General features: G+C 36.4%; 7 protein-coding genes and 1 long non-coding RNA gene across 11 annotated transcripts in view; 5 read left to right on the forward strand and 3 right to left on the reverse strand.

Annotated features, from left to right (window-relative positions):
- Positions 1-4,131: 4,131 nt before the first annotated feature.
- Positions 4,132-5,446, forward strand: LOC113702304 (uncharacterized). The gene is made up of 2 exons (XM_027223437.2): positions 4,132-4,766; positions 4,966-5,446. The coding sequence occupies exons 1-2, from the start codon at positions 4,450-4,452 to the stop codon at positions 5,333-5,335; spliced, it is 687 nt and encodes a 228-aa protein (XP_027079238.1). The 5' UTR covers positions 4,132-4,449; the 3' UTR covers positions 5,336-5,446.
- A 3,423-nt stretch (positions 5,447-8,869) lies between these two features.
- Positions 8,870-10,043, forward strand: LOC140011210 (uncharacterized). The gene is made up of 2 exons (XR_011818508.1): positions 8,870-9,226; positions 9,546-10,043. It is a non-coding gene; the product is annotated as an uncharacterized lncRNA (long non-coding RNA).
- Positions 10,044-16,546: 6,503 nt separating this feature from the next.
- On the forward strand, positions 16,547-20,903 carry LOC113702066 (probable polyamine oxidase 4). The gene is made up of 10 exons (XM_027223027.2): positions 16,547-17,068; positions 17,442-17,557; positions 17,652-17,740; positions 18,098-18,211; positions 18,310-18,397; positions 18,482-18,567; positions 18,653-18,755; positions 19,031-19,128; positions 19,643-20,072; positions 20,418-20,903. The coding sequence occupies exons 1-10, from the start codon at positions 17,014-17,016 to the stop codon at positions 20,730-20,732; spliced, it is 1,494 nt and encodes a 497-aa protein (XP_027078828.1). The 5' UTR covers positions 16,547-17,013; the 3' UTR covers positions 20,733-20,903.
- A 1,205-nt stretch (positions 20,904-22,108) lies between these two features.
- LOC113700343 (ras-related protein RHN1) lies at positions 22,109-25,898 on the forward strand. The gene is made up of 7 exons (XM_027220768.2): positions 22,109-22,400; positions 22,485-22,562; positions 22,648-22,815; positions 23,609-23,657; positions 23,875-23,948; positions 25,205-25,298; positions 25,464-25,898. The coding sequence occupies exons 1-7, from the start codon at positions 22,362-22,364 to the stop codon at positions 25,562-25,564; spliced, it is 603 nt and encodes a 200-aa protein (XP_027076569.1). The 5' UTR covers positions 22,109-22,361; the 3' UTR covers positions 25,565-25,898.
- Positions 25,899-37,377: 11,479 nt separating this feature from the next.
- Positions 37,378-39,567, reverse strand: LOC113701658 (trans-cinnamate:CoA ligase, peroxisomal-like). The gene is made up of 2 exons (XM_027222413.2): positions 39,285-39,567; positions 37,378-39,157 (listed from the first exon to the last, which is right to left on the reverse strand). The coding sequence occupies exons 1-2, from the start codon at positions 39,480-39,482 to the stop codon at positions 37,583-37,585; spliced, it is 1,773 nt and encodes a 590-aa protein (XP_027078214.1). The 5' UTR covers positions 39,483-39,567; the 3' UTR covers positions 37,378-37,582.
- Positions 39,568-49,669: 10,102 nt separating this feature from the next.
- On the reverse strand, positions 49,670-51,718 carry LOC113701651 (glutathione S-transferase F12). The gene is made up of 3 exons (XM_027222402.2): positions 51,487-51,718; positions 51,056-51,104; positions 49,670-50,243 (listed from the first exon to the last, which is right to left on the reverse strand). Exons 1-3 carry the CDS (start codon positions 51,631-51,633, stop codon positions 49,798-49,800), a joined length of 642 nt encoding a protein of 213 aa, XP_027078203.1. The 5' UTR covers positions 51,634-51,718; the 3' UTR covers positions 49,670-49,797.
- Positions 51,719-53,451: 1,733 nt separating this feature from the next.
- LOC113701813 (phytoene synthase 2, chloroplastic-like) lies at positions 53,452-58,907 on the reverse strand. 3 transcript variants are annotated; one of them, XM_027222633.2, is made up of 7 exons: positions 58,609-58,907; positions 57,423-58,169; positions 57,290-57,340; positions 56,035-56,207; positions 55,113-55,348; positions 54,368-54,560; positions 53,452-53,845 (listed from the first exon to the last, which is right to left on the reverse strand). In XM_027222633.2, exons 2-7 carry the CDS (start codon positions 57,904-57,906, stop codon positions 53,663-53,665), a joined length of 1,320 nt encoding a protein of 439 aa, XP_027078434.1. In that variant the 5' UTR covers positions 57,907-58,169; positions 58,609-58,907; the 3' UTR covers positions 53,452-53,662. The 3 variants fall into 3 exon arrangements, with proteins under 3 accessions (XP_027078434.1, XP_071915547.1, XP_027078435.1); XM_072059446.1 differs by lacking the exon at positions 58,609-58,907 and adding an exon at positions 58,289-58,484; XM_027222634.2 differs by lacking the exon at positions 58,609-58,907 and adding an exon at positions 58,285-58,484.
- A 6,846-nt stretch (positions 58,908-65,753) lies between these two features.
- LOC113702054 (protein SET DOMAIN GROUP 40) overlaps positions 65,754-69,688 on the forward strand; it is a 4,070-nt gene continuing 135 nt past the window's right edge. Inside the window, exons 1-6 of one of the 2 annotated variants that reach the window (XM_027223004.2) lie at positions 65,754-65,976; positions 66,071-66,221; positions 66,539-66,670; positions 66,815-66,931; positions 67,180-67,434; positions 68,421-69,240. In XM_027223004.2, coding sequence (XP_027078805.1) covers positions 65,807-65,976; positions 66,071-66,221; positions 66,539-66,670; positions 66,815-66,931; positions 67,180-67,434; positions 68,421-69,017 — 1,422 coding nt within the window. In that variant the 5' untranslated portion in view covers positions 65,754-65,806 and the 3' untranslated portion in view covers positions 69,018-69,240. Of the gene's footprint in view, positions 65,977-66,070; positions 66,222-66,538; positions 66,671-66,814; positions 66,956-67,179; positions 67,435-68,420 lie in introns of both variants that reach the window. The other variant, XM_027223003.2, reaches the window with a different exon arrangement.

Below are 69,688 nucleotides of genomic sequence, written 5' to 3' on the forward strand. Positions count from 1 at the left end.
AGGAAGGGAGGAAAAGAAAAAGAAAGAGAGACCCCTAAAACGTAGCGGCTTACGTGGATGGATAAGTATGGAGCAGAATGTGGAGGAAAAGAAAGAGGGTTGTTGAAACTTGAAATTGAGTGGTGCGTGGCCGACTGGCTGCTTGGCTGGTAGCCGGAACTGCTGATAATTGATGATTTTTCACAACTCGCAACTCCATTCATATTCATTATCATCATCAAGATAGATAGTAATGCTGTCCAAGTCTCTGTCGTACGGTTCTGCATTTTCTTTGTCATTATGGGGGATTGGGAAAAACAGTTGAATTAGCTGAAGAATTAGTCTAACCCAATTTATTAGGTGACATTTCTCTCTGAAACCCAAAAAAAAGTTGTTTGAAAAAACCCATGGAGATTTGTTTATCTATTACTACTACTACGTTTTATATTAAAAAAGAAAAAACTTTTGAGTCCGTAATTAGGATTTTTCAGATAGCACTCAATGGATACTCATTAACGTATCTAAATTATACTAAACTTAAATAAATATACACAATCCTGCATTTAGGGCATGTTTGATAAAACTGAAATTTGAAATATGAATCAATTAACTTATTGATTAATTAAGTACTAATTTTGATACATTTGAGTGCACATCACATTAGTTGATAAGTGAATAGCTTATCACTTATCTTTTAGACCAAATTTTGTCTAATGAATTCAAGGCCACTTATTTAATTCAGATATTCTATTTTGACCGTATTAAAATCCGAACCCATTAAATTTAAGTGCTTAGTTGAATTAACAAACAGGGTGCTAAACACTTTCTTGAATTAACTGTAGTAAAAATATATATATATATGATGTCGTCCCTCATTCCTAATGAGTGTTTAATGAGCACCTATTAATCTAACCTTAATAATTAGTATTACTGTAAGCAATTAAATGCTCCATTTGGCCCTACCAGCCCTCAAATTTGTTGTTAAACCAGACAGCCATCGTTTATCCGAATAATTCCATGCAAAAGTTTGATGCAGTAGTGGCGGGCATTCGTTTACTATTACGACTGCAATTAAAGAACTACTACAAGATTGAAGCGATGGGTGCTTGGCATTAAATTTTCTGCATCTGAAAATGGTTGCCAGTCCTTTATGTTCACGGTCAAAAGGTGCCGATAAAAGAATACAGAATAAGTTTTAGTTCCCTTAATCCTATCCACAATTGAAACTTGATTGGCTTTGGAATATTAAATGGCAAAGTTGAACGAAATATTAGCCTCACGTAATTGTCTCAAGTCATACTATTCCAGAATATGATATGTTATTGGTGTCCAAGAACGACATTATGTATTCATATAACTCTTAACAAAAAAAATAGCATCTAATTATCTCTTGGATCAAAATAAAATAGATCAGTTATAAAATTGTCACTATTGAAAGATTAAGATTGACAGATTATTATTATTATTATCCATCCTTTAGGCCAAATTTATGAAAAAAAAAAAAAGAAAAAAAAATGGCTCGATGGATCTGATAGGTGCTTTTGCCTTTGGAAGTACAACCCGGTTCTTTTTGAGAAAACGTCCATTTCTTTTCAGACGCCTTAAGAGCAGTGTTTTGAAAACCGGACCGGACCGGCCGGTTCGACCGGTTGAACCGCGAACCGGCCATGGCTCCGGTCCGGTTCAATGCCAGGTTTGACTTTGTCAAGAAACCGGTCAAAAACCGGTCGGACCGCGAAACCGCTGAACCGGATTTGAACCGGTTATTTCCGGTTTTTGAGTTTTTTTTTTTTTTTTTTTTTTGCAAAATGTAGTTATCAAGATTCGAACTCAAGACCTTTGTAATAGAAGACCAATGTAGTAACCGTTGCACTATCACATCTTATTAGTTTTTTTTGATAACTTATTTATATAAAACAAACACTCATATTTCTTTTGTTCCATTTTTTTTACAAAATATCATCATTTCATGACTCTTTCTTTTTAATCTTCAACACACACACACACACACACTCTCTCTCTCTCTATCATCTTTTCTTTTGCCACTCATTTTTTAATCAAATCTCTTTATTTTTAATTTATTGATATTTTCTTCCATATTTTAATTTTGTTTTTATCCATTAAATTTAAAAAATTTAAAAAAGAATTATTTTTCTTTAACCCAATTTATTTAATACCACAACCACTCACTTTTATCTCATTTTTTGTTTCTTATCAAATTTGCATTTCTATTTTCAATTCTCTTGATTTTCTTCGAACTCCAAACTTCCTTTTTTAAATTGTAAATATAAATTCCAAAATGTAAATTAAATTTTAAGTTCACAATGTCTAAATTCTCATAGACGTGAATTTTGTATAATTTCAAATATTGTGATATTTTTGGATTATATTTAAGATTTTTTTGGTAGATATAATTGAAATTGAGATGAAATTTATTTGTTTTAACTTATAATTTAAAAAATTTATTTTTAAAAATTTAAGTTATTCAAAAATAGTAAACTTTTCATCATATAAAGTATTAAATTATCCATTACATATCTTATTTTGTGCACATATATATTTATATAAATTATTTTTAAAAAAATTCATTGAACCGAGGTTGAACCGTTTCGATCGGTTGAACCTCGACCCTTTCACTTCACCGGTTCGATTAACGGTCCGATTTTTAAAACATTGCTTAAGAGACGGAAAGAGAGGAAATTGGAAGCTCAGCCATGCAATAAAGCTGATTGAAAAGTGGGGTGGGTAAATGATAACTGGAAATTTGAGGGAATTAATTGAATGAAAATCTGTGAGCGCCCCATGAATGCCGATTTCTGATTGAGAGGCGAGTGGTGAGCCTTATCCACATCACAATCGCCTCGTAAACCAAACAGCACCACGCGCTCGTCAAAGAGGTGCACAAAGTCCGTTTCACCCCTATTGAATCGAATACAAGCTTACAAGATTATTAGTTATGACTTAAACCCACAATTGTAGAATGAATAAAAAAAGAATATTACATCTCATTAATAGTATATATATAATTTGCTCAAATAGTGGAAATCACAGTCAACATGTAATGTAGTGTAAGGAATATTAAATTTTTAAAAATAAACTAAAGATTGAACATCAAGTCAATGTATATAATATATATATAAAAGCCCACATACGTGCTATTATTTCATGTCAATATTCATTATGAACGCATTAATACTCCTTGACAGTTTACTAAATTTTCACAAAGAAATTTTTAACATTTCATTTGAGAGGGTAGAAAAAGATGGGGAAAAGGTTGAAATAGAAAAATTAATGTGTCTCTAGTTTGAAAGTTTAGTGGAGGAAATAAAAGAAGAAGATCATGATCTAATTTAGGTTGATTGTGTGCTTCATTTTAGCTAGGTTTATTTTCAGCTAAAAGAATTGTAATGCAATTGAAAACAAATATCGAGAAACATCATCTAAAAATTTAAATATTTTTCCACACTGAGAATTCAGCCTCCAAATACTAAAAAGAAAAATTATAATACTAAGTAACGGAACATCATCATTCTTTTTTTTTTTGTCTCTCTCTGCTTACTCGTTTATTTTTTTTTATCTTTTTCTTTTTGAGCATACTTGTAAGTTCCCAAACTAGTCTTGGAAATCTTATATAAAAGTCGTTTTTCTATTAAATAAACAAAAATCTCAATGCTTAAAAACTTTGGTTGATTCAAATTACCTTTTTAGAAGTTTTTTTTTTAAAAAACACGTAACACCTTTTTTGACATAATATGTATATAAAATAACAACATGGTTAGATATAAAAAATAATTAAAAATATATTTGAAGAATATTCTAAACTCTTTTTTTTTCCCTTAAAAAATGGCCCATCGATCCAAACTTTGGTGTGCATAAATTGCAAGATGAGATGCATGTTTCAAATAGAAAATAAATTATGAAAGCAAAAGGATAAAAAGGAATATAACATGAAAAGGATAAAGTCGACCATGCACCAAGGAAGCCAGCGACGCGGTTGAGCACATCCACAGCACAGATGAGTTGCGTGGGGACAAGAGGTGAGTGGGTAAGGAGGGCAGGGGACAAAGGAAGGAAACAGGATAACTCCGAATCTTATATATCTTCCCAGTTTCAGATATGGATAGAATTGGAATAAGGAGTTGAGTGACTAACATTAATTAGTAGTGCTGGCTCTTATCTTTTTCTCCTTAACTTCTCCCCCACCCCAAGCTTCCGTATCTTCACTCCTTCCGGACAACTTTCCAAGATTTCGAGGTATTTTAAGGTGACCCAATTCACAGGAAGATGTAACAACAAAAACCAGCAACTCATATTACACCAGACCAGATATTTCATTTTCCACCCCAGCCCTTAGAACCAATATTTCTTTGCTTGCTTGCTTGCCTTTGGAGTATATAGCAGCTCTCATCGATCGATCTCCTAGTACAATAGAGAACTGCATGGTACTAGATTTTGTTGAAGGTTTGAGTGATGATCAGCATGAAAATAATGGATTCTTTTGTTTTGAACCAACAAAGCAACCATGGGATCATGGATGAGGAGAAAAAGGGTCTTGACCATGACGGTGCTGTTTCATCTTCCTCAGAAGTTTCGAGTGCTGTGTCTTCTGAAGACTCAGATTTGTTTGAAGACTCATATTTGTTTGAAGAAGTCAATTCTTCTGCCTCTTCTAGTACTCCTACTTCACCTACCTCAGCCTCAGCAAGTTCATCATCCGATCAGCTTACATCTGAAGACTCTGGACCTTTGCAAGACATGTCCTCTCTCCTTCAAGAGCTTCCGTTCAAGTAAGCACAAAATTCCTTCTGTCAAAACAGAAAACGTAAACCAGGTTGATAACTTGATTTATCAGGCATGAGTTTTGATTATCTTGTAAAGCGGCCAAAAACAAAGAATATTTGCATCAGATTCACTTTTCTTGCAAGCTACAAATACTTGCAACTGCAATGTTAATTTGTAATTAATTGTTTCTGTTTTGGTTTGTAGGAGAGGATTATCAAAACATTATAACGGGAAATCACAGTCATTTACATCTTTGGCAAATGTGAGAAGTTTGGAAGATCTTGCCAAACCTGAGAACCCTTATAATAAGAAGCTGAAATCATGCAAAAGCTATGGAGTGTTTGAGAGTCATCATGGATCACCAGGCCATCCTATTGCTAGGAGCAATCATCATAGTGGTACTTCTTCATCAAGGCTAATGTCAAAGAAGGCATCAAGAGGCTCCTGTTCGTCACTTTGTCTAAAGAGAAATTCTAGCTTTATAGGAAATAGACCCCCTCTCCCACCTCCCCACAGATCTACCAGTACTAGTAGCTTTACCTCTCAAACGCCCTTGTTTGCTTTAGGCGTCTGAACACTTTTGAAGCATTTAATTTTCCAGCAGTCTCTGTGCTGCATGATGATCATGTTTTCATTTGTCCTCCCATCTTCTTACAGAAAATAGTAGTCTAGTGTTACCGAACAATTATGTGTGGCATCTATTTTGTGTTCTTTTTTTTTTTTTGGTGCCATATACCTGGAATCTGGATGCCATGAATGATAACGGTTCATATATTGTGTTTGTATGAATATGAATGTCTAATGTAGCATCAGAAATTTGCAGAGAACTGATATGCTTTTTGGGCTGCTGATCAGGGCTACCGCCGATAAGGGATATCCATAAGCACTCAAATATGTAAGTTAAAAGTTAATAGGAAGGGATGATCTTTAAGTATGTATGTTGATTACGATAGTAGAACTGTCAATCACAATTCAATTACGTTAATCCCGTTCAAATTCAACTAATTATGTTAATTCGTCAATCACAATTTAATTATGTTAATCCGTTCAAATTTAATTAATTATGTTAATTCATCTAAACTCGTTCATTAATTTTGAAAGGTAATAGCAAGGGATGATCTTAAGTATGTTTATCACGTGATAGTAGAGGTATCAATTACAAGTCAATTTTTTTTTTATAATAAAACATATTTCATTAAAGGATTACTGGAAATTGTCCAGCACAATTGAGATACATTGCTGCCCTAAAGGCAGATAATCCAGCACAATTGAGATACATTGCTGCCCTAAAGGCAGATAAACATGCACTAAAATTATAGATCTGCAATTTAACAAATACATAAGATTTGAGAAATTAAGGACAGATTTAAAAAGTATCATAAATTTGAAAAATATTTCATTATAGAAAAAGTCGCTACAGCTCTCTTTGTGCATGCTGTAATCGTCAGATATGCTAATCAACAGTTGTAAAGTCCAATAAAGATGGTGAGATCTGTCGAGATTGATCCAAATCTAAAATATTCCCTCAGATCTGCTATCCAACTAGTTCAAGCTCAAAACTGAAAGTGAGATCTGATGAGAAGATTGAAGAAATTGTAGATCTAACATATAGATCTAAAAAACTCCAAGATCTGAAAAAGTAAATAACAAAACTAAATAAAACTCTCACTAAGATAGTTTAGGAGAGACTAAAACTCTTAATAGGACACCCTAGGAGAGAAGAAAACTCTCACTAGGATAACTTAAGAGAGACTTTATTGAATGGAAGAAAGAGCAAAGGACAAAGGAATAGGAAAGGAGACCTTGGCTTAAGGCCAAGATCTCCCTCCTATGGAGGAAGAAGGGTAGAGGAGGAAACCTAGAGAGAAGAGTTGATTTTTGTAATTACAAGTCAATTATATCAATCATTTACACTCATTCAATTATGTTAATCTGTTCAGACTTGTTCATTAATTTGAATGAGTATTTATATTCATTTAAAAATAATTATATATTTAATCTCAATTATTAGTGGATGTTAAGTAAATAAATTTGAATTTCTTATTGATTCAATAACAATTAAATTCCATTATTTCTATTAAATAACATGAGAAATTAAAAAAATTAGAATTTTAAATGACTAATAAATGAATAATTAAATATATCTATACCTATTTATTAGATTGGTCTAAATAAGTACTTATTTATGTCCACTGGATATTGATTTAATTATATTCATTACTCATTTATGATCCGTTCAAACCTTCGAGTCACTCATTTTGATCACTTGATAGAATGATGTATCACGTAAGGTTTAGAAATTAGAATACGTATAGAATTGTTAAATACTTATAGGCTATAGCTAGGGAAAAGAGCTTATCTAAACCTAAATTATTCACTAAATCTCACTTTGCGAGAATAGATAGCTGGCAATAGGGGTTTTCTGACCTGAAATATTTATTACTCATGAAATCCCAAGTTTACCCCATCTATCTTGTGCTTGTAGGTTTAATTTAAAGTTTTTGACAACAATATACAAGAAAAAAAATGATCATGAAAGGCTATTTTTCTCCTCTCTGTGTCCCCTCGTACAAGTCCCATTAACATTTTCGGCTTGCTACTTACTGAAGTAAAACTATGATGATGCAAATTCACCGTTCAGCTCCTAATTCAAACTTGGGCACACATTTTTTGACCTTTCTCAGAGGAAAAAGTACATAGATCAATTTGGAAATAACTTCAAAAAAGATGGACTCACGCTTTTGAAGAAGGGATAATTGTAGAAACTTTCTTGAGGTTCTAACAATTGCATTCACTTCCCTCGAGGCTTGCAAAATTACATAACCTTTCCTGGAAAATATATCTTGATAACAATTGGTAATTTAAGAACAAAATATTTAATGAATATTCTATCTTGCATCTATCTTATTTCTAAACTAAATTAAATGACAATAGAAGTTAACTATCACCACTATCGGCTAGCTTTATTGTATTTCATTAGAGGAAAATACGAAACATGTTTTGAAGGTATCAAATGTTTGGACAAATTTTTTTTTGTTTTGCTTTAGTTAAATAATTTGTGAAGAGACTCATTTTAACAAAAGCTTCCCTATTGGCAGGTTGGCTCTTTGTAGAATTGAGCAAGAAATCTATTAAGAGGAACTCGAAATATAATATAATTAGCTAAGATGCGATTAGAACTTTTGAATGAAGAGGTATTAGCACAAAAGGATTTTCTTTATTATATTTAAATTCATTTTTTACTCGTGGTTTGTAAATTTTGTAGAGTTTATTATAGTCGTTTTGTAACACTAAGGTAGGCAAGCGTAAATTTTTGAACTTTAGGGGAAGCAGCTGCAATTGTCAAAGAATTTCAAGAGAAGTTTTCTAAAATGATCCTATGGAAAATGAACAATTTATTTTATGCATCGATATAAGGAAAAGGTAAGACTGGAAGAAAAGACTTGGATCCCACGTTGTTCGTTGTTCTTGCCTGTACAGCATCCGAAAATAACATGCGTGTCAGGTCAGATTTGCTTTATCATTCATGGCATTGCCATCTATGCTTTCAGACTCGGATGGGGCATCAACTCGATCGAGTTCAAGTGTCAAATGTCAATGAGTTTGTTTGGACAAAGGAAATTTGGAAAAAAAAAATTTGGCCTCACAAATCCCAATCACCTTTTTATCTTCCCAACCACCTTTTTATCTCACATACATCACATCACAAAAGTGCTACAGTAAATATCTCAAATAAATCATCCAAATAAACTCTTATCCAAACAAACTCAGTGAATTCTGCTGGATTTCGATTAGAGATCGAATCGGATGACGTTATAAATATATCATATATATATATATATATATATATATATGTATATAGCATTCGAAAATAACATGCGATGTCAGGTCAGATTTGCTTTGCCATTACTGTCTATGTCTTCACACTCGAACCGGACATCGATTCAATCAAGTTTAGAGGTCAGGTGTCAATAAATTCGACTGAGTTCAATTAGAGGTCGAACCGAATAACGTCATAAATACGTCATATATATATATTCTTGCAAATTGAATTTACAAAATATAACCAAGAATTTAGTGATCTAAATCCCTATCCGATTCACCAAATTCAGCCAAATTCACAAAATTTACAAAATAAAAATCTCATACATATTCAATCTTTGACAAATATCAAAAGTACCAATTTTTTTCTAAAAAATAAAAAAAAAGTTTCCCATACAGTTCTTTTCCTACAATCTGTTCTCTTTTACCAATACTTCGCGAATTTCCAACTTTTAAAGTTGTCCCCAAAACCAAAACAACAAAAAAATTGCATCCCCTTGAGGAGGAAAAAGCACACAGCGCACATTAGTACGCGTTATCCTTGTATCATAGCTGGTTCCACATCTGATCTGGCCCAATGATTTGGACTTTTAGTTTTGAACGAAAATGAACTTGGCATGACTGCAACTGGGTCCTAATCACGGTTGGTTCTATAAAGTTCTTTTTACTTATGTTTTCCTCTGTTGATGGTTTGGTATTTAGCCGGATTCACCTCAGTATTATAATTCTTCAGGGCTTATAAAAAGTTGGCCATCTTATGTCTCAAAAACTCCAAAACCAGTATTCCGCACCATATTCTTTATTATTTGGGTCAAGAATTGCGAAAACTTCACCAAAATTTTCCTCAAAAAAAAAATTCCATCAAAGTATATACTATTTCCCATGATTAGTAATTTAGTATTACTAATTCCCACATACAATACACACTTCGGGCTCAAACCACAGGATATGATATATTACAGAAAAGGCGAAAAATTACCGAGCGATGGTGGTGAAGGAGCTACGGTAAAAGAAAGTGGAGGCTTGAAGTTGGAGTCCGAAAATTACACCAGAGAAGCAGAGGCATCAGAGATGGTGAAGTCCGGTGGAGGTGCACAAGCTTGTTGGTAGCAGCGGTGGTGGACTATTGGAGGAGCTACGGTTACGCAAAGAGGGAGATATTGTTTGGTTGGTTTTTGCTATTTTCCAGATTTGTTGCTTGTTTACTCGGTCAAATGGAAGACTAAAGAGTCAAGACTTGAAGTTCTAAACAAAAAAGGCCAAAAAAAAAGGGAAGAGAAAAACCGGGTTTAATACAATTATACCGGTTCATCGATCATAGTCGACTGTTGATCGGGTTTTATCGATTTTATTACTCTCGAGTTTTTAACCTAATTCAGACCGACTGGTCCGATCCGAGTCTGAAAACACTAATTGCCATATTGCCTCTTGTACATAATTTGAGGCGTATCGAAACAGAATGGAAAATTCATGGTATGAAGAAAGTGAATTGAATGTGATGAGCAACAATGAGCCAATTATAATTTCAAAAAAAAAAAAAAAAGCTAGACAAATGCACTCAAAAAAGTACATGTTCATACATTTGTTTTTTCTGAAATGGACTAAAATATTAATAATCAAAAAATTAATTGGGACGCACCCAATTATCTTTATGCTTACATGAATAGGAGATATCGGACATTGAAAAGAAAATAAAGCATTTTTTTTTAGTAGATGATATTATGACTATAAAAAAAATTCGAGCACTCTATCCTTCTTTTATTTAAAAAAGAGGAAGAATGAATTGTTTTTAGACTTTTCTTAAAGTGTGAATATCATCTTCCTTTTAATCCCTTTCTTCCAAAATTGAGAGGTCTGTTTGGATTTAGGTGTTTTTTCAAATACAATACTATAATAGTATATTTAAAAAGCGCTCCAAAAAGGCACTTAAATACATTTATTAAAAACATAAAGATAATAATAATGATAATAAGAAATACTACCACTATCTTTTTTTTTCACCACCACCCTTTCCACTGTCACCACCCTCTCCCCTCTTCCATGGAGCCATTGCCTCTCTTTCCTCCCTTCCCCTTCCCTTCCTTCCTCCTGCTCTCCCTTTCCTTCCCTTACAAATTGAGCCCGCGACTAGATGAAGGGAAAGGGAGGGGTGGGGGCTTTTCAGGGGAAGGGGAGAAGAAAGGAGGGGGAAGAGGATGATGGCGGAGAAGAAAGGAAGGGAAGGGAGAAGAAGAGAGGAGGGGGAGGAAAACAAAGGAGAACGAGGGGAGAGTTGGTGGTGGTCATTGATGGTATTGAAAAATTAATAAAATTTTTAAAAAATACAGCAATAAAATATTAAATTTTAAAAGTATCCTAAAATATATCTACAGTGAAAAAGTTTTTGAATATAATGTTACAATATAAATTTTTAAAAACATCCTAAAAAAATGCTTAATTCATACGAACCTTACAACTTCCTATTAGACATCTTTGCAAGGTTGAAGGAAGGTTGACATCTAAGGCCAGGTGTTGTACATTGGGCCCTAACTTTAATAGAGGAGGGCTGTCCCCAAAACATCTTTGGTCTGGAACTGGAATGCGTTGTGCCTAATGGGCCGGAGGTCAGGAAAACAGTTTTGTCTCTTCAAATTCATTCTTGTAACTTGTTTCTTTTCTTTTTCTTTTTCTTTTTGAGGGTTTGTAACTTGTTTCTTCAAATTTTTCTCTGTTGATGTCCCCCTATTACTTCCAAAAGCTAAAGAAAAAATGTGTTGCTACATGCTTTGACTTTTAGGCTGCATCAAATTGGCCACTTCTTTGTTCCTTCCTCCGCCTCCCTCCTTTCTCTTTTCTTTTAGAGACATGATTGAACATATCTTTGAACCTTGAATAAAGAAACAAATTAGCCGTACATAAAGAAGACAATCACAAATTGTTGAGTACCACATTAACAATAAATACCGGAAAACACAGGTAGGCCATGATCACTCAATGGACCACTCCACATAGTAACGCTGTGTTAGGTATACAATTAATTGCACAAGTGGGATCTGGTCAATGGCCAATAACTTCCATGATTCAGCAAGTTCGTATTGTGATTTATAACCTTGTGTTTTTCTCGAAAGAAAAGTGCCGTGGGATAGTGGAATCTCGATGATTTTATTCACAGATTTTTTTTTTAATGTTTTTCATAAATATATTTTTTAATAATTTTTTATTTCATATACATTAAACTGCTGCAGTATATTTTTCTATAAAAACTCGTTTTAAAATAGCAATTCAAACGCATAATTCTACAGCCCTTCTTATCCAGTTTGGTGGTCAGCAATCAAATTTTGTATCTTTCTTGGTACACCCCAATTTTAAAAGGCCTTTTCTTTTGTTTATGATGGGTAGCTGTCCTGCTTTCATGGCAATTATCGTTCTACATTTTCAACTGCGAATCTTTGAACCTAATTATTGTACATTGTCAGTGAGGGGTGTATCGGCGGTGTGTCATGCTCTAATCCAATCCATCTGTTGCCCCCATACAATTATATGAACGACCTTCGCAAAAATAGTAGTGATAAATAATAAAATCTGGTAGTAATTTGATTTGATCAAAATGTTTCATTATTCGGACGATTTCATTATTCATTATATATCTTGTATACCTTATTATTTTTGTCTCCAAATTTAGTAGGTAACACAAACTTTTAACATGGAATTAGCTAGCGAGTGCTGAGTAAGTTTATTTAGATTTTTGAATGTGCGATAAATAACTTTGGTGGACTGGATTAGTAAAGCCGCATTAGTCGAGTCGAGTCGAGTTGCTTCGTATTTTCCAAAAATTAATGCTCCTCCTTTCGTGATTTTGAATGTAGCACTTTAATCTAAGATTATTTGACAACAATTTGTTTCATGAACTGAATTTTTTCCAGGTCCATTTGAATTTGGACAAAAAACGCTTTGCAAACTATTTCTTGTCTCTTCACAGCTTTAAAGGAACCTTTTTGTTTTTGTTTTTTACAAGCGAAAAGGAATCTTGCTTGAAAAAACAAATCAATATCATCACCGCCAGCTAGTTTTTTTTTTTTTTTTTTCGACACTGTGGGTATCCGGAACCACCCGACTAATCCCACAGCACCCAAAACTTACCGGTTAAGATTGAACCTTGCCCTCACGGGGGTGATCCAGTACTAGTTGTGGTCCTGAGTTCGAATCTTATCCTGGATTTGAACCTTCGTGACTCGCTCGAGGTCGCTGCGTGGGGCCGTGGCACACTCCTTCAATTTGGTGTGCCGGCTCGGATCTTAAGGGTTCGAGTCGGGACATGTTCCGGATTATTTAAAAAAAAAAAAAAAGATTGAACCTCGGTCTATTAGGCAGGAGTTTAACTTCCTAACCATTAGGTCCACAACTTGTGCTTTCTACATTTACCCTTATTTTCACCTCCAACAAATTGGGTTTTTTTTTTTTTACTTTTTTTGGTAAGTAACAAACTTTGAATCCAAAATCTCTTATTTATTATCCTTTTTAATTTATCACTTGACCCAACTCTTCCCCCCTTAACAAACGGAGTTAAATGATGGTGAACGTGTTTTTTTTTCAAATAAGAGTAACTTCTCTTCTTGACAATAAATGTGTAAGGTAGAGATGATAACCATGATTTACTTTTGAAGTGCAAAAAAATTGACAGTTCATAGAGCAAAAATCCCATCCATGTCAAAAGCTCAGGGATTCATGTGGTGATAAAAGAAAGAAATAAGTGAAATTGAATTGTATTATTATTATTATTATTATTATTTTCCGTTTACACGCTTATAAATTTTAAATACAGTAAAATCAGAAAAAGGAAGCAACCTATGAATAATGGAATAATTTAATTTAGAGATATGGGTTTGTTTGGATAGGAAAATTTTTTAAATAATATTTTGCATGTATCAGATATTTATTTTTCAACCAATTATTTTTATATTTTTAATTACTTTTTTATTTTATATACCTCACGTCACAAAAGTGTTACGATTGTTTTACGTCATTTATCAACGTAAAATCCGTAAGCCCCCACTAGCGTTGTATCTGTAAGGCGTAGATAGCTGCATTTCCGTTGGCATTATCGGCTCATGGCGCGATGTTTCGTATTGGAAAAGGTTTGCCTATGAAACTTCCTCGTAAGCCAGCGAGCTCAGCGACACCCATCAAGTAAAATCCGTCACGTCAAAATCTGAAGATTAACCCTATTATGGTACGCGCATACCATATTTATGTGAACTATCAAAAAACTAACAATTAAACAAGCAGGACGAGTGGAAATTATGACAAAATCAGTAGGTGATGATACGTAATTACTCAAATACAGCGCCATCCCTACGCATCCCCCCCCCCCCCCCCCCCCCCTCAAAAAAAAGAAAAGAAAAGGGAGGTAAGGAATGTTGTCATACATTTATGGGTATTACTAAAAATGACAAAAGGTGTTGATAGTACTCAAAATCATCACTAGTTTCTCCTAATAATAGGGTTGAGTCTGGATACAACAATTCATTTTACTAAACTTATATCACTTGTACAATTCATGAAAAGTATAAAAATGTTAAGAGTAAATTTTATATACACTATTGCGGTTGGATATACGATACATATATAAAATTTGATTTTTAAATTTAAATTCGAATTATATGTTATGCATCTGATGGTGAAGGTGTATACACTGTCAATGTGTAGAAGATTAATTCAAATGTTAATAATACTCAAACATGATTAGCTTCTTCAGATGTCATAATTGCATATAACCATTGCGACAACCTATCGAACTAAGCGGCTAATTTCTTTGTTTATTGCTGAAAAAAAAATTCGCATAAATGTTGACATGACAGTGGTACAAAGCTATGCTTGCTAAACCCAGTAGGCAAGGAAAATTTTTTTATTTTTAAATGAGTAAGCCCGGAAGCCAAGCAGCCAAACCTTTCTAAGGGCAGCTAGGCCTCAAACGTACAATCAGCTGGCTTCCAATACCAAATGGTCAAAGTTAGAAATTTTTGTACTTAATCCAATAGAAAGAGAATAGGCAACTTCACCGTGTAAAACGATGCCTTTAATAGCAAGGGCAAGTGTTACAGATTTCTGTAAGGACTTTTTTTTTTTTTTTTTTTTTTTTTCTGACGGAGTGGGTATCCGGGTCAATCCTTACGGGGCCCCGACTAATCCCACTCCGGCCCGGAGAGGAGGCCCCACTCCACTCGAGCACGGTGACAAGGGGGCTCGAACCCTGGTTGCCCAGGAAGGTCTGCCATACCCTAAAGAGGGGGAGCAGACCATTCGAGCTGACCCTTGGGGGGCTCTGTAAGGACTGGCTCATGCTATTTTGGACATTCCATGTTCTTTTTTTTTCGGCAGAAAAAAATTTAGGTAGATGCAAGATCAGTCCCTATAGATCGCTTATAGAGATTTTATAGATCAATCATCAATACAATATTTACATTGGCAACAAGATTTGAATATACGATTTTTTATTTTAAAAAAAATGATCGATTCTTATTAATTGAGTCAATTTGTATTAGCAACATTCTCAGTTTATATTCTTGTTTCATAAACACGAAAACAAATTGTACTGGCAAAAAAAAAAGACAAAAAGAGAAAAGAGAAAGAGTAGCAACGAAAACCAAGGAACCAAAAAAAAAGGCAAAAAATGAAGAAGCGTCCAAGATATAGGTTCTTATCTTTAAGGATACATCCAGAAAGTGTTTTAGACTTATATTTTTCCCTTTTGCAATTGAATTTTTGACAATAAATTATTCCAGCTTCTTTATTAGAAGAATAAAATAAGCAAGCAATAAGATACACTAGTACAACCTTTCATTCGAAGAATCAACTCTTGTTGGCAAGAATCACACTAGTACAACACTAATTCGTTAGGGGACCGACGGTTTCTTTTTTAGAAAGGTTTGCAGTGGCTGACGGGCCCAACATTTAAAAAAAAAATAAATTTGCTTTGCCTGCTGATAGGCATAGTTCTGTACGTTCCCTTGTCAAATCAACATTCTTGAGAATATTTTTTTTTGCAATAATTAAAGAAATTAGCCTAACTAAGCATATATTACTTGTATAGTTTGAGCTGGACTAATTTGACGTACAAGATTTACAAGTTAATTAAAATATGATCTATTTAATGAGCGCCTAGTAAGCACTTGTAAAAATAGATTTTAGGTGTTGATATTATACAAAATAAAGTTAAATAAAAAATTATATAAATGCAAGATAAAATAATAATTATTGGTGTGTGCTTCCAAATGATGATTTGAATGTCATTTAGTTTTTTTTTTTTTGGAGAGAATGTCATTTAGGATTACTAATGGGTGCCCAAACAATTTCATCAAAGTATGACTAATTTGATAATTTGACACACTGCATAGCATGATTTTTAAAAAAAAAATTTTCTAGCATAATTAGAGAAATGAGACCTCATCTTATCTAATTAAACTTATATTACTGGTATAATTTGAGTTCGACTAATTTGGTATACAAGTTTTTATTGGCGATTTACCTTTTTCTTTATTCATTGGCAACTTCTACACTAATTATATTTCTACTTTTATTTTTATTCTAACCTATCTGTGTAAAGAAGGGGCTAATTAGGTCAAAAGAATTAGAGAGAGTGATTAATTGATAGTTGATAAAATTCGAACCTTTCAACTTGTGAAAACCAACAGGTCGTTGGATTCTCGTCGGATTTGTTAATGTGATACACGAGTTTTGCGGGTGATTCGTGGACGGAACGAAAAGCTAGTGAAATTACGAGCATACCAAAGAAAGACGTTAAAATCTCAAGAATACCCCTAGAAAATATCGCAAAGCCACACGTTAAAAAAAAAAAGTGCAAATTGCATATCCCAGCTACGTTACGGCTCGCATATCCTCATAACTTCCGCCAGCTGATCATGCTCCTGTTCACTTTTCATCTTCTATAAATAACCCCACGCAGGAGTACCCTCCGCGTTCGCCTAACTGCATCCGGGGAGAAACAGCCTGAGACATTTATAGAGAGAGAGAAGACTAGAGAGGGATAGATATACGGAAATCATTTTAGAGAGAGAAAAGGGGCAGGGGAAATCGATCTATGCAACCGAAGCAAAACGCATCGGTCGGATCATTGATAGAATTGGACCGTTTTTCCGGCGATTATGAGCTGGTTTGATAAGCTACGGTGTTCATCTAGTCTTAGCCGGTTTATCGCCGGCCTTATGCTCTTTCTTTTATATCATTCATTCCAATTAATTTCGAATTTCTTGCTTCCTATACACCCGTAAACTTTTAGTTTTAAGATTATCTTTTAGATCAGAGAAATTTGTTTTCTGTTGAAATTTGGTTGGTGGCGTTCTCGTGAATTTAGCTCAAGTTCATTCGACCGACAAAAAAACAAGAGTTATTGAACTATTTGCCGACTTGTTTCCGTCGTTCACTTGGAATCTCATGGAAGCTACAGATGATGATGATTCTTCTTCTTTCCCCGGCTATTTGCTGGACGGTTCGTATCTTGGAATTTCATTAATCCAAGTCCTTTTTTTTGTTGAATTCTATTTCTAATTTAATTGTGTTTTTATTTGAATGTGAATGTGTGTAATGAGATTCTTGTGAATGATTTCGAGTTTTTTGGTTGATTGTATCTTTGATTAATGCTTGCTTCTGTCTGTTGATGCCATGGATTAAGCTGAGAATTATTGAAGACTTTCTTATTTATTTTAATTTCTTTTTGGCATGGGTTTTTCTTCCCTTGCTTCCAAGTTGTTTGCTTGCAATAAGACGCTCTTAAAATTTTATATTTAGTTTTCATTTAGCTTTTTATGGTGCTTAAAATTCACGTAGCCACACTTTCTGATTTTTTGTTATGCAATTAGCAGGTGCTTTTTCCCCCCGAATTGACAGGCGACAAAGTTCACTCCCTTCTGTGATTGTAATTGGTGGGGGTATTTCTGGGATCGCTGCTGCTCGTATCCTACAGAATGCATCTTTTAAGGTATTTTCTGGTTGATAAGGTATTGTGTTTCCATGTCAGGTGATGCAATTTTCATGTTTGCTTTTCTCTTGTTAAACTTTCTATAATCGTGCAGGTGCTGTTGTTGGAGTCACGCGATAGAATTGGTGGGCGCATACTCACTGACTACTCATTTGGTTGCCCAATTGATATGGGAGCATCGTGGTGAGCTTATTTTCCAATCTTCTTTTGCAGTGTCTGTTTCAGTGACTCTTTGAACTCTTTGTTTCAAAATAGGTGTTAAATGGCTCGAGTTGACTGTGATTAAAATATTTCTTGGTAATCCTTTCTCTCCCTCTCTCCGCATCTGTGTGTGTGAGAGAGAGAGAGTGTGTGTGTGTATTTGCCTCTGTCTCTCATTGTCTCTGCGTTTTTGGGTGCAGGAAAATGGAAAAATAATACTTTTCTAAGACATATGGCTTTTGCATGGAATGTTTTAGTCAGTTGCTGTTTTGTTTTGATACAAAAACCTGAAAATACCATAAGTGGATACTTTACTAACTTTGTTATCTAGTGTTCCAGGCTTCATGGTGTTTGCAATGAGAATCCTTTGGCTCCTCTAATTCGCCGTCTAGGGCTTACTCTTTATCGTACCAGCGGTGACAACTCAGTGCTGTATGATCATGATTTGGAAAGGTAAAATTTTGAGTGCTATACCTTTCTATGTTAAACAGGCTGAACTCTGCTAAGTTAAGTCATTAATCAACTCAAGCTGGCCATCTTGTTCCTTTCAGTTATGCACTATTTGACATCAAAGGCCATCAAGTTCCTCAACAGACTGTTATAGAAGTTGGAGAAGTATTTAAGAAAATCCTCAAGGAGGTATGCTCTTTATTTCTGCAGTGTTTCTCCGTAAGCATTTTATTGGGCCATTCGATGGGTACTGATGCATTTAATTTTTCCCAGACGGATAAAGTGAGGAATGAACACACTGATGACATGTCTGTTTCGCAAGCCATATCAATTGTGCTGGATAGGCATCCTGAACTGAGGTACAAAAATATGTGGTCCTCTTTCTGTTTCTGGATTCTCAATTCTGAACTGTATTATGTATAAATTTGCTTCATCTATGTCTAGACAAGAAGGGCTTGCCCACGAAGTGTTGCAATGGTACATATGTAGAATGGAGGCGTGGTTTGCTGCAGATGCGGATATGATATCTCTGAGAAGCTGGGATGAGGCAAGTTCATGTCTCTCATTGCTTATGCTATTTAACTTTATTTGGTTATGCTAATGGAAATGCAATTGTTGCTATCCCCTTCATCTCCCTACCGTGTCCTGAGTTTATGGCTCAAAACCTAAAATATGCTAATACAGGAACCAATAGCCAAGTTAGTTTGCTAGAACTATCTTCAGTAGATCATACTTGTTTTTATATAGTAATGTTACTGTAAAGATTTTTGAGGTTTTTGTCACCCATTAGTATTTACATGGTTCATGGCATCCAATGTGTAGGAGCAAGTTCTTTCTGGTGGTCATGGTCTTATGGTGCAAGGTTACTATCCACTAGTAAAAGCTATGGCAAAGGACATTGATATACGCTTAAATCACAGGTATGCTGGCAGTTTTCTGTTGCAAAAGAATTCATTGCCCTCTGGACTGTTTTATTGGTACTAAAAATGTTCCATTATGTATCTTCTTTTGTTAAGCTAGTCATGCTGTTGAATGTAATTTCAATGTCATTAAACATGTTTTTGACTTTCTGTTGTTGACTTATTTATCCTAGCTGTTAACAACGCAATTGTTTTGGGGGGGGGGACTACATAAACGAACAACTGAAGCTTGTGATAATTGTAGTAGTACTCTTTTAACAGTATTTTGCGCGGCATCCACGTTTTATGTGATGTTCCTTTTCTTTTTCATTACATCAAGATTGAATTGCTTACCTTATTAATCTGTTCTGAGACATGATCTCAGTTATTAGCTATTCAGTGCCGGAACCTTTGGAACTTTTTAGCAAAACCTTCTCTTTAAATTATTTACGGTTCTAATAGTTTCTAGCTACTAGAAAATTGCTTTCCTGTAATTCTTTGGAATTTGATTCATTTTTTCTGTTGCAACTATTAGAGTTAAAAGGATTGCCAATGGATATAACAAGGTGATGGTTACAATTGAAGATGGCAGCAATTTTGTTGCTGATGCTGTAATAGTAACAGTCCCTATTGGGGTTCTGAAGGCCAACTTAATTGCTTTTGAACCCAAGTTGCCCGAATGGAAACTTGCTGCAATATCAGATCTTGGTGTAGGGAATGAAAATAAGATTGCACTACTGTTTGACAAAGTGTTCTGGCCAAATGTGGAGCTACTAGGGATTGCTGCACCTACTTCCTATGCATGTGGCTACTTTTTGAATCTCCATAAAGCAACAGGCAATCCCGTCCTTGTTTACATGGCAGCTGGAAGGTTTGCTTTTGACCTTGAGAAGCTTTCAGATGAGGCTGCTGCTGATTTTGTAATGTTGCAGCTGAAGAGAATGTTTCCTGATGCAACAAAGCCGGTAAGTATTAATTTAGCATATGATTGTTAGCCTTCATTGTGTTTGACATGTTTACCTTTAACTAACTGCTGATGAAGATATTAGTTTTCATCAAAATAAGGTGTGGAAAAGAACATCACTTATTTTGCAAGCAATTTATGCTGTTGAAGTATTTAGACAGTCGCATTTAGTTTTCACTTAGTTATGGATATGTTGTTGCTGGCATATTAATTGGGAAATAGTGTAGCATGTTCTGATTCTTGGGTCTCTAGATGGTATATCATGCCCATCTTTTTTCCCTTGGATGCATCCAAGAAATCTTAATCCTTGAATTACTAAGAATGTCCGTTGTCCCTTGTCCTACAGGTCAAGTATCTAGTGTCACGCTGGGGATCTGATCCAGACTCTCTCGGATGCTACTCTTATGATTTGGTTGGAAACCCAGAGGACATATATGACAAGCTCCGAGCACCAGTGGGCAATATTTACTTCGGAGGTGAGGCTGTTAGCGTGGATCATCAGGGATCTGTTCATGGTGCCTACTCAGCCGGAGTCATGGCTGCAGAAAATTGTCGCAAACATCTTATGGAGCGACTTGGAAGCGGGGACAAGATTCAGCTCGTCTCTTGCAGGGAGGAAATTCTTGAAGCAACTGTTCCTCTCCAGATATCAAGAATGTGAATCTTCATGGTAGTAGATTTCACTTAAATCTATTTAGGATGCAAGTAACTGCATCCAACTGTATTGTTCCAATCCAATGAAAACGACGTTGTTTACTTTTCGGGATATCTTTTCAATATCAACTAATATTCTTCCGGGTGCAATCTGATGCCTGAAAGATCTTGAGCTGAATTCATTATTGGTTATTCTAATTTATGCATGAATGAATTTTCGACCAGTTGTTCCGATGACCTGAACTCTGTTTATGTAGTAGACAAGATTCTTTTGACTGATTCTATATGGATTACTAGTAAAAACCTATCGTCTTTCCATCTGGGTCTACAGCATCATTCCCTCTCTTCAATTTTTCTTTTTAATGGCGCGATTACCAAACATATTTCTATTTATTTATAGTTGTTTAAACGTAATGGTATGAGTTGTTTAAAAGTTCACATCAGTAAACGTAACAGTGTGAGTTGTTTAAAAGTTTGACATTAGTATCTAAAAAATAGGGTCAATTACATCTACTCCCTTGAAGTTATCCAAACTATAAATTAAGCTCTCAGATTTAGGCAAACTACAGAAAGGGGATTTGGGGCAGGAAAGGTTGATGGTCAAGATTTGGTCAAAAAAATATAAGATTCTGATTTTATTTTATACATTATTTTTCACATCACGTGCGAAACTCACAAAATTTTATTATATAATTACATGTTGTGCAAAATGAATTATATCATGTGCAAACTAAGTTACATCTTATGTAAAATATATAAAATCGATTCGATCGGTTTCTCCGTTGACTGTCCCGTTCCAAATCCACCTCAATCTCCTGACTTCATAAAAAATACACCCTTGCAATTAGGCATGGGACGATAACTTCCCAACTTCAATAATATCAGGAACAATTTTAAATCTCAAACCCTAAACTACCCCTAAAATCCTAACTCTTTTTTTTCCCTCGCCCGATAAACATAACAGTGGACAAGCCTCATCTATCAATATTATATACCGTCTTTACAGACTACAGTGGACACTTTTTTTGCTAGATTTGCCATTAGTTTGGTCTGGATGACATAAGTGCAAGGGAGGAAAATATAATTTGACCAAACTATAAGGCCTATCTCTTAGTTAAGCTAAATCCGAGGGGAGGTAAATGCAATTAATCCCAAAAGATAAGGGGTAAATAACTAAATATTCCTCATTTTAAACTTCCAACAAAAAATTTGCATCCGTGACCAAAAATTCACAGTGTTTTTGAAATAGAATTTTGCGATACAAAATTATTTCTTAAAAAAAAAAAACCCATGGCACAACTACTTTTTTTTTTACTTTTTTTTTTTTTGCCCTTTTCTGCTGCCATTTTGCCTTCAATAGTCATGGTCGGTGGGGAAGAACACAAATCAAAATTGTTCGGTCTAACTAATGTCCCCACAACTCTCACTCAACTCATTAGCCCTCTCACCCGAGCAGCTTTTCGATTAAAAAGTCATAGATTATTTAAGCCCAAAAAGATTCGAAACTCTACCCTCCCTCTTTTCTGTTCTTATCGTCGTCTTCCTTCAAGCTTCACAAGCTTGCCTAATCAAAATTCCATTTCTACGAGACCTTTTAGCTTACCGCGCCACCTCCAAAACGTCCATCTTCTCCGCCATGGCAACCACCGCTCACAATAATCTCAATGCCAAACTCGTAAGCCTAATACCCAAATATTCCATTTCCATAGTTTATAACCGATTTCTTTCTTCTCACTATTTGTTTGAAAATTTTTGGCAGGTTTTGTTAGGGGATATGGGAGCTGGTAAATCGAGCCTAGTCTTACGCTTTGTAAAGGGCCAATTCCTCGAATTTCAAGTAAGTGGTAGTCGTATTTTATACTTTCTTAACCTAATTAAGCCAGATGATGGAGGATTAGATGATTGGAGAATTAATTATATAGGAATCGACGATCGGAGCGGCGTTTTTCTCGCAAACGGTGTCGGTGAACAATTCGACGGTGAAGTTCGAGATCTGGGACACTGCTGGCCAAGAGCGCTACCACAGCTTGGCCCCCATGTACTACAGGGGCGCTGCTGCTGCTATTATTGTCTATGACATTACTAACACGGTACTGTATACCTTTTATTTTTTTCTTTCCGGTGCGTGCGTGATTAGCCATGCATGCATTTAGGCTGTATACAAAGATAGTAATTCTGTATTTGGTTCTTGAATCTCGAGCATTTGATTTAATTGAGGCTGTATTTGGTTTTCTATCATAACTGGAATCGGAATTTGAGTTGTATGATGTTGTAATGAAACCATGTTTTTATAAGATTCCATGTACGTTTCCGTTGGAATGTTGGTATTTTATCGGACTTTTATGACAAGAAACTTGGTATAAATGCTTAATATACGATTAAATTGAGGCTGTGTTTGGTTCTCTATTAGAAATGAAATCGTATAATATTCATGCAAGCTACATTTTCATGGGATAATTTGCCAGTTTCAATTCTGATGAAAAATCAAACACAGCTTCAGCGATAAAGGAGCTTCAAGAATTGAGCTCACTTGAAGCAGCTCACTGAGGAGATGCTAATTTTGAACTCACAATACTGGCTGTAGTTGATAATCTCCTTTATTTTTTAAGTTGAGCATCCTGAACTTGTTTGAATTTTGTGCATAGAGATCGTCGCGAGCATTGTAGACATTTTGCCAGCAAGCTGTTTAGTGTACTCCTTTTTGGTTGTGAAAGCACTAATTCATCTTTGATAGCTATTGTCATATGAGTTTAGAGTTGCAATCAAATGAATTATGATTACCGGCTTTTCCTGGTGGGTTTTTTTAGGTGAATGTATGTGACTACCACATGGTTTGACTGTGGTTACCTTTATGTGACTTTTTTGGAGCTCTTGGCTTGACAGGATTCATTTGCACGGGCTAAGAAGTGGGTGCAAGAACTTCAGAAGCAAGGTGCCCAACATTAACCCTCTTTACTCCTTAACTAGAACATTTAAGAAAAGAACAGATATATGCTTTGATTACAGGAGAGGTCGATAAAAAGAAGATGAATTTAATCAGTCAAGTTATTTTCATCCAACGGAATAATATCTTCCTTGTATAAGGATAGGCCTTTGAAAGTTCTAGTTTGCAGTGACTTGATCATCTTGATTTTGTTGTTGTTTTGCAGGTAATCCGAACCTCGTTATGGCGCTTGCCGGAAATAAAGCTGATATGGAAGATAAGAGGAATGTGACTGCAGAAGTAAGTACAATCTTGTCTTGCCAAAAAATAAGAAGTACTATCTTTTCATAGATTGTGGTTGGTCGTGCCTTCTTTACTGATTTCTTTTCTGTGACTATTTTTTCAAGTTAATATCTAGTTGGTCACTACATTCATGCATCCACTATCATAGTTCCGCTATTTTCTTAATGATATTTACTTCGCACTGCAAGCATAGAGTAGACAAAATAGTGATATTTCGTCCTACATGTTGCTCATGATCCTTCAGAAATAGAGAACCTATCATCTGTGAATTTACAAATTGAAGTGTGGAAGATAACACAATCAAACAACATTGAACGATTTTGGAGGGGAAATATGAAGCTGATTCTTTAACTGAATGCTATGGACCAGGAAGTTACCCACATTATTAGATACACTGCCCATGACATATCCATTAAAATCTTAGGGAAAAAGAACCACGTCATCACTGTGCTATGGACCAGGAAATTACCCACATTATTAGATACATTGCCAATGACATATCCATTAACATCTTCGGGAAAAAGAACCACGTCATTGCTATGTTAGATAGATGAGAAGAAGTTTGTTGGGTTGTTAATTGGATGCATGTTTAGGCTTTTGATCTCCTTGTTCAAAAGAAGAGGATGGGAGTCGATACAATCCTATAAATACATCAGGAACCCTTTTTGATTTGCTCCCCCAATCTACAATTGGTGAAGTGCAAAATCTGTAGTGAAGACGAGGACTGTAAGGTCACCATGGAGACATAATGCTGAGAAACATTAGTTGTACCTTTTTTTTTCTTTTATAGGATTCATATACTTCTCTGAATGATTCAAGCATATCTGGTCTTTGCTTAGTTATCTTTGTCCACGTTTTATGTGGACCGTTACTGCTTGCAACCTTGAACTTGTTGGAGGCTGTGACAGCATCACATGTGGCAGTTTGAAACAATTATATCATTTTACATAAATGTACAAGATCCGTATATGCGATCTTCTCTATGTTGATTGGTTATTAAATTTAGGTTTTGGATGCATCCTTTTTTTTAGGCTTGACCTATTGCTTTTAGTCCTTTCTGGGGCTGGATTGAGATATACTCTCATCCCATTCACATTTTATCTAGGTGAATGTCCTTTGTTTCACTATATGTCTGATTAATTCCAATATCCAATAATAATCTATATTGTTATAATGTCTGGTTCTCTTCTGGCTTTTAAGTCTATTTTTTTTAATGTAGTATGTTTACCTCTCCCTTGCGGATCATTTTACAGGAAGCACGCGTATATGCAGAGGAAAATGGTCTTTTTTTCATGGAAACCTCTGCTAAAACTGCTATCAATGTTAATGATATTTTCTACGAGATAGGTTTGTTCCTTCGTTCTTTTTTTTTTTTAATTGTCTAATTTGTTTCTTTCTCTGGAGTTGGATTTAGTTTTCTATTGGCATTCTTGATTTTTCTTTACTTGTTTTAATTATGAGGAAATTATAAGGCAACTTACATTTAAGTGGATTTGTTGTTGGTCTGTGCAGCAAGGAGGTTACCAAGAGCTCAACCTGCTCAAACCCCTGCAGGGATGGTTCTTGTTGACAGACAAGGAGAAGGGTCCCGAGCTGCAACATGCTGTGCTTAAGAGTGTTGTGATATGTTCCTTTGACCTCAGATGTATTTGTTTCTTAACCTTGTTTATGTATATTTGTAAGGAAGTTATATGATACCATTACCTTATCCTTCATGTAACACAATTGAGTGCATTCCTCATTCCAATTGAGGGGGAGTAGTTTCTGTGGAGCATGTAAAAGATATCATTGATTTAGAGCAAAAATTCGAAGGCCTTTCTAAAGGAAGCATTGTGATTGAGTAGAAAGTTCCCCTGGATCAATCTTTTTGATTTTCGGTTTTTGTTGGATGATTAACTTTGTCACCCTTTATCTGTTGAAGTAATATTCCAGCCTGCAGTTTTAACATTTTCTTTTACGTGGATCACTCTTGTTGAAATTTGCGAGAAATCAACTAGATTGGGACAAATAAATATGCTATGGCGTTCTTGTACTTTCTTTAATTTGTTCGAGTTTGCATCTGTATCTGATTATTTGTGGCTGCTTGAGGGCCGTATTCTCCATGGTTTGGTAATCACGCCTCTTCATTCATTATAGCTTATCGAACCTCAGATGTATATTACTCATGGGGTGTAACTTAACGGGTGGGGTGCTGCACTGATTACTGGCAAGAAAATCATGAAGGGGCACCTTTGTCCTAAAATCAGTACTGCTGCTGCTGCCTGAAATTATTTCACTGCATGATTGCTGTAGTGATAGATTTCATTTTTACTGGATTTACCAGTTTGTAGCAGGAATTCTGATTTTTCAATCTCCGGTAGAAAATTTCGAGAACTATTGGAGGTTATGTGATCAAAAGGATCAAGGACATGGGTGAATATTTTGTCTAACTTGTAAATGAGTAACCTGTGCCGGTGCCACTCTGCAAAAGCATCTATTTTGGATCCAAGTTTCTCCTGGCTCCAATTTTATTGGAGGTCCTTGAAGAGACCGGATTTGAATTTCCCTTCTATTTTTTTTTTGGGTCTACAACAGCAACTATTTGACCTAGAGAGGCACAAAGCAATAAGCTTCTTTTGTAATGCACTAGGCAGCGGGATTTAAATCCCCAACCTAATGCACGAGAGAGTTTTAAAGGAGCCCTCCTAGGCATTGGACCAAGATCGAATGATTGTAATTTGATTTCGTACATGATGGTTTCTTTTGCTAGATGGGCGAACGCACCCGTCACTCCGTTTTAGGTCCATACAACAAATATCCAGCCTCTGAACCAAACAGTAACATAATGGGACTTTGGGGGGGCCTCTTGAGCTTTGTACCACCAATTTCTAGCCAGAAATCTTTGCAGTATGTTTGCCCACTCAAGGCCCTCGTACGGTACTAAAAGTCGTGTTGCACATCATTCTCCACACACTCTGATTGAACTGTATTCGGCAATTGCAGGATAAATATCTTTTGTTAGTTCTTGTTGACATCCAGCATGCCGCCTGTTTGTTTCAGATATCATCGTCGGGCCCCTGAGCTTTATTCTCGATAACAGTTGGGAGGCACAGATTTTTGAAGGTTGCCCACTAAGCGAAAGTTTACATATGTAAAGCAAGATCCACATCCCTTCCTTTTTTTTTTCTTTTTTTTTAAGGCAAAAATTTTTACCACAAAAACTCAATTTGTTAACTTTAAAGATGTGATTTATGGACTGCTACAAGGTTTTGATTCGATCAGTCGCTTTTGCAGATTGCAACACTGGTGCCTCTCTTTCGACAGTAGATAGCACTAATTTAATTGAATGGTGAATGGTGAATGGTGCTACCTGCAAATATTTCTGAGATCAACAATTTTTTGATCTTCTATCAACCAAGTTAATAATTTAACTACTACTTCTAAGTTCTAACAACCCATCTAGGCCTGATCTTCCATATCAACAAGGTCGTCCTGATGACTCGAGAATTGCTTACCCGTCCATCTAGCCCACTGCAACCCTCAATTATTTGGACTGTAGCTAACAAATCCTTGCTTGATTGTCGATTGATGGCAACCAACTCTTTGTCCCCTCCAAAAAAAAAAGGGACAAAATTGGTGTTATGGTACAGAAACCAGAGAAGCCAGGGCTTTGCAGGAATCAGAAGGGAACAAGCTCAAACTAAGAAATCAATTATCAATGAATCAATAAAAGTGAACGAATTGAACTCCAACTTTCATTAATTGGATCTGGAAACAAATTACAAGAACAGAAATAATGGATTTAGCTAAGAAGGGGAAAGATTGAAGGAAAGTTTGAGAGGGAAAAATGAGGATTGATCCTCAAGTTAATTCAGACGAATCTGAGAGAATAATTCCTAAAAGCTACCAGAATAGAGCAGACAAGCCTGCTTTTATTGTTAACAGACCCTAACAGAATACTAGCTAGACTAATAAGAGTAAGACACGTGTCCAAAGCATCTGCTAGTTGCCGCGCGTTTTGAATTTCTGTTGGAGTAGTTGAATCCCAGGAAAGGCGTGATTCTCTGATCACGCCTTTGATGACCTTCAGGCCCAGTGATCACGTCTTCCTCTGCTGACCTTCACGCCTCCATTGCTTCTGCTACCTAGTTCCTGCTTCTGTGTCCTTGGATAAACCCCCATTTCATTACAATACCTCCCCCCCATAAAAAACCTTGTCCTCAAGGTTGAAACTGAGGAAACTTCTCCCTGATCAACAAAGCATCTTCCTAAGTAGCATCTGTAGGTTCAGTTCCCCACCATTGTATTAGCCACTGGGAGACAGCAGCATTTCCTCTTTTGATCATTCTTCTTCCCAGCAACATTACTGGTTCGACCCTGAGTAATCCCTTTTCATCAGTATCTGGGAGCTGCAAGATAGGTGTGGCTTTGTTCCCCAGCTTCTTCTTCAACAGGGAAACATGGAACACAGGATGGATCCTAGATGCAGTAGGCAATTTAAGCCTGTAAGCCACCTTACCAATCTTGCCTTCTATGAGGTAGGGACCAAAGTACTTAGCAGACAGCTTGGTATTGCTTCTCACCACCACTGATGATTGTCTATAAGGTTGTAGCCTCAAATAGACCCAATCACCTATTTGGAACTCTCTCTCACTCCTGTGTTCATCAGCATACTTTTTCATCCTCTCCTGAGCAGCCTTCAGATTTTTCTGTAGCAGATCATCCATTTGTTTCCTGTCCCTTAAGTAATCCCCCACTGTTGCCACCTTAGCTTGCTCATAGGGGCCAAGAGCTAACTGAGGGGGTTTAGATCCATACAAGGCTTCAAAAGGGGTCATCTGGATAGTAGTGTGGTGAGTAGTGTTATACCACCATTCTGCCAATGACAGCCACGTGCTCCATCTCTTGGGTTCCAAGTGAGACATACACCTGAGATACATTTCCAACACTTGGTTGACCCTCTCTGTTTGGCCATCGGTTTGAGGATGGTAGGCTATGCTCATATCCAGCCTTACCCCCTGTAGTGTGAATAATTCAGTCCAGAACTGACTGATGAAGATTTTGTCCCTGTCTGAGACTATGCTCTGGGGCAAGCCATGCAACTTACTGATATGATCTAGGAAGAGCCTAGCTACCTTAGGGGCATCAAAAGGGTGAGTTAGGTTCAGGAAATGTGCATACTTAGTAAACCTGTCCACCACAACCATGATGGTATCTTTCCCTTCTGATTTGGGTAACCCCTCAATGAAATCCATGGTGATGTGACTCCAGGAGTGTTGTGGGATAGGAAGAGGTTGGAGAAGGCCTGGATAGGCCACGCGTTCATCTTTGCACCTCCTGCAAGTATCACATTGCAGTATTGTTGTTTGGATTTCTTTGAACATACCTGGCCAGTAAAACAGCTGCTTAGCCCTCATCCAACTGGCCTGTATGCCTGAATGTCCTCCTAGCTGAGAGTCATGAAGGGTAGAGATGAGTTTCTTCCTTATGTCTCCCCCCTGACCTACTACAATTCTCCCCTTATACCTCAGAATTCCACTTTGATAGTTGTAATCTGAGCTCAGTCCTGGACAGGTGAGAAGACCCCTGATGATATCCTGTGCCCAGTCATCTCCCATATAGCTTCCTACTACCTTCTTCATCCATTCTGGAGTGACTGTGGAGGTCACAGCACATTCAGCTTCATCCCTTCCTCTCCTGGAAAGTGCATCTGCTACTACATTCTCCTTCCCCTTTTTGTAGCAGATCTCATAGCTTAACCCCATCAGTTTAGTCAGCCACTTTTGTTGGAGAGGGATTGTGATCCTCTGTTCCAGCAGGTATTTCAAGCTTTGATGGTCAGTGTTGATGATGAAATGATGTCCTTCTAAGTAGTGTCTCCACTTAGTGACTGCTGTGACCAAGGCAAGCAACTCCTTTTCATAAATTGATAATCCCAAGTTCTTCTGTCCCAAGCTCTGACTGAGGTAAGCTATGGGTCTCCTGTTCTGCATCAAAACTGCCCCTATTCCTCCATAACAAGCATCTGTTTCGACCACAAAAGGTTGGGAGAAGTCTGGGAGGGCTAGCACAGGGGTGTTGCACATAGCTAATTTCAGCTTCTGAAAAGCATCCTCAGCTTCCTCCCCCCAGTTAAAGCCATCCTTCTTGAGGAGAGTAGTTAAGGGCTTTGCAATAGCTCCATACCCTTTGACAAATTTCCTGTAGTATCCTGTCAGTCCAAGAAATCCCTTCAGCTGTTTGGTGTTCACTGGTTTTTGCCACTGCATCATGCTGTCAATCTTCTGGGGGTCAGCCCTTACTCCTTCTGCTGAAATGATGTGGCCTAAGTACTCCACCTGTTGTTGAGCAAAAGAGCACTTACTCTCTTTTGCATAGAGCTGGTGTTGTCTCAGAATCTCCAGGACTTCAGTGACATGCTGCTCATGCTCCTTCAGAGTAGGACTGTAAATCAGAATATTATCAAAAAATATTAAAACATACTTCCTGAGTTGCTTCTGGAAAACCTGGTTCATCAAACCTTGAAAGGTTGCAGGGGCATTGGTCAGCCCAAATGGCATGACCTTGAATTCGTATAGCCCCTGGTGTGTCCTGAAAGCTGTCTTGTGTATGTCTTCCTCTCTTACCCTTATCTGGAAGTATCCAGCTCTGAGATCAATTTTGGTGAAGTATTTGGATCCATGTAGTTCATCCAATAACTCATCAATAAGGGGCATAGGGAACTTGTTCTTGACTGTTAGATCATTGAGCTGCCTATAATCCACACAAAACCTCCATGAGCCATCCTTCTTCTTGACCAGAAGTACAGGAGAAGCAAAGGGGCTGCTGCTCAGCTGAATGATCCCAGTTTGGAGCATTTCCTGCACTAGTTTCTCAATCTCAGTTTTTTGGATGTAGGGGCACCTGTAGGGCCTTATTTGGAATGGTTTTGCCCCTTCCTTAAGAGTGATATGATGATCCTGACTCCTCTCAGGAGTTAATCCCTGTGGTTCTTGGAATACATCCCTAAATTCCTGCAACAGCTTCTCCACTTCTGGTGGGATTGGCTCCTGGACTGGTTTCTCATCCACCACTGTACTTACCTGTGCCAAGATTCCATGTGACTGCTTCCTAGTCCACTTGTACAGCCTACTTCCTCTTATCAGTTTTAACTGTACTGTACTGTCCTCCCCTTTCAGCTCTATCTGTTGCCTTTCCTTCCTGAACTTCATACTCAAACTTCTGAAATCAAATTCCATGGGGTTGTACCTTGCCAACCAGTCAACTCCTAGGATCATGTCACACCCCCCTAACCTTAGTGTGTTGAACTGATGTTGGAACTCATACCCCTGCATTTTCCATGTTACTGGCTTTGTAATGTTTCTAGACTGTAGTTTTTCTCCATTCGCCACCCTTACTGAAAGAGTTCCCCATCCTGTTCCCAACTTCAAGTTTTTGGCCATCTGTTCATCAATAAAACAGTGTGTACTGCCACTGTCTACCAATGCAACAATGGTTTTTCCCTTAATTATCCCTTTGATCCTGATGGTCCTATGTTCACTCCCCCCTGCCAAGGCATGGATGGACACTTCCATGTGTTCGTTTTCTAATTCCCCTCTAATGCAATCACAGAACACATCAGATTCGTCCTGTTTTTCCCCCTCTATTTCAGTGGTCCCCCTCTCCTCTTCTTCCATTACCAACAAGTTTAAATGAGACTGCCTACACACATGTCCTATGGTATAAGGTTCAGCACATTTGAAGCATAGCCCCTTCTCCCTCCTAAGGTTGAGTTCTGCTGGGGTGAGTCTTTTGAACTGGTTCTGAGGATTGGTATAGTTGTTGTGTATTTTAGGAAATGATTTGTCAGGAGCTTTAGGATAGTTGGGAGGTTTGTCTGGAGGTTTTGTATAGTTTGTGGGTTTGAGTAAAGGCTTCTGGTAGTTGGGGCTGTAAGAGGTGGTCTTATGGATTTTTTGTAAGGCTCTCAGGTTCCTTTCCTGCAGTTTGGCAGCCTCTATGGCATCTGCTAGTGACTTAGGTTTGGCCATTTTTACCATAGTTACTATCTCTTCTTTCAATCCACTAAGGAAACAGGTTTTATAATAGCAATCTTGTAAATGGGGAAGAGAAGGCATTACCAAGGCTTTGAGCATTTCAAATTGCTCCAGGTAGTCAGCTATTGATCCTGTTTGCATCAGTTTATTGAATTCCTCTATAGCTTCCTCAGGAGAGCCATCACCAAATCTTTCGCATAGTGCATTGCAGAACTCCTCCCATGGAACAGCATCTCTGCCACCAAACACTCCATGGAACCATATATCTGCTTTATCTCTGAGGTAGAGCTCTGCAACCTCAGATTTCATCTCCTCATCCACTCCATTGATCTTAAAGTATTTGTTGGCCTTCCTAATCCACTCCCTTGGGTTCTCCCTATTGAATGCTGGCAGATCTACCTTAGGTAACCTGGAGAGTATTCGGTTCTCTCTGATTTCAGATCTATCCTGGACCCCTTTCTGCCCCTCTCTCCTTCTGCTACCTTCCTGGTGTCCTGGTTCTGGCACTGAGCTGCCGCCTGCCAGATCCTTCTCTTTGTCATTTAGTTTTGCTAATACTTGCGCCATCATGTTCATCATGCCTTCATACTTCTGATCCAAACTTTTGAGAGCCTTCTCAGTGCCCTCCTGCCTGTGCTCCATAATCCTTACAGCCTGTTCTATTCCATCACTCCTGTTAGCAAAAGTTCTTACTACACTTCCCAATTCTATCACTTCCTTCCTCAACTCATCCTGATTTTTAGCCATTTCCCAATGGCTCGTAGCTAGCTCTGATACCACTGTTATGGTACAGAAACCAGAAAAGCCAGGGCTTTGCAGGAATCAGAAGGGAACAAGCTCAAACTAAGAAATCAATTATCAATGAATCAATAAAAGTGAACGAATTGAACTCCAACTTTCATTAATTGGATCTGGAAACAAATTACAAGAACAGAAATAATGGATTTAGCTAAGAAGGGGAAAGATTGAAGGAAAGTTTGAGAGGGAAAAATGAGGATTGATCCTCAAGTTAATTCAGACGAATCTGAGAGAATAATTCCTAAAAGCTACCAGAATAGAGCAGACAAGCCTGCTTTTATTGTTAACAGACCCTAACAGAATACTAGCTAGACTAATAAGAGTAAGACACGTGTCCAAAGCATCTGCTAGTTGCCGCGCGTTTTGAATTTCTGTTTGATGACCTTCAGGCCCAGTGATCACGTCTTCCTCTGCTGACCTTCACGCCTCCATTGCTTCTGCTACCTAGTTCCTGCTTCTGTGTCCTTGGATAAACCCCCATTTCATTACAATTGGCTAAAGATTCTTATTGGACGGATTGATGGGGTTTTTTTTTTTTCTTTTTTTGAAGAAAAACATATATATGACAAAGAAGATTTTATTTATCACTGACTTTGCTGGAAATCGTCCACGACTCGTTCTGTGGTGGTTATGCTCGTATTTGATGTGTATTTGTGACTCAATTGCATTGTGGTAACAGACAAAATTGGGGTGGTTTAAGTTGCAAAAAGGAAACCGGCTCTGAGGTGTAATGTCCAGGGGCTCGATTGGTGGGGATAGACAAACTGTCAGTCAGCTTACCCCTGCCCTGAAGACACATATGATATTTATGGGGTACATTGTCACTTTCCATCATCAACATCAATTAATATTTGTGCCATTCATTTTAGTCAGCTTCAACAAAAAATTCCCATATTTGTTTTTAGATTTTCCGCAATCAAATTGATTACATGTATAACTAGCTAGTTTTAGCTAATTAGATACGAGCATTTGTCACCATGGGAAAGGTGGAAAGCAATCCAAGTACAAGAGACGAACACAGTTGGATTTAAATGATTTGAAGCGTGGTAGATCCGTAGGTCGCACAAATAATCAAAATAAATATTTTCGCATGCAAAAAAGTAAGAAGTTGCTAAAAATTCCATAAACCTGTTTTTGATCTTATTTCTCATAACCTCTTAATGGTGTATTTGTTTGTAGAACACAATAATCATTTCCTTGCAATCAAATTTGTTTTTCCTATTTACTTGCTGCCCAATTTCTCGCTTAGATCCTTGAGCAGTCAAGAGATTTCATTCGTCTAATTCCATCTCAGAGCAAAACAATATTGCTGCCCCTTCTTCACCTTCAGTATCCACAGCTTTGCACTCTAGAAGAAGCTCATCATGATTTCTATTATTCTTTTGATGGGATATGGCATGGCATCCACGATTGGATTTTGATCCAGCGCAGGAGCAAGCAGAAGGATATGGCAAACTCCACATATCATTTAGTCCACACCAAATTTACTTGATTCCAAGTGATCACATTCTCTAGTCTATCTAACCATGTAATAATGCATGATTTCATTTGGCTCAGCATATGGAGCAAGTAAAAGGACATGGAGAAGTAACAAACTGTTTTTGTTGTTTATTGAGGCTATATAGGACTAAATCATTAGTAAAATCCAAAATGGACCCTGCAGTGGGAGTGATGACTGATGATGAATGGTCGAACTAACGCCATCTATCAATCTCGTGTCCTTGTCTGACCTCTCAAACCGCGGTATAGACTCGGGACCATCCTCCTCTCCGATATGCTCATGTTCATGTTGTACGCTCTAATTAGCGTCCGGCTTTGCAAATGTCGCTTTTGTAAAACTACGTACTATTAAGTAGATCAGAGATCTCTGTGGCGCATGAGCTAGCCACTTGTACCAGACGTTTGTAATCTTGCTTCTTATTAATATTAGGGATAATTTCACAAACCTCCCTTGAAATTTTTTTACAGCTTCACCAATCTGATTTTCTTAAAATTTCAAAAATTACACATATCTCTCTTGAGTTTACCATTTTGGTAACCGAAACTATTCAATGGTCAAAATTTTGAATGAATAATTTAAAATGCCCTCATAAAATTGTGGAGTTCATTTTACCTTCTTATGAAATTCTTATAAAAAAAATATGAAACATGCACAAAATCTCAAACCCACATTTAATCCTCATCTTTACTATTTTAAACCTTTTATATTTTGACATCTCAAAATAGTACCATTATTACCACAACCACTACTATCATCATTCCCTAAATTGTAAAACCTCAATTGAGGAAGGTTTCTGAAATGATCCCTTAATATTATATAGTTTATTATATTTCAAAAAAAAAGAGAGCCAATTTACATATATCACATAAAAAAAAAGAGCCAATTTACAGATCTACATTAAAATTTTTAAAAAATTATCCCAAATAATCAACTATCCAAACACACTACAGTTCCAATCTTTTGTTACAAATTTTTTTGGAAAAATGTTATTTACACTCCATTTTTTATTATTTACGCTTCTACTATTTATTTTGTCACATAGTCTAAGAATGAAAATTATATTATTAAAATAATAATGAAAGTGTGATTAATAAAAAGGGAGTGTAAATAACATTTCCCTTTTTCTGATTCTATCTTAATTGACGTATAGTGATGTAATTTGTAAAACAATAATGTCAACCCAAAAGGGCCAAAACCTTGACCTGTACAAATTGAAGAATGCGAAGGCAATTTTGGTTAGACAAAATTTTAGGTAGACTTGATCTACTAGCTCTATCCCACATCGGGTAGTTATACTGGGTTCCGTGGGGGGTCGTCACTTCTTAGTAGCAGTGGGCCTACTGGTTTGCCCTTGTGGGGTTGCCATCCCACATCAGTTCTTGGGGGGGTTTGGGGTTGGGTTTATAAGTCCTTGGGAGGACCTCAAAAGTTGCCGGCTTTTGAGGTTTCTTTTGGGATTAGATTTATATATCTAACTTTCGTAAAAAAAAAAAAAAGATCTACTAGCTCTATCAGTAGATTGAGTGGTTCAAAATTTTTCACACCATTTCGCCCGATCAAACATTAAATGCACAAAAAAATGTGGCAAGATTTGATTCACTACGTCTAGTAAATCAGGTCTATCCGAGTTTTTGCCTTCCCTCCACAGATTGCCAAGAGAATTGGTTGACTTATGATATTGGTTCATATAATAGTAGAATATTGTAGTAAGTTCACACCCGTGTATGATACACGTTGAAAATGTGATGGACGTTTACCATCCTTGATCAATTCAACGGAAACTACATGGGACAGTGCTCTAGCTGGGAAGCTTCCAGCGCATGACGCAATATGATGATGGAGCTGGAATGATGCATTTGCTTCAGTGTTATCCAAAAAAAGGCCTCAACACTTCCAAATTTCTTGTTTTTGCTAAAATGTTTGACTAATGAACTTTGACAAAGAATATCTTAAACGGTGCATTTCTCTCAATCTCATTGAATAGATAAAAAGCACCTTAACAATTATTGGGCGTAATTGCTTGAGACAATTTATGGCAAACTTTTGTAGGAAAAGTAGAAATCTACTACTATAAGTTTCATGTTGTATTTTATTTTCAATTTTGGGGGGGGGGGGGGGGGGGGGGGTGTCCAGAACTGCTTGATCGATACAAAGCTAGCTTCACAAGGTAAATCTTGTAGTGCATTTTTTTACAAAGTCAAGAGGACAACTTCCAAAGTTTTGCCATACCAATGCATGGGCAGTATGGAGAAACAGTCACTTAATTCATAAGCATCAACTGGTCAGCCTGAGACAAGTCATGAATAATCTTCCGATTACCCAGAGACATGGAAACCAACAGCCTTTGGGCACTTCATGGTTTGGTAGGATGGTAGGTCAAGAGTTTAAATCTTACCTTTCATCAATCGTCACAATATGTGTTTTTTTCAAAAAATTCATATGAGTGCGTAGTGCCTCCGTCTGATTTAGTCTGATGGTGGTTCAGTGATGGCTCTTTTTTTTTTCGTTAAATTTTTATTATGGTTAGGGTTTAAATTTGTGGAAAAATGTAATGTGAGGATAATCTAATTTTTTCTGAGAAAACTCTAGTTCATGTTCTTAATTTGCCCCTAAAATTATTGGCACGTGAGTATCCCGTGCACTTGTCAATTGGAAAATTGGCTAGAGATGAGATGTAGGACCGAAATAATAAGCTTCATACATATGAGGGAGCATTTTGCTCCATTTTGAATGTGAAAAATGGGAAAATATTTAGGAAATCTGAGAGATCATTTTGGTCATTTTCCCATGTAGATATAACTAAAATGAGATGCTATTATGACGTCCTTGAATTATGAAACTTTTTACCCAAGAAGGGACAAAAAAAAAAACATCTTTTAAACATATTAGTTAACCAATAGACTCAAAAAAAAAAAACATATTAGTTAACCAACTTTGGAGTTCTCTCATCATATTTGTTAACCAGCTATTAAGGTCTTGTTTGGACAGCAATTTTCCAAAGAAAAATTACTACGTTTTCCGTGAACACATCTTCCAATCATCTTTTTATCACTCTTGTATTTTGTAAAAATTATGCTTTGTAGCGTTAACAAATTAATATACTGCACCAGCAGAAAAAACAATATCTAACGTTCCTTATTACAAAAACATAGTCCAAAATTGGAGCTTGTTGACTGTGCCATTAAATTAAACAGCTGTGACTAAATTCCATAGTACTGCAACTTATTGCTCGTTTAGTATTTTGTACAAGCTGGACAAGTACAACTTGTCTAGTATACTATGATATACGACCCACAATTTTTTTTTTTTTTAAATTTTCAAAGACGAGATATTGCTAAAACCTGCTGTTGCTGAGGTTCATCATCGTATCCTCCACGAACCCAATTGACTTGTTCAGATTTCTGACTTGATGGGTTGTCATTGTCCGAGACAACGAAAGTCATGGCCATAGCCCTCAATTGGAATTTTTGAATTTTGCCCGTGGCAGTCTTGGGCAAGTCTTCCATGAATTGCACCTTCTTAGGCACCATGAAAGCCGGGAGATTCTTCCTGCAATGTGCAATGATATCTGCCTCGTTTATTTCTTCATGATCTCCAGTCAAGTTCTTTTTCAAGGTCACAAAGGCACAAGGGCTCTCTCCCCATTTTGGATGAGGCATGGCCACCACAGAAGCCTCGACCACACAAGGATGTTTGTACAGTACGCTCTCCAATTCTACGCTGCTAATATTCTCCCCACCGGATATGATCACATCTTTGGACCTGTCCTTGATTTCCAAGTACCCATCAGGATGGATTACCCCTACATCCCCCGTTACAAACCAACCCTTATGAAACGCTTTGGCGGTGGCGGCTTCATCCTTGAGGTATCCCTTCATGATACTGCTCCCCCGCAGCACGATTTCTCCCATGGTTTTCCCATCACGGGGGACACTTTGCATAGTAGCCAAATCCTTGACGCCCACATCCGCCAGTGTAAGTACGCTTACACCCTGGCGTGCTTTAAGCTTGGCTTGCTCGTTCATCGATAACCTGTTCCACTTGGCCTGCCACTCACACACGAGTGCTGGACCGGTGGCTTCGGTTAGGCCATATGCGTGTGTGACATGGAAGCCAAGCCCTTCAATTTTCTCGAGTAGGGCCGCAGGTGGTGGGGCTCCACCGGTCAGTATCTCAACCCGGGTGGCGAATTTTCGGCGTTCATGTGGCTTGGCTTCAAGAAGGATGTTAAAGACTATAGGTGCGCAGCACATATGCGTCACCTTGTGCAGTGCAATATTTGAGTACATTTCTTGGGCTGTGGTGTTTCGAATGCACACATTTGTCCCGCCTCGGGCCGCGGTGCCCCACGTAAAAGTCCAACCGTTGCAATGAAACATGGGGAGCGACCATAAGTATACAGGTGCACTGCCCATTTCCCAGCCTAAAATCAGGCTAAGGGTGCTCAAATAAGCACCCCTATGACTGTAGACAACACCTTTAGGTGCTGAGGTGGTGCCTGATGTATAGTTCAGCGCAATTGGATCCCATTCATCTTGGATTTCTTCTGGGACGTACCCTGGATTTCCTTGGTAAATCAATTGCTCGTACTCAAGCTCACCAAGACGCACACCTGTGGGGGAGTCAAGATCATCAATGACAATAACTAGTGGCATTGACATGTCTTTTGAATCAGACTTGCCAAATTCTGCCACTAGTAGCCGGAGGGCCTCGCTTGCCAGCGGCACGTATTGATAGTCAACAAAGAAAACCTTAGCTTCAGAATGCTTGAGAATTGTTGCAACGGTGTTAGCATCAAGTCTTGTGTTGATAGTGTTCAGCACAGCCCCGGCCATAGGCACCGCGAAATGCATTTCATATGTTGCTGGAACATTTGGTGCCAAAACTGATACCTGCAAGGAGACGGACGATACGTTAGTACTCCAGAAAGGCCGAGCCATGAAAAACAACAATAATAATTAATAAAAAAACGATGTGAACGTAAGATCATTAATGTTAAGCGATGAAGAAAATACTCACAACATTGTTTTTGACAATGTTAAGAGATTTGAGGGAGGAAGCGAGGCGGCGACACCGGTCATAGGTTTGATGCCACGTGAAACGAACTTGACCATATATAATGGAAGTACGATTGGCATAAGCCATAGCAGCCCTCTTAAGGAATGTAAGAGGAGTAAGGGCTGAGTAATTTGCTTGGCATTTTGGCAATCTGTCCATGTTGTCGGATTCTTGATTCTGTATAACAACACCTTTTTGCTAGTGAATGAAGGAAGTTGGGGTGGCGAGAGAGGGAGGGAAGGGGGAGGGGTGCAATGTTGAGTGTAAAAGACGGGGAACTTGGGGGGGAATTTATATAGGGAGAGATGAAGAGAAATTGCAGCTCAAGTGCAGGGGGCAAGACACACAGGGAAGTTGCATTGAATTAGCATTATGGTTTGAATAACTACTTTTGACTGGACTAGAAAATATGTATGACTGAGAGAACAGTATTCACATTATCATAATTATTATTAGTGTTGGGCCACTTTTGCTCATAGCTTAGAAATCCTTCTTAGCAAGTCACTTGTCTTGATTCTTTATTGCAATGGTGGTATTAAATGTAGCAATTTATCTGCAACTACATCTTTATGGAAAATACTTGAATTGCTAAAGCCAAAGGGTGGGTTGTTATAACTTAGAAACGTACATATCTGCCATTTGCCCCTTGATTAAGTACAGGAACAGATTTATGTACAGTGGGCCCTTTTGGCAAATTCTAAAACAAAAGCAAAGTGGTTAGAGCCCTGCAGGTCTGAAACCAGGCACTCGAACCTACCAACCGTTAATCAATATTGTACTCTATTTGAGGAGGGTCAAAAAAAAAAAAAATTGTAGTTTCAACAGTAAAGGACGGTATGAGAGGGTGAGTTTTATTTAATTATTCCAGCAAATTCTTGCTTTCACAAGTAAGTAATAACAAAAGATTAGCAATAAAATTTTTCGTTGTCTTTCTTCCGAAGGGGATCGAGGGATGACAGGGAAGAGCTGAAAAATGTGATGGGTCCTCCCAATTGAGGACGGGGGAAGTAGTTTCACTCCAATTGCAGAGCAGACTTGATATGGCGTCAATCTTGGCTTTTTTTTTTTTTTTTTTTTTTTCCCTTTTTCTTGTTCAATGGGAGACTCTAAAACTTACAAGGGATGTTGGCCTTTTATTTAAGAAATTTTTTTAACCCCTCCAAAAAAAAAAAGGAAAACTATTATTACAATTATTAAGCTAATTCAAGTAATTAAACTATTATTTTTATTAAGCTAATTCAAGTAAGCTCTTACAATTATTCCTTCAAGTCGAAGAGGTTTTGGATTTTAATCTCCTGTCCCCTCCTCGTCTTTTAAATTCCAGAACTTCCTAGCTAGAACCAAATTTTTTTTTAAAAAAAAAAAAAAGATTGTAAGCTCTTACAACTGTTCCTTCGAATTTTATTTTCTGTGGACCAAATTGGAGAAATTTGTGAATGACTCTTCAAGTTTAATTAATTATTGTGGGGTTACGTCGTTGTTGTTCTAAACACATCCTTTGTCTAAGTCTGCAAACTGTAGATGGTGCACGTTGGAGTATACCCTCTAAATTCAAGTCATTAGGTCGAATTCCAAGCTTTTGCCGGCTTGACCTATCTCAACATTGCTATACGTTACCATTCATGTGCTGTTGAACTATTACACGGTGAACGAGGACAGAATGGATGCAATGCTTCCCACGCAAAATTTTCTTTTAGATACACACTTAGTCAAAGATTCAATGGTTGTTGTCCATGAAACTTTGTTGTTCTAATAATAGTTAAGATTGTAATCTTAGAAATCAAGACTGCAAAGGATTTGAATTCAAATCTCACGTAGGTTGATGTTCCAAAATCAAACTTCAAGTAAGCTTCATTCTCCCACTATTTCTGGACTAATTTGTACTTTTGTTGTATTAGTGAGTTGTTATTCCCAGAATTTAGGAGTTAATTAATCTGTTGATTGCTTAAGTTATTTCCAACAATACAATCTATATAGAAACTGAGGGACGGGACGCAATACAAAAGCAGTAAGTGCTCTTCTACTAATTCCTTTAGCAGATAGAGCCAATAAAATTTCCGGCTTAATTTGGAGACCCCAAGAAATGAAATCAAATAAGCTTACGAAAGTGTGGCTAGGCTACTATTGGAATGGGGGCTGCTGGATGCAGCCACTCACCCCATCTGTCATCATTAGTAAGTTTGGCAATTAAAGATCAAAAATTCAAGAGCATAACTTCCCTGATTTGAATGATATGCTTTGACATAAGAATCGTAGGAAAGTACACACGATATATATGCTTTGATTTAAGAGTCATATTATTGTACATGCACGAGCGAGTAGGAAAATTTTTGTATCCTTTGCCAAAATAATAGTAAGACCAAACTATTTTAGAACAACTATTGAATTTGCGTCGTCCCTAAATGTCAAAGGACTGAAAGACAAAAGTGAAACACATGTATATTTCTTAGTTGACTAATGATTCGCATTCAAACAATTGTCAATGAGATTTGAGAATGGGGTCTAAAAAAAAAAAAAAAAAAAAAAGAGTATAAAGAATGGGGTCTAAAATCTAGCAAGTACTATATGATTTTGCCAAAAAAGATCTTCAACCACAAACCAATGAGCAGAGAGTTTCCGATTATATTGTACTATTGATCAATCAAGAATGAATGGGCATCCACATATTTGCTCGACACCTGAAAATGGAGCAACATTCAAAGCAAGCAGCAGCATGATGAAGTGCCTTCGATCACTCTGATGCAATTGCCCATTTGCCACACAAATTGGAGTCATACATGGAAAGCAAATTTTAGTGTCGTGAGATTCTTCGAAGCAATTTGTCTGTAACTAAAAGGAAACTAGCATTCCCTTCCTTTCTTCCCCAGAATTTCCTATATATATATTCTAAAGGTAGAAGGAATGATTTCAATTCAAGAAATATCTGTTTCATTTCATCAAAGTCAAATGGGAAAAATGCCCTGAGAAATTACACGAGAAATTAAGTAGGAAGGCACAAAACAGAAGGAAGGCAATGAGAAAGGGGTTGACATATTATATTAACAGTAGGTGATCGATCCTGAAAGCACAAGGAAGCAACCATCAAGACTCCACGTTTGTACACTCAGAAATTGAAGGATGGTTTCTCGGAATGGTTTGTCCATTACTATAATGCATGACCCCATGCAACTGAAAAGTTATTATTGCTTGTTATTTTACGAAACTAATTGATTTTTTTCAAAAATAATTGAAAAGTTATTATTTCTTGTTATTTTTGGGGGCAAACCATAGCTTGTTAGGTTTATGGATAAGATACTTGTCACACATGAGTTTGAGAGAGGAAGAAAGAATACATTGATGTATAGATACAGGTCCAACATCTACTGGTTCAAGATTTTGGAGCCCCAGCTACACGCAGGCCTCTTTGGTGGAATAAATTGTAAGGGTCTTCCGTCCCAGAAATGTTTTAACTACTTACACGTCCAAAATGTTATAGAAATGAACTATTGCATATTGAAAAGGCTTAAGGAATTTTGAATAATCTGACTATGCGGAAAATTCCTTCACTAAGAAAATATAATATTATTTCGTTCATTAAATCTACACTAATGGCAGAAAGTATATCAAATAAACATGACACAGATACATAAACATCATCTCTCAACTTTGAACTTCAAAATTTTCAAGATGCTCAAGTATTTGAAACACTACTAGCTAGTTGCATGGCATGAGCAAGAAAACAGATTCTTGCCGAAATCTTGCTACGTACCTTGATGATTTGAGATTCTTTGACACGAAGAATTCAAACTAGCTAATATGGACAAGAGACAGACCTAAAATCTCCTGTATTACTCCCCAAACCCACATACGTTAAAATTTTAGGCACTCTAAAATTGCTCCATCTTTGACCGTCTAGGCTTGCCAAAATTTAGTCACATTGGGCAAAAGCAACTCCAACGGTGGAAATTTTAGTGTAGTAATCCGTCTGCTGTTCGAATGGAATAGTATTCCAAGATTACTTGGTACTCTTCGCTACGATTTACCTGAAGCAATTGAACTTTCGCAATGAATGTTTAGAACGTACGATAGACTTGCCAGTTGTAATGGTTAGGCAGGACCTTCAAGTCAGTTGAAGCCATAGAAATGAAGAAGTATCCGGGTTGGATTGTTATCAATTTTGATGCAGAAAAAGGGAGAAAAGGAAGAACTTTCAAGAAAATAAAAAACACGTACGAGAAAAAAAGAGAGGGAGGATCTTGCCTCGAAGTTAGTTAATTATCCTTTTCAGTAAATCATTCCTAAGTCTGACTACCCTTCTCCAAATTATACATCCTTAACTGGTCACATATCATAGCAATTGTCAAATAAATTATTGTCATATTTCATACCACAAAGGCTTTCATTTGCTATAAATTAACTTTTTGATTTTGACACGCTTTTCTAAAATCATTAAAAAAAAAAATCAGTTCCGGATGGAATCATAGAAAATTCAATTCATCTCAGCACACCAGGAGGAAGAACAATGACTCACTATATTGCATAGAGAATACATGCAGAAATTTCCAAGTCTTTATCAATCATCCAACTCCATAAATGAAAGTAGTGCTACGTCTACAATGGCGTGTATCTTCCAACAATATGAAAATTTATTCAACAGGTCTACCAAAGGGCCCTTGTCGATTGAAACACTTGAATTCTTGCGACTGAATTTCTACAAAATTTCTGCAAGGGTGCAATTGGTACTGCGTCATTGGTCCACGAAGTGATCAGAAAATTATTTGTGAAATTTTCGATCCTCTCACGATTCCTTGGATATAAAGAAAATAGAAGTCTTTAGATTGCTATTTTTTGGAGTTTTCTTAAAAAATATACTGTAGCAATTTGATGTATGTGAAGTAAAAAGGTGATTGAAAAATTTATTCACAAAAAATGTAAAAAAAATTTTTGGGGAGAAAAATGGCAGTCTCATGAACTAGAGATATTCCAAGCATGATTCTCAGATCCAACTTTTTCCTTATCTGATGAAATTTTCTTCGTAATTTCTCATAGTCATGCTTGTTAGTCCAATTGAGGTAGAAAACTATCTCATGCGTTGACTGGAATTAATATTGTACAAAATGATAGCTAGACAGCAAAAGAAGGACGGTGCTTCAAACTTCAAGCCTTAATTTCCAAAATACAACTCAAAGCTTTCTTCGGAAATTCCAACTTTGGCAGGCATATGTAAAAGCTGTCAACTGCAACGAAATTACTAAGATTCTTTTCTTTCTGTTTGCCTATATATATATATATAATAAGAGAAAGAAAGTCACAAATTAAAAGTGAATATTAGAACGTGCATGGCAAGTGCGAAGTAAAGACATACCAAAAAAAAAAAAAAAGGAAAATCACAAATGGAACATTGCTAAGAAAAAGAGCATGAAAGCAGCTACACATATAATTAAGTGCGTCGTAGGGCCATATTGTCTTCTGTAATGGATGGATCGTCCACACCAATAAAGTCACACACATGCGGCCTCAGGTGCTAAACTTTTACCATATAAACAAGAATATATATATAGAGGAAAAGGTATGAATTATTTAATCTAAAACCTAAGTGAATTCCGAATCGAACCTTCCAAGCAAATAGCCAAGCAGCCATTCCAGTCGATTAGAAGACTCTTTGCTGTTTCACTGACCCGACAAGAGAACCCTATTAATGCTTTTTTTTTTATTCGTTGTTCTTTTATTCCACTTTTTGGCAATACTAATTCTAACTTCTCCGAAACCCTATTAATAGTGGAAGAGAATCCAACTATTGGCTCTTGCAGCGAGAGAACCTCATCCCCAAACTAGCTAGATAATTACATTCACTAAATTTTAGTCTTGACTAAATAAATTGCAGCTCAGAAGTTTCCCTCCAACTTCATCTCATCTAGATTCTAGACTAGATAGTTGCGCAATATTGTCACGGACACTTCATATTCTAAACTAGCATATATACATACATATATATATATAAAGAGACTTCCTCGTTTTTTTTTTGTACTTATATGGTCACATTTATTTACATACATATGCATGTAGTCCATTCTGTATGTATCTATATATACATATATACAAGCTTAATGCACGATATCTTATTCAAGTAATCCTAACAAGAAAATAGATGCATGCAATGTTGCGGCCGCGGCGTTAATATGTGCACGAATACATTTCATTTCATCCAGGAATGGGATCTTTGAGTTGATTTAATTGCTCTTCTCCCTATATATATAATCAATTACTATATGTATACTTTTCTTGCACAAATTGGAAGACATGATGATGTATATCTAACGAGGTTGAAGACTATATTTACAACAAACATTTAAAATGTTGTCCTTGCTTATTCTTTTTTTTTTTTTATGTATATATATCAGGTATAATTTTCTACCTTGCAACTTAGGTGTCTCGATAATGTCGGGTCGCATTTTTCTTTTCAATTCTCTTTTTTTGGTTAACCAAGCGGATTTCTGAAACCCAACATTCAATTCCTTTCTTCTTTCTTCTTCCATTTTCTTTTGGACCATGATTTGCCATGGACTTTTCTCATGAAAACTGATAAAAATAAGCCCTATATTGCATCATCATTGTGCATCACCACATGCATGTTGAATTTCTTTGCTTGCTTGTCTTGACTGATCTTATCTTGGCTTCTGCATGCATTTCCAGTTCTTAATTTGCTTACATTCCACAACGGATGGCAAAATTAGGCCAGAATTCGTTAGTTTCGTATCCAATTGTCTAATTATCAAGAAAATACATAAATAAGGAAAGGAATTTAGAAAATTCTCCTTGACATCTATGCATACATCTACTTTCTTAATTCTTATTGTAGTTACTGTTACCCACGTGAAGAAAAACGAGACCGTCTCAATACATTTTGTTGTCAAATCAGCACTAAATTAAAGAAGCCATGTAACGAACTATATACTATTAGTTTCTTAATTCTTTTGCTGTTTATAAATTGGATTCTGAAACTACCTGAAACTATATGTTTTTGCAATTTTTTTTTTTTTTTTGCCAAATTCTGGGTATTAGAAAAAAAAAATAATTCTTTTATCTTTCTTCAATAATTTTGGCTGGTCTCATTGGAATATTCGATGGCACCAGACATAGAAAATTTGCCCGATAAGATTCTATTGGAAGAAACCCTTCAAGAAACAGAGAAAGCGACAATAATGGTGGATAACGTGGGATCATCTGCAAAGGGCAACCACAAAAAAGGCATACAATTATTTGAATTCCTGACTGAAGACTTTTGACAGATGTCCGGACTCCGGAGCAAAGGCAATCAAAAGCTAAAAATTGTGGATCAAACTACGAACACTTTTGACAGCGTTACTTGGACTCTTAAGGCGTGAAACTTGCAAAGCTATTCCGAAACTTCTGGTGGTTAAAATAGGATATCTTAGATTACAAGAGTTGTAAAAGTATATATATATATACATTTAGCCCATCGACTTTATTTTAATATGGGAAAAAAATTGGTCAGGAATGGTGAAAAATGTTTTACGGCCAAGAATCAACTTAGCCACCATAACTGCACGTATGATCAGTCCAGCAAACTGACACTACCAACCAACTCTTTGTTGCTTAATTTCGCTTTCAAGAAATTCACCACTAGATTGTGATTTGTTAATAGTGACAAATTGATCCTATATGGTGAAATTTTATGATAAATCATAATATCAAAGCATGCACTTTTTTTTTTAAACTACCACGTTACTGCAATTTAAAAATTTAGTGCACGCGAAAGAATTACCACCTAACATTGGATTTTAAACAAATCTAGGCTGTATGTACTGCTTTTTACTGTGGATTTACTCTTCCTCATATTGTAAAGACGGATGATATTCAAAACTTCGTCATCAGGAATGTTGCCCACATGATTTCTATATCTCAGAAAAAAGATGATGTGAATGCATTGCATTGTCTCCCTTTTTGGGGTCAAGAAATGTGAGGAGCACGAGATCGCTCGATTTCAGACCTATTATCCCTTCCTTTCTTTTTTTTTGGTAAACTAAAGTGCATCAAAACTACGAGTAGAGGATTATTTGCGTGGATAGGAATATTTTGCCAAAAAAATTATTCGCTTGTATTATAAATACATTTTTCAATATACCTTTTTACGTTCTTAACTCCCTTTTTATCTCGCAAATAAAGTGTTACAATAATTACTTCAAAAAGTGTTATAATAGTTATTTCAAATAATTTCCGGTGCAAACACACGAACTAGTGTTTACAAAATGTGGGATGCCATTTCCACACCGGTCTTCCTCCAAAATGGTACATGAGGAGACTTATTTCCTAGCTACTTCATTTTGGAACCTCACAATTGAATATTGAAGGACTGCTGACCCAAATCAGACCATTGGTTAGCAGCCTTTACATCTTTGTTTTCTGCTCACAATATGTGAACGTGACGTGACATGTACTCCACGTAGTACAATTTATACAGTAAAATATTTGTTTGCTCGTCTACAACTACAACCTTTTAGAATTTTGGTTGGATGTCTACCTTTCTGAATTTTGAGTATGAAACCTTGGAAAAATGCTATCTTGTATCGGATATAAAAAAGGCTCGCTTCCATTTATTAGTTATTCCTCGCATAGGCATAGCCATCTTGTGCATTCTTTCTCGATTTTTGTTTACTATTTAAATTTATTGGGAGAGTATACTGGTGCCATTAGGCCTTTATGATATTTGTGTCAAAGCCCATTGAACGTATGGGATGGAGAATGGGCTTGCATCAACTTGTTTGTACTCATATTATTAATATTGTCTTTCATGTACTATGCTCTTCCTGCAGCATTGATTGTCAAAGCCCATTACAATTCATGGACTCAAGAACGGGCTTCAATCAATCGTAGAACAACGTACGCCCGCTCCCAAGACTTTATTTATAGAATTTCACTATAGTTCCTTTTCGGGTAGGATCTAAGAATTGGAAAGGGACAAATTTTTTTTTTGTTGTTCCTCGTGCACTCTATATTTTCCAACAACGGATTAAATTTTTTCTTTGATTTAATGAAATGAAACTTAACCGAACATATAAGCATGGCTTACTCCATGTTTGACGGACCCAAGGAACAAAATATTTACTCCATATAAAAGGATTGAAAAAGAAACTAGGAGAGGTAAAATTAGTACTAAAATATTACGTAGTATAGTACTAGGAGAGGTAAATCGCGCTTCGCGCGGTGGAATATAAAATGTGAATGCCCATGCAGCATTAAAAGCATGTAAATTGTAGTTGGGATTGTTGATAAGTAAATTTAGATCAGAAATAATATCGGAGGTATATGGTTTGGTTAACAACCGAAAACCATGGGAGAAATGTAAAAAGCTAACTAATTTGGTAATCAAAGATACTAATATGTTAAAGGTGAAATGTATGACGCCATGGATACATGATTTCTATGCCGTTGATTCCGAAAATTAAAACAGAAGGAAGCTCTACTGGAAAGTACAAAGACAGGGGGAAAATATAAAAAAAAGGTTCAAGCAAAGAAGAAAAATAAAGTAGCAAGCGTACATAACAACATAAATAAAGGATGCAAGAGGCATGCAGAAAAGCTCCACGCACCAACCTGATGGCAAGAAAGTCTGCTTGACTCTGGAGGAAGTAGAAGAAACAAAGAAAGGGAAGAAACCCAGATAAAGCAGAAGGCTTAATAGAACATTGTAAGCACACTGGCCGAGGCAGGCAACGGAAAAAAAAAAAAAAAAAAAAAACAGGCATGGGTACTTTCTTTAGCAACTATCCATGCAATGCAGTTTAAAAGTAGCAAAGCGCTGACCTTTTTTTTCCTCTGCATAGCTGCTGCCATGAAACGAAGATCCATGCAAAGAAGGTTAAAACCAGTAAACAGCTGACCTTTTTTTCCATATGAATGACTATTGACATTGCACAAAAACTGGTAAAGCTCGATAGAAGCAACTAAGGCAAAACTGAACACTGCAAAGAACAATGGCTCTGATGATGATGGAAAGACGTGCGATCTATTCAAAGCTCAGAGTATGGGCTACCAGACGTGGATGCTTCATGCAACACTCGGATCTTTATTGTTTATCAAGAAATTTCTGGCTAATCAATCAGAGCAACATTTGTATATTGGTAATAAAATAAAATTCGCGTCAATCAGCTCTTATCTGACAATGAAGCGCAGCTTAGTTAATAAAACGTGTTATTTATAGTCGATGGGTCATTATTGTTGATTCTCTTTTTTTTAAAAAAAAAATGAAACAAAATCCATTTTTTATTTAGTCGAATAAATTTCTTGTCTTTACGAGTACGCGACTTGTTTGCAATCACATTAAATTGATAAGTAAATCCAAACAATAATATGAACCCACAACCAACATAAAATAGAAGACAAACCACAACCAACATTGAATTGAATGCATGACACATAACTGAATGATCAAATGATTATTAAAAAAGAAAAAAAGAAAACCAACAGTAAATGATCATTTCATCAGCTCCAGGACTCTCTTCCAAGCAGGGCGGCTGGAGATGTCATTCCACCATGAATTCACATTCTTCCTCTCCCTAATCAAATGCCCCAATCCATTATCGGTCAATAAAAATGTGATGCCTGGAAGGTGACACATATCTGCAATGGTATAATAATCCCCAGCAAGGTACTTGCTCTTCGACAGCCTTTCCTCGTACACATCAAGCACCTTATCGAGGTTGTCCGCAAATTTCTGGACTAGTTTGAAATCTGAGGGCTCTCCCATCCTTGGCAGGACCTCCAGCTGAAGAACAAGACCATATATCATGTCATTGAAGTTGTGCGACTCCACTTCCAGCCATTGATCCACCAGTGCTTTCTCTTCCAAAGTGGTTCCCAAAAGGTTTGGACCATGGTCGGCATTCTTTGATGCATAGTACCTAACAATCGCCCTTGATTCTGTTCAAAAACAAAGACATTATTATTAATGTAACACTTTTTTTTTTTTTTTTTTGTATTTTTTGCTTTTACATGCACAACATATTCCTAGACCCAAAGCTATAAAAAAAAAATTACATTAAAAAATATGTATTAGTTGTCAATTAAAAAGATACTTAAAATTCTTGATTTTGGAGGAGGATATTTTTCTTGTTGTTCCATGCTTCCATTTTCCACTCGGAAAACGAAGATGTCCGTCCTTTATTTCTGCAGTCTTACCAAATTTGATGTCTTATGCATGACTATCTATCTATATTTAGTCCCTCACTAATTCTTTATAAAATAAAGCTAATGTAAGACTTTTAACTAAAAGTTCGGAGAACCCTAACTAAAATTTGATAGGGACTTGTGATTTTATTTTTTATTTTTTTATTTTTTATATAGTACTCACTTTTTTTTTCTTCCTAAAATGGTACACATGTTGTGTGCGTATCAAAGGATTATCTACTTTTTTTTTGGTTAGAAGTCCCACATAGAATATATTTAAGTGGATCGATATGATGATATATTAATGAGTGATTGAATTGGTCACGACTTCAAAGATAGGAGCAAAATAGTTATTTGTTGTACACACCGCCTAAGAAACGGATTCTACTAGGCTTTTCTAATTTTTTGATAGAAGTCCTGCATGAAGATTATAACTAGATTAGCAAATGGTGATATATAAATGACCAAATTAACTGTGACCCCAAAAATGATCCCACAACTACAAAACACAAACAGGTTTCTGGCAAAAATAACTTTGCATGAAGGATGAAGGATGAGATTACTACCAAAGAGCCTGAAATCACCGTCCTCAATGACTGGAACTTGGCCAAAGGGCTGAAAAAGCAGAGGCAAAGCGGATTGGATAGAATTAGACAAGAAGAAAAAACCTGACATTACCTGGAAACTTTATATAGTTGTAGTAAACTTTCTGCCTGTTTTTTCAGTCCTTGCCATGAAAATTGCAGTAGAGCTGGTTAATATATGCATATGCAGCGTTATATAATGATATTTTATGATTTTTGATCCCTCAATTTATCTTTCCTTTCCATTTTTCTTTCGGTTTATTACATCTAAATAATGAAAATTCAATACAGACGCGATGTTAGCATTTGACTGTATGTCACATTTGCGTAGAAAAAACGATTTGACAATTGACATGAGCAACAAAGAACGACCTTGACTTGATGCAGGAAAACAAAAAAGGGTAAAAGATCACCTGAAGGGGAAGAAATTCAGGTTTTTTATGGTCACCAGTCTCAAGGTCTACATGCACAACTTCAAAGTCCACTCCCATTTCTACTAGGCAAACTAGTACTCTTTGGGGGCAACCAGCAGTTACAGGCCCATAAACTTTAACTGCCATCCTCGCAAAGAATTGAACAATATGGCTATGAGGTTATGGTGAAGAAAGTTGCAACTATTGTGTTTCTGAACTTGTAATTGAGGAGGGTTCAGTCCCATTCTTTTTATAGCCAATGCTGTTGCATCACAATTTTCACCCTCTGAAATATTGTCAAAACTGGGGGTTGTGATCACGTGAGACTTTGTACAATTTTGACATCTTGAATTTTCTTTTTATGGTTTTGTGTGACTTTGCATTACAAGTTGTCCAATTTGCATTGTCTGATACTTTGATTTGGAACAGTATTGGACAACTTGCTTTGGATTCTTTGGGGGTTGACTCCAAAAAAAAGCTCTTTGGGGGTTGGCACGTGAAAGCCAACAGTAACCGGTTAGCGGCACGGGCAGAGGGGCTGCTGCAGCTCTCAACTACTCCCAAAGGGTACCTTTACGGTTAGCTTTTTCCTTAAAACTAATAATGATCGATAGTAAAAAGTCAAAATTAAATTAATAAATTTACTTTTCTCATTTACTTCTTTTTTTTTTTGACTCCAAACATAAAAAAGAAGAAATTGAGATAAAAAAAAAGATCAATAAGAACTAGAAAATATCATTAAAGATTTGGTTTAAAAACCTATAATGATATTTGTAATAAAAAAAGATCTGGTATTTTTTGTTTCTTATTTATTTGTTTTATATTCCCTTCCATCTTTTTTGTTTTATATATATTTTTTAATTTCCCTTCGATCTATTTTGTATTTGGAGAAAATCAAGATTTTGTAGGCCAAAATATAGGTTTTGAAAATCATTTCTTCTCTTCCAAAAAAAAAAATAGAGAAAAAAGGCAAAAAGGAAAGGAAAGAAAAAAAGAGTAGTGAAACTGTAGGGGTGTTCACGAATCGAGCGGCTCGAGTACGAGTTCGAGCTAATTAAGTCGAACTCGAGCTAAAAAACATTAAACTCGTTGGCTCGGGAGCGGCTCGGGAGCTCAATTATATATTTTTTTTTATTTTTTATTTTTTATTTTAATAGTAAAATTACACATATATCCCTAATATTTTATTATTTATTAAAAAATTATTATTTTATTCATTTTTAAAAATAAATAATTATTTTTTATTTTTTTAAAAAATAAACTTATTATTATTATTTTTTATTTTTTAAGTTTGAGCTCGACTCGAATTTGAGTCGAGCTCGAGCTCAAGTTTGACATTTTGAGCTCGTCGAGCTCGAGCTCTAGTTCGAGCTTCACAAAATTAACTGGAGGCTCAGCTCGACTAGGTCAAAGCTCGGCTCGACTCGGCTTGACTCGGCTCGTTTGCACCCCTAAGTGAAAGGATGAATTTGTCAATTTATTGAATTGATTATGACTTTTTACTATTAACTGTTAATTTTAATAGAAAAACTAATAGTAACACTTTAACCCAAACCATCGGGGGATTAAATACATGTTTTTAAAACATGTGAAGTTATGTGATAAAGTACCAAATTACATAGAGATAAAATGTGATTTACCCTTAATTAAATGGTAGATGAAAGAGTTTAATTGAATGGCCATCACACAATCGTTTCAAAGAGATGAATAGAACTTGATTTTTGAAGCTATTTGGTGGTTGGAATCAATTTTTTACCCCGCTATCCTAGGTTTGAATTTGGAAGTGCTATCAGCACCACAAGACTGCTTATGATGACAGATGGACAGTTGTATCACCAAGCTACTATCGGAACTCTTGGCTAGATTATTCAGTTTCTTTTTTCTTTTTTGGTCAAGGAAATTAGCATGTCATCTATGCATCAAATGAATGAATCAGCTTCCTCAGATAATCTCCCGACAAGATGATTTAGAGGGCTACTTCAACAAGTGACATTTCACCGGGCCAGAAATTTTTTTCGTCGAAGGGGCTTTCTATATCAAGGAACATAAGAGTTGCAGGCACAATTAATTCACTATCTACCTTGCTTGCAGCTGCATTTTAATTTCTAATGTACAAATCTTCTTCTCTGAACTATATAGTTTACGAGCTTCAAAGGCATGTGAACTTGTATATGGTTCAGCTCATGCCTTTTGCTAGCGTAGATGATGTTCTTGGAGGTACAAGAGACTTTGCATATGCCATTGGCAGAGCAAGTAACTTCTTCGGTTTGCTAACATAAGCTCTCCTGTCAAAATTGTTGTAGTCATTGGCTTCAATCTCGTCGAGTATTTGACGATACAACAATAGCGATGCCCATACCTGCAATTGCCAAGATAAATCTGGATTTAATGGCCTGCTAGAAACTCAAAGGCAAAGGATATAAGTTCAAGTTACAATGCATATGTCAGGTTGCCCGTTGGGAGAAGAGAAAGGGGGGTGGTGGTGGTGGTTGTTTAGACGTATAATATCTGCAAACTGAAGCAGGATACAAACTGAAAATTGTATCTCATTGGTTTCAAGAAATTACTACACAAGTGAATCTGCATCAGGACTGTTAAGAGGAATTCTTAAAAGTAACAAGAAACAATGTATAAAAAGGCACAGTGAAATGTTAATATATCATAACTGTTCTGGATGCAACGTAAAGTTAATCTAAGTGGAGGCCATTCTTTTCAATTAGCATTGGGTAAGATGGATCATAGAATTTTCCAAGTACATTCAACCCATTTATGGTCATTAATTCACTCTTTGTGCATACCATTCAATCAAGTCATTAAGCCAAGGAGATAGAGACTTTGAACTTAACCAGGATCAGTTTAATGAATATTCACAAGTGCTTACAGGCCATCTGCTAGCAGAGTTGAGCTCGGTCACTCCTTTCTCTGCCTCATCAAAGAACTTCCTTGCTCTTTTCATTTGCTGCTTCATGAAATTCCTCCATTGGTCAGTGACCTTTCCAGCAAATATATCCTCATCTGAAAGCCCTGCCTGTGCTAATTCATCTTGGGGTAGGTAGATCCTTCCTCTTGTAGCACTGAGCAAATTGAGCGCACATATACAGAAGATGTCAGAACTCTGAATCACCACTCTGTACAAGTTACTTTTGCTTGCAAAACTCTGATTAGTTTGCAGTATATATTGACTGACATTATGATTCTAGTTAAGCATTTTTCCAGCTCAATATTCACTCAACACTTAAGGTCACTTATATAAACTTTACCAAGATTCTTTTCCTTAGCCTCTATGCTCCCTTGGGAGCACATGCATTCACCCTATCATTGAAAAAGGTTTTGGCCCTTCATTACTTTTTCACTTTTTACCACCTTATGACACTTCAATCTGAGAGTGGACACCACTCAGTAAAACAAGGGGTTTAATCTATTTCAAAAGCAATTAACATTACCTAGAAGCTGCATATATTGATGAATACTAGAACCAATAGATAAATCATTTCAAGATTTTGATACTTTTCACCATGATGGAAGGCAACCAGTAAGCTTGAAAAATAGCAACTGACATCCTTTTGGTTTTAGGCAACAGCAATTTGCTAGTGATGCATCAAAAGAATCATATGGTTTAGACTTACTCTTCTCCAACATCCCTTAGGATGTTAGTCAGCTGGTTAGCAATCCCTAATGCCAGGGCTGCATTATAGACACTTTCTACTGTTGCTTTTGATTCTGGTGCAATGCCCATAACTGGGACACTCATCAATCCAACGGTACCGGCCACATAGTAACAGTAGAGGTATAGCTCATCAAAGTTTTTGTATCTTGACTTCTTTAGGTCCATCCTCATTCCTTCAATCATGTCTCTGAATGGCTGCAAATGATGGTGTTCAAAATGGCAGAAGGAATGCTTAGTATATAAAGCACTTATTCTATAGCAAGAAGGTACTTCCAGTAAAACAAAAGAAATCAACAAAAAGTGCAGAGAGCAAATAGTCAACATGTAATTTGTGCTAATGACATGTTACTGGTAATACATGACAAAGCATCGTTACAGGGCCTTTTAATTTAATTTTCATGTCAAAGGAGAGAGACTGGGAAATCAACAATATTAACAAACAGGTGTTTATGTCCTTTATCCAAAATAAATGGTAGATAAATACCACAATCTGAACTTTTAAGATAACTCGGTGTACTAAATGGATCACTTATACTGACAAAACAGGTGTTTAAAGTCCTAGACCCAATTTTTTGAGGACAAAAGTCCTGTTACCCAGTATAGACAGCCAAGTGCTTTTGTTGACATAATTGAGACATGATTTACTCAGAAAGGCTAATGTTAAGTAGTTATGCGAAAGCAGCACTCAGATTAAAGTTTGTTGTTTTCATCAGCTCACAAGGCTTAACAGAGTACTGACAGCAGAAAAACGAATCAAAATCAATAATGGTTTAGGAATCTTGACAACGGCATTTCTCTTCAGAGTGTAAGGTGTGTTTGGGAACCAAAGAGATGACCATTAGAATATACAACCAAAAGTTAAACGAAATATGAGTTCTGACCTGGATGTCAACTGGAAACTTGGAAACAGTATCTGAAAGAGCAGCATCAAGCATATCAAAAGGACGACCTCTAAAGACATCTTCCAATCGCGCTTCCCACCTATCCAATGCAGTTGGAGTTATATGTGATGCATTAGGCCCATCAACGAGCTCATCTGTTCTCCTGCACCAAACTGATAAAGATGGAAAAGCATATGTGTCAGAGGAGTTATTCCCGAGCATTCGAAACCTTAAGAATAATTGGGTTTTGCGAAAGTGTTTAAACCAGAAACTTTTATGTTTAATCTATTAAAGGTATCCATGTCAAAAAATGGACACAGATGATAGAAGGAAACTCTTTTGGCAGAGGATAATAGCTAAATGAAAAGTTTTTAAATTGTTCTAATACTTTCAAGCATCTATCAACCTAGAAGAGATCCTCCTCACTTAGCATTGCAAATTAAATTCTATCTGACAAAGCAATTAAATCAATAATACGCAAAAAATTATGTGAAAATAGTTAACTAATGGTCATATGCATTGTCAAATAACCACCATCCATTTTTAGGTTCATATGCTGTTTCTTTTCACAGTTGAAGCTCTTCAATCAGAAAGAAAGCTTTCTATGTTTATTTAAAAAATTCTCAATATACCACATGACAACTAAAAAAGTCTCAATATACCACATGACAACTCAGCCTTAAAACTTGATACAAGATTTTCAGATCGACATGGTTCCAAATCTGATGTGGAAACAAGGGTGATGAAAATTTGGTCCAATTGCCATCTATTTTTCTGCAAATTTAGTTCAGAAGAATAGCTGCACTCCATTCTCCACAATGATATGATAAGAACGTGAAGGATAACTAGATCTGTTCCAAATTTCAATTGCAAAATACGGTACATTATTCTCTGATTGAGGATATAAAAAGTAAGCAAATCTTCACTGTGGGGATTACAAGTTACTGTTTGTTTCAAAATGTTTGGGAGAAAAGAGAACCTATACTAATCACCAAGGATTAACTTGTCAAGCTCAAGAACTAGGTACATCCTTTTCCATGAGAACCTGGCAAAATTTCTAATTCAGGAACCACACTCTGTACTCAAACTAGCTTTCATGAGATCACTTGGACAATCTAGTATGTAAACGAATCAAGAAGGCTTCCCAAACCATTCAAACATAAACTACACCTGAATTAAAATCCTATTAGATAATCTGACTTTTATCAGGTCTATTAATCTACCAACAAAAGAATGTCATGTATCAGCACTTTACCATATATCGCCCAAATAGCTCTTCTTCTCTCAGGTGTCATTAGCATTGTTCCTGCACAGGATACAACTAAGATTAGAATCAGTACCTTAATTCACTTCCTTTTAACTAAAAAAATGGATAAAAGAGAGCTAACCCAAGTAAAAAGTCTGGGCATATTCAGCACATACTTCACCGCAGCGATCATAAGCTTCACTTAATATGTTTAAATTTCCTGGGAGAACAATATCGGGCTTCACGTCCCAATCTTCTCGAGATCTCAATTGTCTATTAACCAAGGCCGCCTGCTTCAAAACCACATCATAAACCTTTTGCTCTGAAGACATGGCAATTTCTCCAGCTGGGCTAACCACTACATTGGGAATCACAGAAAATTTGCCTCGGTTCTTCAACCTAGACCCTCCCAAGCAACAGTTTCTTGAATCTCCATTAAGATAGCCAGAATTCCACCTTTGTTGCTTGCCTTTCTCAAGTCTGCCATTGCACAAGCAGTTTTTACCCCGACCCACGAACCTGGACGAATCAAGAAGCCGGCTTCCTTCCCGTACCGGTTCCAGGAATGCAATGCTGTTCGTGACCTCTGAGATAGGTAAAACAACCCATAGCAAAGCAACAGACATGCTGAACTTGTTATCCTGGGAGGTCGAAAGTCTAAACAATTCAAAAATTTTGTCTTTCCTTCTGTACGTTTCTTTGCCTGGCTAAATAAATTACTAGTATACTACACCCCACTTAAGTTTATCAAGCCTTAAACAATTCCCCACTTCACTCTGTCACAGATAACATTATAAAACTTGCACAAACCAATTTATCGCCAACCTCCAATCTTCCTTCCAAAGTTCTTAAGCAACTCAAACAATAAAAGAACCAGCTCCAGGGCTCTCTGCATAGTGAACCAAAAAAAAAAATAAATTGATATAACAGTTAACATTAACTAAAGCATAAAACTCAAACTCAAGTGTATAACAATAACAACAATATAAAATCAGTAAAACAACCTACTAGCAGCAAAGAGCAAGGATCTTCAAGAAATAGTACTATTAGATTTCTCATGGAGACACAGACAATAAATTAAACAGAGGATTGCTATGTATCCTATTTCACTCAGCAGAGCAATGGGCTGTTCTATTTTTAGTCAATTTGATTAGAATAATCTCACTTTCTACCGTCCATACACGTAAACCTAACTAGAAAAGGCAAAGACTCGACCTTTTATTATTAAAACAGAAACGGAGATATTGAAAGCAACAGTGACAAAAACCAAAAAAAAAAAAAAAACAAGTAAAATGCAATTGAACATCCATACAAGGAAGAAAACCCACCTGATTATTGGTCTGAAAAAGCTCAGAGAAGCCTCTAATTAGTTGAATGCCTGGTTTTTAAGGCATCAACATCACTGTAAAAAAGAATTCAAATGGATAACTAGCAAGCCGTCCTCTCACAACCTGACACCACTTAACTTGCTCTATAACTTTCCAGAATTCTTAACAAGATAAAGCAATGAAAACTCCTGTTTCTTCTTCTCTTTGATTTGTGTTTATTTTATTTGATTTTCTGTGGCAATTAATGCCACACACATTTTCCTTGTCCACTTGTGCAGCGTGGAATTTGAGTGATCCACATTCATACTTCGTTTACCATTTTTTTTCCCTTTTTTCTTTAATTTCTCTTCCTCTTCAATGCCAAATAAATTTATAGCTGTTAAAACTTGACACTTATTATTTTATTTTACATGTATCAAATTGGTACCAATTTATTTTGTTTTTTTTTTTTTACAGGAACCTCAAAAAATTACAATCAAACGCACTAGAAAATTGCAATCAAACACAACCTTAGTCATTTAGTGGCTAAGATATGGGCCCACCACCACCTCCTGCATCTTCAAAGTCGTTTGGTCTGATTCTTGCAAGGATCCTGGTGTGGGTAGCATTTGATTGAACATGGGTCAAATGATATACTACTAGTCTTTAGCAAAATTAGGTTGTGTTTGGATTGCATTTTCCGTCATTTTTCATGGAAAAATTACTGTAGCGATTTGATATATGTGAGGGAAAAAGGTGATAGGGAAATGTGATCACGGAAAACGATAATATTTTCCGACGAAAACCTTCAATCCAAGCAAGGCCTTAGTCCATGGGTCAATTGAACATTTTTCTATTATTTTATGCTCATTTGTCTTCTAAGAGTGTAAATCAAGAATATATACACTCTATATCTAGCATGTGAATCAATAATTTTATCTTTAGGATTTACCAACAATGAGTGAAATCAAATTTCGTAGCTAACTTTGAGCAATACATCGTGGCTGGATTATATCATATCGATCAAAAACTAAAAATTAACGTAGATTTACAATTTTTCATTAGAATCCAACGCGAATTGCCCAAAATTGAGATTCAAAGAATATACATCAATTGTTAAATATAGAATTACATGATATAGCATTGAAATTTTTGATAATGCAATTCAGACAGGCGCAAATATTTTAATATATGTGGGAATAATGGGACACAAAGAAAATTATGATTGCAGATACAAACTATAACTAAAGAAAAGAAAAGGTTACAAATTTTCAGATGCATCATTTCCCGTTGGAAACTAATTCCAATTTAACATTTGGCTAACAGTGATGTATATTTTGGCACACCGATTTTATTTTGATTTTAAAATGTTCGTTCGTTTGAGATTGCCAAATTAATGAAAAGATAGCTCACTTTGTTCTTAGTTCTGCAATCATTTTTTTTTTCACTCCTGCGAATTTTTCTTCTGACTTATAGTTTGACCTTTTATTTAAAATATTTCTGCCCTTTATCAAGAGATAAAAAAAAAAAAAAGAAAGAGTGAGAGAGAGAATCTTGCCAAGTCCAACATGTTACATACAGGAGATAGAGGGTGCATTCTCCCGCCCAATGGGAATTGCCTGCATATAGATTAGCATTAGCAGCTTAATTAAGTCCTTAAGAATCTTAGCCAGTGGCGGCCACGTGTACTCGTTGACCAATCAGTGGAAGATAACGTTATCAAAATTGAGTGCGGGAAATGGTTAACTGCACACGTGTCAACTCGTGAATGGAATCGTTAGCCTTCTTTTGTGTCCAAACCAGGCGGTAGTGATAGTGGGCCCCACAGCAGGAAGTGCCAGTTCAGGTCTAAGTGGCAGGAAAAGTTCAATTTTCTCGCGGGGAGTTTGGACACAAATTATTCCAAAATCCAAATACTGGAGCACTTATTCTAACTTATATATGTGAAGTCAAAATGTGATTATAAAAATATTCAAAAATATGTTAAAAAATGTATGTAAATAATATCTTTTTGCAAATATTTTTTAAAGAATTAATGGATTGGACGGTATGAAAAAAAGAGTATAAAATAAAGGTTTTGGATTTGAAATTATTCACTTACATTAAATTAAAAAAAAGAATTTTTTTTTTGTATTCGGCTTTCGTAGTCACCACGGTTACCTACACCTTTGAAAAAATTAGTAAATTCAGCTTCTCATCACTATTATGATTACGTATATTTTAGAGAGATCAAAAGTCGCTTACATAATTCTCACATTAATAACGAAAATTGTTCAAATTCATGACCCTGATAGATAAAATGATCCATTAATACCAATTGAACTAATTTGAATTAGCACTTTGATTTGTCTCTATCCCTTACCCTGAATGAGCTGGTTGAAAAATCCCATATCTAAAAAATAGTGAGTTTTGCCAAAAATAAAAACAAAAAAGCTCTACATAATTCTCACGTTAATAATAAAATTCATTCAAATTCATGACCTTTATAGATAAAAATGACCTATTAATACCAACTGAACCAACTTGAATTAGCATTTAAGGCTGATCTGTCTCTATCTTTTACCCTAAATGAGCTGGATGAGAAAGCTCATATACTCTGAAAATAGTGAGTTTTGACGCAAAAAAAAAAAAAAACTCTTAAAAAATAGTGAGTGTTTAATGAAAAGACATAAATGACCCTCAAGCATTAAGCATGGTGTCCACACGTTGGTATACAAGGCATTGAGGACTCCCTATTGGACACGTAGAAGTTTGCACTTTCTCTCACTTTTTGGGTGCCTTTCTGAACAAGATATGGTCCACGAACAATGCGTTACTATCTACTGTCGATTGAGTGCAGACAATTTACAAGTGGTATGTTTTCACCATTTTGGTTTTTGAAAGCAATTACGAAAACAAAAACAAAAAAATGCTGCAGCCCACAGGGGAGCAAAATCAACGCTTAACATCAAGAGTTATGGGATCTGATTTTGGGTGTGGGAAGTGTCTTTTTCTTGTTTTTCTGGGATTTAATTTAATGCACCATGCATGTTGCTCTATTAGCTCATGGTATGCATCGCATTCAATTAAATAGGAGGTCTGTGGTTGAAGATTTCCATTTGGTTATCAACCTAAGTTTGGAGAATTTCATGTTCATTTATTGGTGACGTTGGCAAACATTGATCATAATTGGTGAATTCTTGGAGAAATAATGGAGACGTAGCTATGTCATCATTTGCTACTAAAAAAAAGGATGGTCTCACTTTGAAGTATTTTGTGTACAAAAAATATGATTAGTATATTCGAAATTGATACAGAGACCTTTACTTGCTACAATAATTGACCAGTCGTTTGAGTTCTTCGTACATAGTCATTTTACAAAGAATAAGTAGATATGATTCTACACGCTTCTTAGAATTCTACACTTAATTAGTCTTTAATTTAAATTGAACTAAACAATGATCCCGTATCTTGATCCAATAAATAAAATTCTACCCTTTCTAAAGGATGAAAAGTTTGCTCTGAACTGTCCGCCTAATTAGGGTTAGAAGATGAACCGAACTACTCGATACTCGAATTGAATTTGATTTAATAAGAGATCGGTCGAACTTGGGTTGCCAACAAATCAAATCAAGTTTGAACAGTGTTTTATATTCGATAAAAATATTCGTTCAAACTCGATTCAGTAAATGAACAATCAAAATTTCAAACTCGTTAAAATAAATAAACAAGTTAGAATACTCCGGTGTTGGATTTGACTAAATTCGTTTACACGCATGTACCTAATTCATCAATTAGTTAATAGGAAATTCTATGTCTTTTGAGTTTCATACTCTCACATTAAATTCTCCGTGAGATAATGAAATAAGCGTTTTAAGCATTTAAGTTGTAATAATTGTAATTATTTAAATTATAGATCACAAGCATCATCTAGAGCTACAAATTAAAGAAATAAGTCCTTAAAAGGATGATAGAATTTTTACTTAATTATATTCTTAAGAAAACAACTATTATTTACGTTGTTGTTAGTAACCACGCAAACGGGAGTTATTGACAAATAACAATACGAGGCGAGCATGCTGAAGAAGATTTGATGACCAAATGAAGGGATAAGGAGGCAAACGGTTGTCCCATTATTCGTCGAACAATAGTAGAAGAAGCCCACAAGTACCGTGTTTGACTCCTCTCCCTCCTGCAGGTATTCGTCATTATCAAATATATCAATTTCCATCGGCACCCGCTGAGTCTAAATGGAAGAGATTTGCTTTTTGCGTGCAAGTAAGGAGTCTCAACGGTTTGTTTCAAAACTTTTATTATACGATAAAATGCGATTTTGCATAGAATGCAGACTTAGAATAGATAAAAGGTTTGTTTGGTAACACCAAAAATAAGTTGAGTGGTATTAATGTGTGGTGCACCATAAGCAGTTACTTTTTTGTTTTTCTAATCTACTAATACTACACACCAAAAAATGCACCTTGCTTATTATCTTATATCTTGATGTAATGCAATTTGATTGTGTTGTGCAAAATGGCAACACTAAAAAATTTAAATTTGAGGAGGCGAAAACGTATACATGTAAATTTTTCTTTTGAAAAGTTCTGAGAGACAAGTAGTCTCTAATATATATATATATATATATAGAAAAGTTTGAAAATTTTCAAGCCCTAAATTCCGCCCTTGGTTGTGCTTGAACCACTTGCACAAGAATTGAAATTCCACGATGAGCAGCATTTACCATTGCTACGTGGATAAGAAACGAGCACTACAAAACCGGACATACTTTGCTCGTGAAAATATTGATCACTTTTACACGGAAAAGAATTACGAGACGAAAGAGTGCAGATCAATCAACGTCCAATTTAATGATCTAACTACGTAACGAAGAAGAACTTGAGAGTTGAGAATAACCAGTCTTGTCCTATGTTTCCGTTTTGCGTTGGTTTGGGAAGCACTTCGAACCGAGGAGAAAGAACGAGAACGAAAACAACTGAAGGCCACAGTGGCTTGGATTTGGAAGTTGAAATGAAATCCTCCGCCCAATTGCGTCCGTTCATTTGCTCTTTGATGGGACCTGAGGCCTGTAATATTTTGCTGCGATAAGATTCTAAAAGAATTGTCCTGCCGGGAACACCCTCATTTTCATTGCACGGAATGACTCTGCCTAGAATTGACTCCTTCGGATTCCTTTCTTTTTGCTGCCGGCCTTAGCGTTTGGTGCCTCTTTGTCCACAAGCGAGACATGCGAAGTGACCGTGAGATCCTTGGATTGTTGATTAAACTCTCCTCTATCCTTCTTTCCTTCCTTTGTGAGCAAGGGGTGTCCATTGAGTTTTTTGAGTGGAGCTTTGGCAAGTCCAAATTCGATTCACAAATTGTACGTGTTTTAGAATTTTTTGCTCAAATTAAAGGGCTCAAGTTCAACTTACATTTTCATACGAGCTTCGAGTTTAAATCGGGTTCGATCCAATCTTACAATTAAATACGTAATTATATATAACATATATTTTATAATTATGAATTACTGTAAATTAATATATATTATTAATATTTTATGTCATAATATATATACACACACTCATACACGGGTTTGGTACTAATCAAGACTAAGCCTAGCATGATTCAACATCGACTCACGTTTAGGTTTAGTTTGGACTTAAAAACTCTGCCCGATTCAATTGACGCTTAGGTGTAACACACTTTTTTTGATCGAGTTTGAGTTAGCCTGACCCAATTGATAGGCCTATTTATAAGGTCTGAACGAAAAAAAAAAAAAATGAAAGGAGGGTAGTGCAGTGCACTCATCTCATCTAGATGATTACTGTTCCTCCAACACTTCTATAGTCGGATGTGATCCTCCTTCCTAAAGCAAAAGGAAAGCCAGCACATGTTATCTTTCAATCACCTGTAATATTTTCTACATACGCTGTTTATTTATATTTTTATTTTTACAACTCTTTTTTAATGCATGGACATCACCTTTCAAAAAGCACTACAGTGTTTTCTTTTCAATTTACTTTTAAAAGACACAATTGAAATGGAGCCCATATATTTGTTGGCATTAGGATTTAGGATGGTGCAATATCAACACGGAAGGTCAAACTGATTAAAAGTAGGAGGAGTAGCTTTGGCTGTTTGAATAAACTATTTTCCTCAAACCAGCTTTACTTTAAGCAGTTGATAAGATTGGAATAAGCATACAGAGCCTAACTTTTCTTTGGTAAGCTTGCACAAATTATCATAATGTTGTTTTCTTCTCTTCTTGACTTTGTAGAAAAGAGAAGTTTTGGAATGGTAAAAACTGAAGTCATTTTCAAATAAGTATGTCCAACGCAGCGTCAAAGTTTAGATAGATTTGGGCGGCCATACAGAAAACCTGCCGTCTGAATTTGAGTGAAGTGAACAAACTGGACTCCTTTCTGTGAACTTTTTCTGTACACTTAGCTTATCCATTTAGTTAATCTAGACAATCATCAATAAGTAAAAGTCCCAATAATTTCATCTTCATGAGTATGTTAGTGTCTTTTAGTTAAGAGGATAAACGTAATTACAAAGATTTACTATTCCTTTCAAGAAAAAAAGAAGAAAAAGATTAGAGTTAATATATCCTTCTTAAGTATATATATGTTTTTTGTCAAATCCTTCTTGAGTATATAAATGAAGCTTTTAAACAACCACAAAAAGGGTATGTTAAGCAATTGAAAACAAATAGGATTGCTATAACATTTTTGTTTTCTAACAAAAGACAAAGGCCTTGTTTGCAAGCAAGTTTTTAGCTAAATTTGTTTGCTGTAAATTTTTTAACAACTTTAGCTGCAGTAACCTTAAAAGACTTCTCGAAAATTTTAAACTATACACTTCAAAATATTCAAAAATTTACATACTTCAAAAATTTTTTTTATAACTTTTACAGTAAGTTATAATAAAATTTTAGACAAACGCCTAAAAAATTTATTTGTCAAACGGACCGAAGACAAAGGCACAGACAAGTGCAAGAGAAAAGTTTCCCTGTCTGATGTCCATCACAAAACCAATTGTTGTTTAAGAATTTCTTAGGGCTGTGGCCCAGTACTAGTCGAACTCTGCTTTCGACTGTCATTGCTTCAACCTCGAAGTAAGTAAAAGGACAATTGCCCATTTGTCTTTCGGCCCACAAACAAATACAAACTTGGACATAAGGCCACCCCTCCGGCCCCTTCCTCTTACTACTCGAGCACATAGGAAGAAAGGAAAGTAGGCAATGGCTGAAGAAGAAGACGATGCAGCAAACCTCGAATTCTTCCTGCACTGGGCATCAGAGTTGGGAATATCAGACTCTTCTTCTTCTACTCTCCCTCATAAAGACTCCACCTTTCTACCTTCTTGCTTGGGTCACTCGCTAGTTGTCTCCCATTTTCCTGATGCCGGCGGGTACTCTTTTTTACTCTTCTGACTTGTAGATATAATGTTCATATGATCAAGGATTCTAAGGTTTTCTTGTTTCCGTTCTAATGTGAATAAGCAGAAGGGGTTTAGCAGCAGCTCGTGATCTTAGAAAAGGGGAGTTGATACTAAGAGTTCCTAAGGCAGCCTTGATGACAAGCGAGAGTTTGATGGTCAAAGATCAAGTGCTCTCTGCCTGTATAAAATCACACCCTTTTCTTTCTTCCACTCAGGTAGTACTCCTTATTTGATGTTAGCATTTGATTTTCCCTTTCCTTTTCTCGGTTCAGCAAATGGATTTTGAGCTAGATGGGTTGCTATACTGCTATTAGAGTAGTTAATTCAGTATAATACCTCCGAAATTAGTCAGAAATATTACCAAAATAGTGAAGTAGGAGTGTGTTATCTTGGATATTTGGGCTTGGTACACGAATCCCTTTTGTTGTGGAAACCTTTTCAGTCTTGTTAATTTCTTGAGTTGTTGTGGTGAAAGGACGGATTTTTGGTGGATGTACATGTAGTAATGCTGTCAAAGTTTGATCTGGTGCAGATATTAACCATTGCACTTTTGAACGAAGTCAATAAGGGGAAAAGTTCTTGGTGGTACCCTTACTTAAAGCAGTTGCCACGCAGTTATGACACGCTTGCAGGTTTTGGTCAATTTGAGATACAAGCTTTGCAAGTTAGTTTCTAATCTATGATTTCTAATCTATGACATGCTAATTAGACTGTTGCATTAAGATGAGAATGACTCCCGACTTATACCAGTTGTGCATTTTGTATCAGATGTAAAAAGTTCTATCTGAAGCCTTTGAATAACTTACAGGTGGATGATGCCATCTGGGCTGCGGAAAAGGCTGCAGGAAAGGCCAAGTTGGAGTGGCAAGAAGCTAGTGTAGTTATGGCCGAACTTAAGCTCAAGCCTGCTTTACAAACCTTTAAGGCATGGCTCTGGGCTTCTGCAACTGTAATTATCTTGTCTCATCTGATCTGTCTGAATTTGAAAATCACTTCATCTTTTATTACTGTTAGATAACTGAGGTTGGTCTTTGCAAAAATATGGAGAGCATTAAGTGGTTTTCTACTGACAAATAAGTAGATAATGCACTTCAACAGCATGTAATTATATCTGAGCGATACACAAATATTTTGCTTTTTAGTTTATAATCTTTAAGTTGGTTCTACTTGAAGATATCATCCCGCACAATGCACGTACCATGGGATGATGCTGGATGCTTGTGTCCTGTCGGAGACTTCTTCAATTATGCCGCTCCTGCAGAGGAACCGTGTGGTAATAAGACTTTGGGGTCTTGTGGAAATGGTTTCAGTATGCAGACTGAAGGATTGTCTGAAGCCAATGCACAGAGATTAACAGATGCTGGATTTGAGGATGATGTTGGTGCTTATTGTTTCTATGCTAAGAGAAACTACAGAGAGAAGGAGCAGGTGTGGCTACAAGTTCTTGTTTACCATGACGTCTTTCCATCTGACATGTACATGTGTTTGTTATTATATTATTTAATGATTTTCACCCCATTGTGTGGTCTGAATATTCATTTTTAGAACTTGATATTGATGTCTTATGAATAGGCTTCTATTACTTTCTTCAAGTATGATATCAGTCACATAATTGTGCCCCCTTGTCTTCTTTCTTCTTAAGTTAACTGATTGAGCATAACTTTCTTTTCTTTCTTTCTTTCTTTCTTTCTTCTTCTTCTTTTATCTGTTATAACTTATTCTTCCATGTACAAAAAAACTAGTGAACATGCAGAGGAACATGAGCATGAGACTCTTAATTCTTCTTAAAAAATTAAACTGATTTAGAGTTCATAATTGCTGAAACTTAGGATTAGATGAATGTCATCCACACTTGTCTTCAGTTTCAGTTTGTTTACATGCGCTCAGAGTCTTTCTAATAAGCTCTCTCTTGTTTCTGGTTTTATTCATTTATGTGAAAATTTCTTCATTGATATTCCAAAAGCTTGCATTATGTCTAGATATTATCTTGTCAGAATGTTATTGCATTTTTGGAGACATTTGCGAATAGATTAACCTAAAGATAGTACAGTAGCCATCCTGAGATTGAAATAAATTTTTTTCTATAGCAGCGTGTACTGTGGTGCAAGGAATGGATCTGGGAATGGTTGCTTTAAGTCTTACTGGTGCATACCAAAAGATTAGGTTTATAAACAATATCTATGGTCTGGAAAGTGGAGATGGCTACTATTACTGTAGTTTTGAGTGATCTTGAGAGAACCCAAAACAAATTAGCTGTTGCTGTATGGGATAGTTTAGAGCTTCTAGTGAGTCGACATATCTCTTCATTAACACTTACCATGTCGTTGTATCTTTTGCATTCATGTTTAAACTCAATAAACACTCTTTTGTGGCTTATTGGCAATTTAGTTTTACTTTCTTTGTGTCCCAAACAGGTTCTACTAAGTTATGGAATGTACACAAATCTGGAGCTGCTTGAGCACTATGGGTTTCTTCTAGATGATAACCCAAATGACATGGCTTTTATCCCTTTGGAACCTGACATGTATACATTGTGTTCATGGCCCAAAGAATTGCTATATATTGACCAAGACGGGAAGCCATCCTTTGCCCTACTCTCTGCTATGCGGTTGTGGGCAACTCCTCCAAACAAACGGCGATCTGTTGGACACCTTGCTTATTCGGGAAAGCAAATTTCAGTAGAGAATGAGATAACTGTCATGGGGTGGATAGCAAAGAAATGCCAAGATATGTTACAGAATCTGAGGACATCAATTGAACAGGATAAGTTGTTGCTGAGCAGCATTGGCAAAATTGAGGATATTTTTCTTCCAGTGGAGCTCGAGAAATTGCCATCAATATGTAGCACTGAGCTTCGTGCCTTCCTTGAAAGCCATGAACCAACTAATGAGGAAGCTTTCAACAACTTGCATATACCTCGAAATGCAAGAAGGTCTATCTCTAGGTGGATATTAGCTGTCCAGTGGAGACTCAGCTACAAGAGAAAATTACTATGCTGCATTGCAGAATGAGCTGAAGATGATTTAAACTTCTTTTCTGTGAAAATGTTCAAAACATCCAAGCAGAGAAATTTAGAGTCAATTGCAGAACATTGAGGACTCGTGGGATTGCTCCTCCGCTAGATTTAAGGGGATTGTTACCAGATAAAGCGAGGGATCTTAATCTTTGTATTCCACTTCTACACCAAATAAATGCTGATGGCACTCCGCGCCTCTAGCTTAATTGGGGAAGAAATGAACGAGCAGTAGATGATTGGTTCAGGAAGTGTTATATTTTCTCTTTCTTCTTCCGGAAGACAGTGGGCTGATATTGCAGACACAAGGTCTCAGAAATTTTTCCAAGCTATTCCTCTGATGCTTCAGAATAATGCACAGATTCTTGCTTCTCTTCTCGGGCTGGTGATGAACCTTTGAATCAGGCTTTTCCCGCCATTAATAGCCAACAGCCACTCCGGAAGTTTAGTTCACTATTGGGTAGAGCCTCATCACTTCAGACACGAGCACCATAAGAGAATGTCCGTTCTCAACAGGAAAAGCCCCCTCTCTGCATTGTGTCAAACTCAAACATTACCGGTGCAAGTACCTTACATAAAGTACCAATGGCTGGCATTTTCCAGAATTACTGCCGTGATTTTTTGCTAGCATTTGCTCAAAGCACAAGAAAGTGGTGGTGTAAATACGGG

Source organism: Coffea arabica, chromosome 7e (assembly GCF_036785885.1).
Source record: "Coffea arabica cultivar ET-39 chromosome 7e, Coffea Arabica ET-39 HiFi, whole genome shotgun sequence".
NCBI lineage: Eukaryota > Viridiplantae > Streptophyta > Magnoliopsida > Gentianales > Rubiaceae > Coffea > Coffea arabica.

What these genes read in the sequence shown, in the direction of transcription:
- LOC113702304 (XM_027223437.2), top strand. Translation starts at nt 4,450, where the DNA reads ATGATCAGCATGAAAATAATGGATTCTTTTGTTTTGAACCAACAAAGC. An exon ending in CTTCAAGAGCTTCCGTTCAA is followed by an intron (nt 4,767 to 4,965) that starts GTAAGCACAAAA and finishes TTTGGTTTGTAG; the next exon opens with GAGAGGATTATCAAAACATT.
- LOC113702066 (XM_027223027.2), top strand. Translation starts at nt 17,014, where the DNA reads ATGGAAGCTACAGATGATGATGATTCTTCTTCTTTCCCCGGCTATTTG. An exon ending in TATGATCATGATTTGGAAAG is followed by an intron (nt 18,212 to 18,309) that starts GTAAAATTTTGA and finishes TGTTCCTTTCAG; the next exon opens with TTATGCACTATTTGACATCA. An exon ending in GATAGGCATCCTGAACTGAG is followed by an intron (nt 18,568 to 18,652) that starts GTACAAAAATAT and finishes ATCTATGTCTAG; the next exon opens with ACAAGAAGGGCTTGCCCACG.
- LOC113700343 (XM_027220768.2), top strand. Translation starts at nt 22,362, where the DNA reads ATGGCAACCACCGCTCACAATAATCTCAATGCCAAACTC. An exon ending in GCCAATTCCTCGAATTTCAA is followed by an intron (nt 22,563 to 22,647) that starts GTAAGTGGTAGT and finishes TTAATTATATAG; the next exon opens with GAATCGACGATCGGAGCGGC. An exon ending in TGATATTTTCTACGAGATAG is followed by an intron (nt 25,299 to 25,463) that starts GTTTGTTCCTTC and finishes TGGTCTGTGCAG; the next exon opens with CAAGGAGGTTACCAAGAGCT.
- LOC113701658 (XM_027222413.2), bottom strand. Translation starts at nt 39,482, where the DNA reads ATGGACAGATTGCCAAAATGCCAAGCAAATTACTCAGCCCTTACTCCT. An exon ending in ACATTGTCAAAAACAATGTT is followed by an intron (nt 39,158 to 39,284) that starts GTGAGTATTTTC and finishes GTCTCCTTGCAG; the next exon opens with GTATCAGTTTTGGCACCAAA.
- LOC113701651 (XM_027222402.2), bottom strand. Translation starts at nt 51,633, where the DNA reads ATGGCAGTTAAAGTTTATGGGCCTGTAACTGCTGGTTGCCCCCAAAGA. An exon ending in CTGAATTTCTTCCCCTTCAG is followed by an intron (nt 51,105 to 51,486) that starts GTGATCTTTTAC and finishes CTGCTTTTTCAG; the next exon opens with CCCTTTGGCCAAGTTCCAGT. An exon ending in CGGTGATTTCAGGCTCTTTG is followed by an intron (nt 50,244 to 51,055) that starts GTAGTAATCTCA and finishes GTTTTTGAACAG; the next exon opens with AATCAAGGGCGATTGTTAGG.
- LOC113701813 (XM_027222633.2), bottom strand. Translation starts at nt 57,906, where the DNA reads ATGTCTGTTGCTTTGCTATGGGTTGTTTTACCTATCTCAGAGGTCACG. An exon ending in AGTTTCCAGTTGACATCCAG is followed by an intron (nt 55,349 to 56,034) that starts GTCAGAACTCAT and finishes CATCATTTGCAG; the next exon opens with CCATTCAGAGACATGATTGA. An exon ending in ACTCTGCTAGCAGATGGCCT is followed by an intron (nt 53,846 to 54,367) that starts GTAAGCACTTGT and finishes TGGCAATTGCAG; the next exon opens with GTATGGGCATCGCTATTGTT.